Source organism: Lactuca serriola, chromosome 7, assembly GCF_051521515.1.
Source record: "Lactuca serriola cultivar US96UC23 chromosome 7, Lser_US96UC23_V15, whole genome shotgun sequence".
Classification (NCBI taxonomy): Eukaryota; Viridiplantae; Streptophyta; class Magnoliopsida; order Asterales; family Asteraceae; genus Lactuca; species Lactuca serriola.
This window is the reverse complement of record NC_136414.1, coordinates 96,131,379-96,203,467: the sequence shown is the minus strand read 5'-3', so window position 1 is coordinate 96,203,467 and position 72,089 is coordinate 96,131,379. Positions and strand designations below refer to the sequence as shown.

The 72,089-nt window shown below is 37.1% G+C and overlaps 1 protein-coding gene and 1 long non-coding RNA gene across 3 annotated transcripts; one reads left to right on the top strand and one right to left on the bottom strand.

Annotated features, from left to right (window-relative positions):
* Positions 1–20,803: 20,803 nt before the first annotated feature.
* LOC145064236 (uncharacterized) lies at positions 20,804–24,155 on the bottom strand. Its single transcript, XM_079011720.1, has 4 exons — positions 23,660–24,155; positions 23,114–23,183; positions 22,712–23,035; positions 20,804–20,828 (listed from the first exon to the last, which is right to left on the bottom strand). Exons 1-4 carry the CDS (start codon positions 24,153–24,155, stop codon positions 20,804–20,806), a joined length of 915 nt encoding a protein of 304 aa, XP_078867846.1.
* A 14,640-nt stretch (positions 24,156–38,795) lies between these two features.
* Positions 38,796–40,427, top strand: LOC145064970 (uncharacterized). Of its 2 annotated transcripts, none has more exons than XR_013688169.1 (2): positions 38,796–39,031; positions 39,988–40,427. It is a non-coding gene; the product is annotated as an uncharacterized LOC145064970 (long non-coding RNA). The 2 variants fall into 2 exon arrangements; XR_013688170.1 differs by having other exon boundaries at positions 39,960–40,427.
* The last annotated feature ends 31,662 nt before the right edge of the window (positions 40,428–72,089 follow it).

Here is a 72,089-nt window from a genome sequence, read left to right as displayed (position 1 = left end):
ACGGAAAATATTGGATTTTCTGGTGTTTACAAAATGATACAAAACTTTTCATACAAACATGCTTATGAAATCACCAACATTATATATGTTGACAATTTCAAAATAACTCGTATCTCAGGGACTCGTTAATCAGGTCGGTCATCAAGGAAATGTGGACTTTTTTTGTATTTTTGTTTTCATCATACATTTAACATTTGGGACGTAATTTGTGAACCAACACTTTGATGTAAACTATGATGGTTGTTATATTTCATTTATAATGATGATGTTGTCTTTGATTCATTTATATACACTGTGATGATATTACAAGATAAAGTCGCCCACCCCCACACGTTTCCGACATCTGGTTCCGGGGCGTGACAGAAGTCGAGAGTTGGGTTTGACATTAATCAACTTGTCTTTGTTGACTATTAAACCGTCTATGTTATCAAACCAAATACAATTAAATAGTACCACAGTCGAAGGCCAATTGCCATATTAGTCACTTTCTAAGATCTCTTGCAATGTGTTATAGAGTTTTGACTCTTGTTCGACATTATACATCTCCCTCATCACACATTCACTAAAGTTATTCATCGCACGACCCTCACCATACTATTTGGATTAATTCATTTTTTTCAGACAATACAACCACCATCCTAATTTATTTTTAAAAAAAATCTCACCCATCCCACCATTACCGGACTGGGGGGTGGTGGTGATGTTCTCCAAATTATGTTATCTTTGAAATATTTAAAATAAATTAGAAGATTTAGGATGCGTGAGATTTATTATTTGGGTTTTTTGAATTAAAATAATATAAAAAACAATTAAAAAAAATTAAAAACAATTAAAAAAATAGTAATCCATCAAAATAATAATTATTAATATATAAAAATATTATATATTAAAAATAATAATTATTAATAAATTATAATCTAATAAAAAAATTAAAAGAAATTAATAATCAAATAAAGTAATATTTTTTAACATATAAATATTATCTATTTAACATAATGATTTTTAATATATAATAATCCAATAAAAAGAAATAATTTATTAAAAAAGAAACTAATAAAAATAATTAAATATAAATAATAATCCAATTGATGCGACTTGGCTCTGAACCACCTTCGCTGCCAGGAGATGATTGATGGAATAGAACCTGAGAGGTCACAAAGAAAGAAGAAATGTCAGCCGTCTTCCGAGGGGAGGTCCCAGAAAGACGCTCCGATGGTCAAGTTAGTGGGAGGAGTATGGAAATAGGAGGGTTAATGATCGGGAGAGAATAGCTTACCTCCCAAGGAAGAGTGACCATCGTTTTATACTGAGGATCTTCCTCGATCCGTACAAGGGACAAGGACTGCGACCCCGACAGGATCCGTCGCCCTTATTGGAGGACCATGTTCCACCTTCGTGTCCGGTCCAACGATTGGTCCAGGTGATAATGCTCCGGCCATGCTCTTTGTCTCATGGAGCTGTTATCTTTGGATTGTAGCTGAGGACAACCCATGGCGAGGGCGGAATTCCCACGCGGTTGCCTCATGTGGGTCTCGGGCGGTTAGGGCGGCTGATTCGCTAGCCCATGCTTTGTTAGGAACTCCTCGCTAGGGGTTCTCCTGTATCTGGCCCGCTCTGAGGGGCGCGTCATCAAGTCCCCCAGTCTAGTAGTCATAGAGTATGATAGCTAGCTATGATGTTCAGGACTTCACTGCTCTCGTCGGGGGTTTTCTTGTCTCTGGACCACTCTGAGGGACGCGTCATCAAGTCCCCCTGTCCAGTAGTCATAGAGTATGCTATCTAGCTATGACACTCTGGACTTAACTGTTGGCATATGTGTCACGCTTTTACTTGGTCATCGTTTCATTTTCGGCTATGTGACGCTTCGACGTGTGTGTGACGGTTACGTCAGCCATGTCAGGGGGTTTTTCGTAAGTCCTGCATTTTCCTTTTAATGCTTGTAGGTGGTTTTTTTCAATTTCTATCTTCCTCCTTCATCTCTTTTCCCCTTCTTCTTCATATGTGTTTCCAACATGGCTTCCTCTCTGAGTTTGATCCCTAATTATGCTGAGTTCACCACATTGTGTTGTTTTATTGAGTATGTTTGCTTACTTCGAGATTTGCCATCTCGTTGTGGATTCACTAAGTATCCTCTATGTCATGTTTGTATATATGTGTTAGACATACTCATAACACAACATATTGAGGTTAATGCATTTTCTTTTATTTATGTAGTTCTAATACATGCTAATTTTGCACTACAATTCCCTATCGGACTACTCTGAGCGTCCACCTGTTGGTCCGGGTGATCAGTCCGGCCAAGGGATGTTTCATCGTCCTCCCTTCTGTATAGGGGCTTGTGGTTCTGTTCAAAAGTGGAACATTCTCAAGTTCCTTGGGTTCCACGTCCTTGGTATTTGTGACAACCAGAAATTTCTATTATGTACAACCATTCAATTCAATAGAAGTCAGAACAGTTCCTGCTAACTTTCAAGCTTTTTGGATTAAGTTTGAGGGTCTTAAGTTTAGTACTTCAGGAAATATCAGGAGAGAGGATGCCCTAAGGTTTATTGTGCAACAATATAATTCCAAAACTCCAAGAGTTTGGATTTTACGGCCTAAACAAGGGTGTTTACGGCCGTAAACCCTAGTGTGGGGGTATATATATGACACTTAGTCATTATTTGCCATTTTTCACAAAACCAAGATCCCAAGGCTCAAAACCCTCTCAACTATCATCCCGTCTTTCACCCGATCTCCCGAAAATGTAAGTGTTTCTCGAATTGATTTGTTGTTATAAGCATAATAACTAGAGTTTATACATCATTTCATCCATTCATTTTCGTGTTTTACTTAGATCTTCAAAACACCAAGAACACACACTAGTGTTCTTGGGCCTTTAGCACCTTTTCAAGCTTCTACATAGTAAGTACTTCTATCCTAGAGTATTATAGAGCTTGTTACACTTCTAAACATCAAGAAAACACCCAATAAACACCAATATCAAGGTGTTTACGGTCCAAGATGTTCTTGGACCGTAAACCCCAAAAAGTGGTGCCAAAGTGTGCCTATTCCCTCCTAATCCTTGGAAACTTGCTTAGATCCCTTCCTTGATGAGTTAAGGGCTTGAAACCATCAAACGACCTTCAACCATATGGTTTTACAATAGTAAACCCAAAGGAAAATCGTCTAAGGACCGTAAACTCCATTTAGGAGTGAAATGGTGCCCTAATCTCTTCCATAGACTTATACTTCAAGTGGAAATACTCCTAGGAACTTGTAGAGCTTCAAAACAACAAATGTTCAAGGAAGCATGAGATTGCCGCCGTAAACTCATGAGTTTACGACTGTAAACTCATTGAGTGATGGTCATATAACCATAAACTCCAATAAGGGGTTTTCCTTGAACCCTAAACTCAATAGCTATGTCCTACAACACTTAGATGCAATCCTTATGACTTAAACTTGTTAATTAGTTGTTTTAACATGTCCTAGGATGTCTTAAACTTGTTAATTAGTTGTTTTAAAACTAATTGGATACATATATGTGTTATTATATGTCAACTAGGATCTTTGGGTGTGTACAAGTCTTCACTTGACACCTAGCAATCCTATATCATTAGTTCATTCAAACCACTCACTACAGGTAAGTTCATACCCCTTAATTAACTTTTGAAATGTTTTTACATGCTTTATGGGGGGATACAAGTTGAACCATGTTAGTTATTAGATCAATCACATGTGATTAATAACCAACATACATATGAATTTTTCATGCTTTAAACTGTTTTACCAAACAAATGACTTTAAACTGTTATCAAACTATTTTACATGTCATACCCTTTATCAAATTCACTTTTATATACTAAACCTTTCTTTTACAGTTTTTAAACTTATATATTGTTAAAACCATGTCTACTACATATATAATTATATAAATAAGGTTTGAAGGACTTAGGACAGATAACCCACTTTACTTCTTGATGTGTATATTTAATGCACTAGTTTTTTATTTATAAGTCCTAATTTATCGCATCTAAACCACACCTTACAGGCAGTGAACCCGATCGAGTATAGTATAGCTTTGATAAACAAGGGTGTCGAACACAAGGGGAACGATAGTGAATTAATTTAAAATAATTGATTATAGGTTACAAAACATACAAAAGGAATAAATAAATGTTTAATTAAATTTCAAACGGATAACTAAATAGCAAATCTCGATAAACTGGCAGGAAGACAAATCTCTTTTGGTACTTTGGTTTAGATAGATTACACCTTAAAATCATAGAAAATTGTACACACAGGTTTATTTATTCATGTTCACCGATTTCTAAAATGATTAGGTTCATGTTCATTATTACTAATCCTTTAGCAAACAAGTCAATTCAAGCAGTGATCAATTGATTAAACTATCATGTTTCCTAGTGTTCAGTTCATATCAAGCAAGACTTGTAATAATAGTTAATTGAATTGGTTAATTCAATTAGCTCATATGTGGTTAGTCGTCACATATGCTCACACATTAATTTACTTATTTCCTAGTTAACCCTAGTTTCATGTTCACTATTCCTAGTCATATAATCTTGATGGTCATCAAAATCATAAGAGGCAAGCAATCAAGCAGACGTTCATACAACTCGATATACTTAATAATCAACAGAAAATAATTGTCACTAACACATGAGGATCTTTTAACAAACATAACAAGATAAGTTAAACACAAATAAAACAATACAATATAGCAATTAATCCACAAATCAAGGTTTTATCTAAACATAAACTCAAAGCAAATGGTTTTGATACCAAAATCAGAAAGTAAAAACATAGTAGTATCACAGTGGAATGCTAAACATGGTCACGATAACAAACCACATGATTACCGACATGAATCCACTCTCTAATATCTTAGATCTTTGCTCCATATCAGCTTAACGGCCCTTCGGCCGCCTTTTAGACCCTCAAAACGGCAGCTATGAAGTTTTCTTGTCGCACAAGTCGAAGTAGAATATCATAGATTATTAAAAATGGTGGAATGATATGGGGTATTTATAGTTGAATGGAGATGGAATTAATATGGAATATTAGACTTGGATTGGAATAAGGAAACTAATGTGGCTTAGGGATTAAGCAAATAAAAATAAGGTAAGTGGTGCTTGGGGAACAAGTAACTTGGAGGGAATTTCTGTCCAGCTTTTATGCTTCATCTTCAAGGCCGATTTTGGATAAGATAAGTTCCGAATTAGAAAAAAGTCCCTGTCACATAAGTCGTAGGAAATTTTGTCTAGTTTCCATAACATTTTGAATCTCGTCAATTGGACTTATGAGTCATCATATATACCCGAAACACTGAAGAGGGGTCAATCTGCCAGCAATATCCTTTTTGCATCTTTTCAGCTCCATTCTCTTTCTTTTGCATTCCATCTCCCATTTTAACTGTAATTAAATATTTCAAAGCATATTAAGTATATTTTAGTTCTAAATAATAATAATAAATGCTAAAATATTAAGATATGTTATACATAAATATATATAAAAATACACATATCACTTCCTGTCCTTGTTTGGTTGTGGTCTTAAAGTACCCGGTTGTTTGTCCGAGTGTCGTTGAATCCTTACTTATATATTATGTATATATGTATAGATATAAAGACTCTTATCTCAGTTCAGTACATTCAATCATTCAACAAGTTTACTAATAAACTATAATAGGTATAGTTTAGAGTTATACTACTTACTACTTCTAGTTCAATGAAGCATAAAGGAGTTAGGTCATTCATGAGTCATTACTTATTACTATGAGAACATATACAACTATACTATGATGAGAATATATACAACTATACTAGAAAGAGAACATATACAACGATACTATGAAGAGTAACAATACATTACATATACAAGTATACGATAACATAAATGTGATCCATTGTATCGGAGCATGCCTTCATTGTCATGGCCCGAGTTATAGCCAGAATCTCCTGGAGAGAGAGCGCGAGCTTGCGTATAGATCTATACTGGATTGACTATCCTACACCTTGCTGCTAGCTACAGCCAGACCTGCACGTCTGCGGGTGCCAAACGTCATACCTTTTTACGACTTATAATGTCATGTTTTCCGTCGATAGTATGGTACAATTAATCACATAATACCTTGATATAAATCTGGTTTAAGGTAGTTAGTACAGCTGTAGTTCCTATAATACAACACTACAGTACTACATTAATTTACCCTTTACATTTATTTAGTGATCATTTCACTTAAACATTAATGTACAAACTATATTTTGATAATGATAGTTACACTTGGGAAAATTACACACTTGTATGAGAAACAAACATACAAAACAGTCGTGCCTTGGTAGGAGGCTACTTTAGTAGAAAATATAGGATTTTCTAGGAGTTACAAACTTTTACAAACATTCGCATACTTTTACTACAAATGTTTACAAAATCATACTTCAAACACTGTTTCAAACATTTTGATACAAACATAGACACTAGCTGGTGAACTCTTTCAAAATAACTTGTATTCTCAGGTCATCAGTAGACAGGTACCGATGCCAGATTTTGAGAAGATGGAGTCCATACAAGACTCCTCTTATATTTTGATTCATATTTTGGTGTCTTATATACTACAGAACACACTTGTATTAAAATTATTTATTTAATGCAATGGATGATGTTGTTTACTTGTTTGCTATTATACTGTGTTGTGATACTGTACATGACGTCCTCCGCCCCAGAAAGTTTCCGCCGTTCTTGGTTTTGGGGTGTGACAGTATTTGCCTTCCTTCCGGTGTTTCCAAGGAGTACGACCCGTTGCGGTGCACCTCTATCACCTTGTATGGTCCTTCCTATGTCTGGCCCAGTTTCCCACGAGGTTGTGCGTGGCTGACCTCATTCTTTTGTAGGACATAATCCCCAACCCGGAAAGCCTTGTCTTTGACTCGATGGTTGTAGTATCTTTCTACTACTTTTTTGTAGGCGGCCTGACACATACTTGAGCATTCTCATCATTCTTCCATGAGGTTCAAAATTTCTCTTAGATTTTCATTGTTTTCTTTCTCCTTACAATACTTTTCATATTGACCTTATAACTATTTCTGTTGGCAGCATCGCCTCGGCCCCATAAGCCAGGCTGAACGGTTTCTCTTTTGTGCTAGTCCGTGGTGTGGTTCGATATTACCAAAGGACTTCTGGTAGTTCGTCTACCCAGTTGCCTTTTGCTTTGCCCAATCGCTTCTTAATCACTTGTACTAACCTCCTACTAGACACCTTTGTTTTTCCATTGGCTTAGGGATGCGCCACAAACGTGAACCTTTGCTCTATTCCACTTTCGATGCACCAATTCTTGAACGGGTTCTCAGCGAACTATAAACCGTTATCGCTGATCAAAACTTTGGGCGTCCCAAATCTCGTTATGATATTCTTCCACATGAACTTAATTATCTACTTTCCGGTGATACACGCTAACAGTTCGTATTATATCCATTTCGTGAAATAGTCAACTGCCACGACTAAGAACTTCACTTTCTCTGGTGCTTCCGGGAAAGGGCCGACGATATCGATCCCCCACTGATAAAAGGGCCACAGGCTGGCTATACTCGTTCATTTAGATGGGGGTACTCCTTAAGCTGGCGAGAAGGTCTGGCATTCCACGCACGCACGGTTAATTCAACGGCGTCTTGATGTATGTCTGGCCAGTAGAGCCCCATGCGTAGCACTTTGCCTGTGAGCGCCCGCGCTCCCTCATGGGCTCCAGCTGACCCCACTTGTGCTTCCTTTACGGCCTTCTTCCTTGACTCACCGTCTATGCATTTAATCCGTGGATCCGTATGGCCTTTCCTATACAGCGCTCCCCCCCAGTATTACATACTGGGGAGCTCGTATACTTGTTTTTCGTGCCTCTCTATGATTGTCGGGGAGTATGCCATGTTGCAGGTAATCCATGATAGGCGTCATCCAGTTGAGTCATGCTATAGACATGGAGTCGAATTGGCGCTCGTCGATGCTCCTCTCTTTTAATACTTCCACCAAAACTTCCTTAGAGAGGTGCCCGAAACATGTTGATGCTAGCATGCTAAGGGCATCTGCTCGCCTATTGCTTCCCCTCGAGATCTGCTTTAATGTGAAACTCTTTAGTGAGCTTGTGATTCGCTGTACCGCCTCAACATATCTTTCCATCCGTTTATCTTTTGCTTCAAATTCTCCCGTGACTTGGTTGGCTGCTAGACGTGAATCAGTTAGAGCTATAACCCTTTCCGCCCCCATTTTTCTGCCAATCTGAGACTAGCCAACAAGGCTTCATATTCGGCTTCATTGTTGGAGGTTTGGAAGTCGAACCGCAAGGCGTATGTAATTTCTTCACCTGTAGGGCTGGTTAGGATTAGCCCTGCACCCGAGCCTTCTTTGCTGGAGGCTCCATCCGTGTAGAGAGTCCACTGTTGGTCGGTTTTTTCCTCTGGACACCCTTGTCGGGCCGTGCCAATTATTTCTTGCTGGAATTCCCCTGGGATTTCAAGTTGGGAAATCCGTTAATGCTTGTCCCTTGATGCTTACCCTGGGATGATAGCTGATATCGTGCTCCCCCAGCTCTATGGCCCATTTTGCAAGTCGCCCAGATGTTTCTGGCATCATAAGCACTTGCTTGATCGGGCAGCTACTTAACACCTCTATCTGATGGGCATGGAAATATCGACGAAGCCTCAGTGCTGCGTAGATTAAGGCGAGCTCCATCTTTTCGATGATTTGATAGTTGATTTCGGGCCCCTATAGGGCTCGACTCAAAAAGTAGATCGGGAGCTGCCATCCTTGCCTCTCAAGTACTAGCACTGACGAAATGGCATCTTTTGATGCGGAAAGGTAGATCTGCAGCGTTTCCCCCGGTATCGGGCTGGCCAGGGTAGGGAGTGTGTAGCGCCTTTTTTATTTTGTGTAGTGCGGACTCGACTTCCGGTGTCCATTGGAAGTTATTCTTTTCTATGCACCCTTTGAGTGTATGGAACAGGGGCATGGCTTTTTGGGCTGACTTGGAGATGAATCGGTTGAGCACCGTTAGTTTTCCATTCAACCCTTGAGTATCTCTTAACGTGTTTGGCGAAGACTTCTCCTTGAGCTCGCTTATCTTGGTTGGGCTTGGTTGGACCCCCTCCTTTGTTACATAATACCCTAGGAATTGTCCTTCTTCTACCCCGAAGGTACACTTGGCGGGATTCAACTTCATCTTAGCTTTTTCCAGAGTTTGTAGTGTCTCCTCCACGTCGTGTAGTAGCCTCTGATTGTCTGGGCTTTTAATGACCATGTCGTCGACGTAGACTTCGATGTTCCTGCCAATTTGGTTGGCAAACAGGGAATCGACTAGTCGTTGGTAGGTTGCCCCGACATTCTTTAATCCAAACAGAATTTCTGTGTAGTAGAAGGCGTCGTGATCCGTGTAGAAGGCTGTTTTCTCTTCGTCATTTTTTCTCATCAGGATTTGATGGTACCCCTTGTATGCGTCTAGGAAGCATTTCCACTGGAAACCTTGCACGGACTCTACCTTCTGGTCTATCTCTGGTAATCGGTAGTAATCCTTGGGACATGTTTTGTTAAGATCTGAGTAATCAATACACATGCGCCAGCTACCGTCGTGTTTCTTCACCATCATCGGGTTGGCGATCCATGTGGGAAAAATCGCTTCCCTAAGGATTTCGGCTCTGGTCAATTCGGCCACTTTTGTATTGATAAGAATAATATTCTCTTAGATCGATAGATTCAAATAGATATCAATAAGATAATAACAATTAGTAGAAAACAACGAACACCACTATGAATCAAACGAATGTCGTATGATTAAAACAGCAACACCTCAGAAGAGCTCGATGAAGAACTTCTACTTTAGAGGCGTTCTAGGGTTACAGTACTTGTCAAAAGAAATATTCAAGAAGCTTAATTAATATAATGCATGCGTGCATTATATATACTAAACCCTAAAAACAGAACACGGCTGGACAGGCCCAAACCATGATTACAAATGGACCGAACTAACGAAGCCCAATGGCACAACCCATATACTCAACAATCTCCCCCTTTGCGCCAATTGAGGTGAGAGATAACTTCGGTTGAGTAACGGTGGTTTTCTTCACAGTCTTGAACAACTTGGGGATGATGGCAAGAAGAGTTTGACGAAATTTAATATACCACAGAAGCATATCTGAAAACATCTTCTTATCGGCTTCACTGTTTTGATCGCACCTGTGTATGATATCGAGAATATGCTCCAAGCAAGAAGTGGACAATAGATGTTTGTCAACAAGAGCGAACATGCATTTTTGACCTTCGCCCCTGATGAACATGACTGTATGAAACCGTGGGTCGATTTTACCCTTCATCATTAAATTGATGTCGCTTGCCTTCCCAATTGGCTTGACAGTGGCTTTCCTTCTCAAGGTAGAGGCAATTTCCTGATCCATTTTTGCGACTTCAAGAATATAGCACACCAACATTTGCTTAATGTGATCAATAATAGGCTCATACTCTTGTTGATTAGTCAACAAAATATTGTTCAGGAGAATCCAGTCATGAGGATTCAAATTTGGAAAATCAGCCAGGGAGATCATATGAACCGAACTGTCTGAGCCTCGGGTTACTTTGAACTTGATATTGATAAACTTCCCTGCTGAAGTGGGTTTCAACACCTTGACTGTTGTGATCTTCTGTTTACTCCAAGTCGGGTATTGAGGTTGAGAGAACGCAAGATAGTATTCAAGCAGGTCTCGATCAACCTTCGGGTCAGGAGAGGGAATGGCAATTGTTGACTCAAAACAATGAAAAATGAATGCCTTTCAGGTGATTGGCATATCAGATTGAGAATCCTTGGAATTCTCAAGATCGAATGAAAGGACCGGTTCAAGCCAATGTATGCTTGGAGTTTCAATTACCTCCTTCAGAAGCTTTTCCATAGTCCACAGTGGGAACATGGATTTTCTTTGTTCGAATACATCGTTCGCTTCTTTTTGTTTCCTCTCCCTATCACCTTCTTCCTTAGCTTTACAAACCCTTTGCTCAATCTCTCGATCATCAGGATTGACTTGGAGATTTATGGTTTTGGATGTTCTTTCTTCTGTATCATTCACATCATCAATTTCATCCTCATCATCATCACCAATTTTCTTCTTTTGTTTGTCCTTCATACTGCTCAAAGCTTCATTACCCTTCGTGTAACATACATGCTTTGAAATCGTGTTTTGTAATGAATAAAATTGTGAAATATTATGTGAAATTGAGTGTTGAGTTCTAACAGATAGTTTTTACTAGAAATGAAGTAAAACTATGTTTAGAATCACTCAGAAAATGTTGGAAGTCTTATGAGATTCCAATTAAAAGTCAAATAGTGAAATTTAGCGAAAATATAAAATTTGAAATAAGTAAAATTTTATTATTGAAAGTTGTAGATAATCTCTTCAGAAACATTTAGGCGAAAACCTCATCGAAATCCGAGTTATAACGAACAAGTTATGACCAATCGAAGATCTACGACAAAACCGACACGGCGCCGAATGACGTAAAAAGTGAGTTTTTGATAAACTACTTTTTAGCCTTAGTAATCTAAATGAATGTCGTAGTATTCGTTAAACCGAGAAGTTCGATAAAAAGAACGCCAAAATCTGACTTCGTATGGGGAAGTTATGATTTTTACAAGTTTCGGCTTAGCAATAGACAGCTAAAAACTTGTATTTTAGATCGAATGATTTTTAGCCGACACAACCTAAACGAGAATTGAAGATCTCGTCAATAGTAGTACAATGGTAAAAAGTCTGACGAAAACGGATGTCGGATGCAGAAGTTATGAATTTTTAACGTATTTACCTGTCCCGTTCTGTTAAAAATAATAATATAAAAATTAAATTCAAAATTAGCCGACAAAGTCTAAACGAAAGTTGTAGATCATAATTTTAGCTACGCGTGCATATAAAGAAAGTCAAAAACGGAGCCCGTATGCGAATGTTATGGATTTTAGAAGATCGGGGCTCAATTTCCGAGAAATTATGGATAAGACCCGGGGAATCTCGCATGAAGAGTAGCCACTCTACCCGGATCCGACTGAAGCCGCGGCCCAACCAGCTTCCGACGCGCCTCGCCCCGTGTCACCTTTCCGAGCCTCGCACCTTGCCGCCTCGCATGCGCGACATCTGGCCTCCTAACCGAGCTCCTGTTGCCGCGTGGCCTTCGCAGCTGCTGACTCCTCCAGCCTCGGGTCCGAACCTCACAAGTATATATAGGGGCTGCGAGACTTGCCGGGTAAGTTTGAATTTTTGGCACTTTTTCACCCTTTTTCAATATTTTTAGTATTTTGACTTCCCCCGAAGCCCCTGTCTTATTTTTAACACCCAAAACACGCCCCGAAGTGCCCGAAGACCCCGAAAAATTTATCTTTTCGGTTTTGAAGCCCTACCTTCGCAGAGCCTGGTTTTCAACATAGAAAGACATATTTAAAGCCGAAGCACTGTCCAAATTACTATTTTGACCCCCGGTTAATTCAAGGTGAGTTCAATATATAGGAACAATTGTATGTTATGTGCTATATGTGCTATGTGCTTTTCAGTGTTATTATTCCGAGTTATTTTCCCGTGTTATTTTATTCGCTATTTTTATAGCAAAAGTAATACATTTGACCATGTGATCAGTGAAAGGACTTAGATTCACATTGGTACTAGTACGTAGCCTCTGGTCATGTAGAGCATGTCTCCGTAAGAGAATGACTTCTATTCTATGGCATTGGCAAATGGTTAGACATGGCTATAAGCTTCAAATCTACCAAGATGTTAATCATAAATATTATGTCTTCTGTGCCATTTGGGCCGAAGCTTTATTAATGTATATCAAGTATGGAAATTGTTATGTATCATTGATTGTATACCTTTGAATCAAGTCATTGTTTGATATGGAAAGCTTAACACATGATTCACATATGCCTTTGTTGCTCCTTGATTCTCTTTGCTTCTGCCATATTGAAGTATATATATGACATAACATTATATTGTATCTATTATTGAACTCAATAAGCGTCACCGCTTACCCTATCAATGTTTAACAATTGCCGGTGATAAGTAACGAGCATAATCATATATTGTTGAAAGAATTAGAATAGTTTGTAATAATACTTTTGTACTTCAGTTTATGTTTGTATAAATTACAATATCCTAGGTAGTTATGTAATATATAACACTTTGTAATAGTCGGTTTGTATCCAGTAGTTTGTAACCTCTTTATCAATGTAAAATATTGCTTTTATGAATATGCAAGTAGCATGTTTTGGAGTAATAGTATTGTGAAGTATGAAAGTTTGGGTCTTTCAGAAATACGAAAGTTGGGGTCTTTCACTTCGGTTCAGCAGTGACTTTCGGTTGGGTGACGGGTTTGCTTTTAGGAGGTTGTTGTGATTGACCCTGGGTGACATTTTCTCCCCCTTGTTTCGGAGGTACAACGGGCTCCGGAACACCTTCAATCCTGCTAAGAATGTCTAGAGCATGTCTCAGTTTCTCAGCCAAGTGGCGTTGAGCCAAGATTGTAAGGATCGAGTCATGTGCTTCCAGAAGATGTAATAGAATAGAATGCACATCACCAACATAGCTTTTAACCATTGCTCGCTCTGACTTGATTTCTTCAATTTCCTTAGTTGCCATCTTGAGTTTCAAGTTCTGAGTTTAAAGATGAGCGGTACGATGATCCAGCTCATCCATTATCTTGTTTTCCACAGCAATTTCGGCTTCAAGTTGAGTGAGACGATAATCAACTGATGTGTGAAGCTCGGTGTTGGCAGTCTGGATTGCTTTGCGTGTTTCCTCAAAATGCTTCTTTTCCGCCTGAAGCGAGCGGGTAAGATTTTCAACAGAAGCATTCACTCTTTGGGCATTCTTCTGAGCTGCAGCCTGAAGAGAGTCAAGAAAATTTTGAGCATCAGAAACTAGTTTTTCGACGTTTGCGGTCGCTTGCTTGCAATCTTTAGTGGAGTCTTCCACTGTTGTAGAGGTTAAAATTGTAAAAATCGAATTGTGTGTTTGTTTGGTTTCGCATTTTTAGTTATTTTACTATGTCAGTTTTATGTGAAGCGTATTGTTTAGACTTAGTATATTTTTTGTACACTCAGGTTCCCTATAAATAGGGACTGAGGATAGAAGTAGAGGATAACATTTGAAACGCAAATATCCTTTCTGCTTATTCCTGTAATCAGTCTTTATTAAGATCTGATTAATATTTACTCTTCATGCTCTTACTTTTCAATCACTCAAATCATAATTGCTTTCATAATCTCGATAACAATTCTCTTCAATTGGTATCAGAGCGGGTGTTCTTGATTTCATCAAGAATTGATCCTTGATGGCGATTTTGATTTGGTGATTCTTCATGTTCTTATTGATCTTCGTGTTTTAGAGAGTTTTTGGATTCTAGAAAGCGAGTTCATCTTTGATTCTATTCATAATTCGATTTTCTTCACTAGAATTCAAGTGATTTTTTCTTTCTCTCTCTAGAAAACCCATTCAAAATCACTTTCTCTCTCTAGAAATCTTCAAGTTTTTGTGATCATGGTGGATTTGCCATATGATTCTTGGATTGTGATAGTTAAAGATGTGAAATACAAAGTCAATGAAGATCAATTTTATGGGTTGTTGTTAAGCAAATTGATTTCATGGGGTAATTTTGTTTCTTATAGAGGTTTGAAGGATGATCATGGAAGCTTGGTATTTCAACCACTTTGTAAGATTGCATGGTTGAATAAAATTGCCTTGTCCATATTAGTTCGTAGTAGAAATCAAAAGGAAGGAGAAGAAAGAGATTTGTTCAATAAGAAATATGTTTCTCTTATTGAAGACCCAAATGATCTTCGTGCTCTTAAATTTCTTGAAGTTCTTGATAATGGAGTTAAATGTGATGTTCTTGATGTTCAAGAAAAAGGACTTCAAGTTGATTCTCAATATGAAAAAGTTTTTTGCTCAATTGGAGTTCAAACTGATGATATTTTGTGTTCTTGTGATTCGTTTGAAGGAATGATTCCTTATCGGAAGCCGGTGATCCAAGAAAATCACAAGTATCAAACTCCAAAAGATTTGATTCAAACTCAAAATGTTCATGTTGTTGAAAGTGGGTTTGTTCATGAAGTCAAGTCTTCAAGATGCAAAAAGATGAGAAAGAAAAAGAAGAAGAAGATGAATCGGAAGAATAAGCAGGTTTACTCACAAAAATCGTCATATGTTGTGAAGCCAAAATCCGTGAAGCAAATTTGGGTTCCAAAGCAACAATCTCCAAAGGTTGCATTGAATTTGAAGTCAAAACCCAAAAGTGTTGGTGGTTCTTTTGAAGATGTTCTTGGATCGACGAAGAACACGAAGAACGAGTTGTACATCTCGCATGGTGAGTGGTACAATGTTCAATTTGGAGATTTTCTCATTCCGACAAAAGAACCAAGATCTTCCAAATTTGATTCGTTCGTTGAAAACGGAACTTGATTCGTCAAAAAGGTAACTCAAATTCTCAAATGGATTCCAAAACGTCCATGATTTCGATTCGTGCTTTACGTTTTTCATTTTTGATCGATTTGCCTCATTGGATCTAATCTGTTTCAAACTCATTGTTGATCCAATATTTTTTTTAAGATCAAATGCAATCAAAATTAAAAACCAAATTTCGATATATTACCTTTCATATTCATATTTCGTTTGTTCAAGCCCAAACAATCTTCTGTTCATTGATTCATAACAAAAGCCCACTTCTCAATCTGATATCTAAAAACAATAAGTCCAAATGTTATTAAATTCGATTTAAATGATTGAAGCCAATTGATTCATATCTTCTAGTTGACGTATGTCACTGTTCGTCACCTGACTTGTACACCAGCTTTATCTGGTTGTACCATTGGATTTGTTCTTCATCTTTTCTTCATTTAAGCGTCAGTTTGTAATTGAATTCTTTTCGTTTTAGTTCTATCGATTTCTTTGAATCGCTAACATCTAATAGTCGAGCTCAACTTGTGAATCAATTCTATGTGTTATGTTTGATCACAAAATTGATTATGATCAAGTTAATATGAAGAAATCGGAAATTGATACTTTGATTTTGATGAAATTGTTGATCAAGAACAACTGAATGTGTGAAGAACTGTTGAAGGAACACATTTTGATCTAAAATTGGACCTTAGAATCATCGATTTCGTGTTTTTCGTTCGTTGACTCTAAAAAGTCAAATTGTGAAAAAGATGCGATTTAAGAGGTGAATCGATGAATTAGAGGCCGAAATGTGTTAATACAGGTTGTATTTGGGATGTGGATGTCGAAATCAAGTTCAATTTTGAGGTTAATTTCGAATTTGGATGAGTTGTCTTCGTGATGAATGAACACTGTGAATGGGTCATGTTCGCATCTTGAACGAGACTTGGAAATTAAACTTTTTGTGGTAAATGAAAAGCAACGTTAATGCAAGAGTTGATCGATGCAAAGTAAAAGGCTTGAAGGCGAACTCTGAATCGATGGTTTGGAAAGTCGATGATTGCAAGCGAGAATCGAGTTCGCATACCTGACTTAGAAAAGAAAGCTTGATTATTGGGGTCGATCTTGACTGAAAAGCGAAAGGTCGACGGATAACAACTTCGATTTTGTGATTTTGGGTTTACTGGCAGTCGATATTGCGAAGAATGATTTGGGAATCGAGTTGCTGTAATGAAAAAAAATTAGTTCGCATATTGATCTTGTTTGGGTTCGCATCTGCCATGTTTGTTCAATTTGCATTTGTGTGAACCAAACCGGATTCGCATTTGGTGAATCAATTTAAAGATCAAGAGTGTGTTTCGCATGGTTGAAGAATTGGACAATAGTGTTATTTAGTTTGCATTTGAGTGTGTCAAACATGAGTTCGCATTTGAGTCTCAATCAATTTCGCATATTTGGTTACTTGGGATAAAGATGCGAAGTTTTCTTAAACATGGTTTGCATTCATGTTTCACGTGCGAAGTAAGGAACCTGCGAAGTTTTCACTGCATATGGTGATTTGGGGAAGAACACAAAGAATTTCAGTTTGCACCCCTGATTTTTTCACGAAATGACAAAAGTAGCCCAACTTCGCATGTTTGAAGAACATGCAGAAATTTTCAAAACGAGTACCTGCAGTTTCGCATTTTTGACAGTTTATACCCAACTTCGCAAATGGGCAATAAAAACTGAGAAATTGCAGAATTTTCAGTTCTGGTCCTTGCAGTTTGTGTGAATTTACGCTTTATGCCCGGTTTCGCAAATGGGCTAGAGTTTCGCATATTTGACTGTTTTTGGCGCAACGGGTCCCTGCATGTTTCAGAAAGTGACAATATCTACCCGGTTTTTCAAAAATCTTGCAACATTCACCCAAAACGTCAAAAATTTTCATAAATTGGAAATTTTTGTGGCTTTTTCGTGATTGTTTTTCCGTGCAAGATTTTTGGTGATTCATTTTTGGTACACATCAAGGGGGAGTATTGTATTGTCTATTCCTCGGGCGCTTCTCATCCTTAGTGGGTTTTATAATCATTTTTTGATTATAAAAAGGGGGAGAATGATGGGTATTCGAAGCTTCTCGGGTTTGTCGAATATTCATTTGCGGATTTGAAGACCGGTGTTACTTCGAGGGGGAGTTTGGTCTTGATCGCGCTAGCTCGTTGGAGATTAAAGTCGGACATCCAATCCTAACTTTGAGGGGGTGAATGTTAGGGTGCAAAGTCATGCTTGGATGTAGTGTTTAAGCTTTCCTCTTTGTATGTGTAAATGGGTTGAGTCTTTCCTATAAATAGAAAGTGAGTGACTCCCATTATGTAAGAAAGAGAAGAGTCCATTTTGGAGTGTTAGACTAGATAGAGAAATTGTATACAAACCCATTTGTATAATCTTTCTAGATCTACTAAGAGCTTACAAAGATTTATTTACTCCATGTGTTCTTGAATTTGTATGATGAATCACTAGATCTTTCCTAATTCCGCACATGCCATCATAATCAACACCACTACGATTGGTATCATAATCATAATCACTAGATTAATTTTCAACTACAATAGAAGCTTTCTGACATGTGGAAGTGGAAGCATCGATAGCTTTGACAACATTAGTAATGGAAGTGTCATGCTCTTTGACAAAGGTTGCCAATAGAGCCTTGATAGCTGCTTCAGAGTATGCATTACTAGAAGTAGAAGAGGAGGAAAGCAATTGATCAAGCTTGTCATTTAGATCCTTTAAATGCCTCTTCGTGACAGGATCGTCATCATCATCATCGCTCTGTACTCGATATGGACTAAAATAAGTAGAATCAAATTCCATTCTTCTCCTCCAAAAACAGTGTCAGACCCGTGTGAGGGAGGTAGGGATAAAGGTTTGGACGTAATTGGGGGTTCAGATTCAGTAGTAGGTGCCCCCGTATCAGCTACGTTGACATGAACATGAGGTTCGTTTGGAGTAGTAGTAGTTGTGCTAACTCCGATGAATAAAGGGATTGGAATCGGAATTGAGGTTGTAGTGGAAGATGAGATGGGAGGAGGGAAGGGAGCAATGGTAATAGGAACCGATTGTGTAGGAGAAGTAGGAGGTGATTTTCGGTTACCTTCATGAGTTGGTGAGGGTGGAGGCGAATTACCTCGAGACGAACTTTCGTGTTGAGAAACGTCATCTTCACTGGACTCTGGTTCAGGCGGTGGGTCAGATGGAACGTAGTCAGAGTCACTTGAAGAAGGAGAAGGAGCCTTCATCTTGTGTGCATTCTTCTTGGTCCTTTGTGTCTTTGAAGCAGTAGGGGCTGCTTGTTTAGACTTTCGCTTCTTGGGAGTAGAAACTTTTGAGGATTGACCTTCCTTATCGTTTTTTCTTTCAGGCTTCTTCCCTCTTTTAGCTGGTTTATCTGTTGCATCTAGGGAGTTTTGCATTTCGGGAGTAAGCTGCATTGGCCCTGAAGGATGTAGCTTATTGTACGTAGTTATCAGTTTGCTTTCACCGGAAACACACCTGTACATGGATTCCGCAATCGAACCAATAAAGAGAAACTTCGATGGGTTGGAGACAAGTATCCTCGTCGTGTGGAAAGTAGCAATAGACGACATCAGTGAGTCTGTCATTGTTGGAACGTGAAACTTCTCCATTGCCCATTGAGTAACAAGAGTCCAAAACCTAGCGCAAGAGATTTCAAAGTAGCGTGAAGTAGAACTAATACATTGAACCAGTTGATACCATAAGATAGATCCAAAGTACATGTTGATCCTATGGTACATACCGTAGAGAAGGGTTATGAACGCCTTGCTCTCACCATCAGAACTTGCAACCCTCTCCGATAAACCATTAGAGAGGAGGGTAAATACACCATTCCACTGAGGAGGAAGACATGATTTCTTGAACTTTGTGAATGTGGTGAGAATCTCAATGTACCCCATATCATAGAACATTGTGAAGAGTTGAGCGTTGGTAATGGAATCAGGGTTGATCATGGAGTCGTCGGTAGCAAGCCTTAGCTAACAAACAAAACCTAGCTTTTGAAATCGACGTCTTTTGATTGGCGATCTCTAAGAAAATGCGCTCCTTGGCTTTATCGTAGACAGCGATTGAGTATACCTGAGAGAGTCGCGACATTGGAACATACTCCACCTGGGTTAGGGCTACGAAAAGTGGTGAATATTTGAGGCATTCAACCACTTGCAGAATGTAGGGATTATACTGGAAAAGTGTGAGATCAATGATGAGGTTTTGATTCGGTTTAATGGTGAGAAGAGAGGACTGGGCAGTTTTTTCATAAACAGATGAAGATTCAACCATTGTTGCAGGTGTGAAGAGGAAGATGAACAGTAGAAAATCGCCGGTGTGTTTTTGAGAGAGTTGTCAATTGATAAAGTAGTCCAAGGGGTGTGAGAAAACCTTATATACCATCTCTAGGAGAGAGAAAGAATCCACGTTAATGATTCGACGATCTTCTAAATCGGCGCCTGAAAAAGCACGATTTGACAGCTGTGTTTTCCTAGGAAGACGCCATCAGGCGTGATGTTAGGAACCATTTCAAATTCACACGCCCGTTGCAAATCTTATCCACTAACCCGGTTTGAAGTCTTATTTTGTTACCGTTGTTTCAACTTCAAAAACTTTTCAAATTCCTTTTCAAATTGTGACAAACCCTTTCGCTTCATATAAGGCTAGCTATGTTCGCTCCTTTAACATAGTATACCACCATAGCATTTACAACCGAAGCATCAAATATGAAAAATTGCCATTAGTATCACGAACAAGAATTGGGAAAATCATAATGATCTTCGTGCAAGTGTGTGCCAATAGAAAAGGAATAAAGCAAAGTATTTGTGGGATTTAAGTGATGTCTATTTAGACACGAAACTATGGATCCCGGGCACGAATCGCTTCCTTCAAAGTCAAGAGAGACTTAAAAGTGTCTGTGTGGTTTCCCGTTGAAATACGATCAAATGTTTATTAAGAAACATTGAAAGGCATCTTTTCAAATTTAAGTTATAAAGGGTGGCTTAGCTTCAACCGAACTTCAGTACTTGACATAAGACCGAAAGTGGAATGAAGTACTTGTTAGACGAGTGTAGCCTATTAAAAAAGTAGGTTAGATAATATATTCAGTGACTTGGTGATATTTGTAGAAATCTCAAATACAAAAATAAATTGGATCTTATGGGAAGAAATGCCTTGGTGTTAGACAATTTCATAAAGATCACACAAAAATTAAAAAGATATTTCTTGGTACCTTCCACTAAAGTGGTTTCGTTAATACATGGATGAAAACTAGAACATTTGATTGTTCATCGTCATTTGTTATTGGTGTTGGATTTTGGGTTTCACTTAGCACGTGGTGAAACGAAGCTAATATCATTAACACAAATGTTATGTAACCATAAACCTCAGTGGTAAATTCTGAGAGTCTCAAGGGTTACGATGATGAACGAAATGAGATGGAGAAGAGTGATAAGGAGGTTAAAGAGCCGAAAGTACATCTGCTATATACAAAGGACCGAGCAGAAAACTCTTAACACAATGTGAGATGGAAGATTTGATTTGTGTATATCAAATCAGTAAGGCTGCACTTGAAGTCTTTGAGGGTTTGGTCTACATATAACAGCATGCTTCTAGGGACACTTAGCTAGTACAAAGATAAAGAAATGCATACATGTCCCAGCTTTATCATTTGAATGATCGATTATACCTTTCAGTGATATTTTTGGAATTTTTGATTTTAATATAAAGCAACAAAAAAAAATATTTTTAGATTTTATGAATATTCCGAAAAGAAAAAAAAAACTGAAAGGAAAATATTTTTGAGTTTTATGAATTTTCTGAAAAAGAATTAAAAACAGAAAAGAAAATATTTTTGAGTTTTATGAATTTTCTAAAAAAGAATTAAAAACAGAAAAGAAAATATTTTTGAGTTTTATGAAAAGAAATGAATTAAGGAAAGATATACATAGTGTACAAAGTATACAACCGAAACCTCACCTAAAAGTAGCAAAGCGAAATAGACTGAGCGTTCGGTTCATTTCGGTTCCTGAAAAACCAGGAGCTGAAATGGACCGATCGTTTGCTCTATTTCGCGTTCGGTTCATTTCGGTTCCCGAAAAATCTGGAACCGAAATAGACTGAGCATTCTCTCTATTTCGCTTGTTCAATTTTACTGAGGCGAGAGTAGTTTCGGTACTTATTCAGCTTCCATCATTCCTAAGCCTTGGAGAATTTTATTAAAACTTACTTCAGGTAGGGCTTTCATGAAGATGTCAGCTAGTTGATCAGCAGATCTAAGAAAATGGATTCCCACATTACCATCTTCAACGTGATCTTTGATGAAATGGTATCTCAATGCTATATGTTTCGTTTTGGAGTGTTGCACTGGATTGTGACATATTCGAATATCGCTTTCTGGGTCACAGTAAAGTGGAATCTTCTTCATGTTTAGGCCATAGTCTCTAAGTTGGCTTTGTATCCAAATGACCTGTGAAGTACAAGATGTTGCAGCAATATATTCAGCTTCGGCTGTAGAGAGTGAAACGCATGTTTGTTTCTTGGACTGCCAGCTGACGAGTTTACCATCTAGGAATTGACATCCGCCTGTAGTGCTCTTTTGGTCCAAACCACATCCTCCAAGATCAACATCAGAGAATGCTTGAATGAAACATCTTGATTTAGCAGGATACCATAGACCGAGAGATGAGGTTCGCTTCAAATATATGAAGATGTTCTTAATAGCCACCGTATGAGGTTCACGTGGATTAGCTTGGAACCTGGCACAATAACAAACAGAAAACATAATATCTGGTCTACTAGCTATTAGATACATTAAAGACCCTATCATTTGACGATAGAGGGTCATATCTACAGCCAGTTTCTCAAAAGATGGTGTTAACTTCGTTCCAAATGCCATAGGAACTTTTACTTTGGAATCTCCCATGATGCCAAACTTAGCCAGTAGGGACTTTGTGTAAGCCTCCTGATTGATAAATATGCCTTCAGTTCCCTGTCTAATGTTTAAGCCAAGGAAAAAGTTAATTAGACCCATTGAGCTCATCTCTAACTTAGTCTCCATCAACTTCCTGAATTCAGTTGTGAGGCTAGGATTCGTGGAACCGAAGATGATATCATCGACGTAAATTTGGACGATCATTAAGTGGTCACCCTCATTCTTGCAAAAGAAGGTTGGGTCAACCGAACCATGTTTAAACTTGGACATTTTTAGAAATCGAGTAAGGGTTTCATACCAGGATCTAGAAGCTTGCTTTAAACCATAGGTGGCTTTATCCAGAATATAACAATGATCAAGGTACCTTTCGTTCACGAAACCTGGTGGTTTCTCAACGCATACAGTCTCCTCTAGTTCTCCATTCAAGAATGAACATTTAACGTCCATCTGAAAGACTTCAAAATTCTTGTGAGCAGTGTATGCCAGAAAGATCCGAACTGATTCTAGCCTTGCTACAGGAGCGAAGGTTTCTTCGTAATCTATACCTTCTTTCTGACAATATCCCTTGACTACCAGCCTTGCCTTGTTGTGAATTACATTCCTCTCTTTATCCATCTTGTTCCTGAATACCCATTTTAATCCAACCACAGAAGCATCCTTTGGTGTGGGAATCAGTCTCCAGACTCGATTTCGCTCAAACTCGTGGAATTCGTCTTGCATTGCCTGTACCCAATCGAAGTGATCGAGTGCAATATTAACCGTTTTTGGCTCTATTTTCGAGACAAACAATTAAGCATGCAAAATTCTACTTGAGAGAACATAGCAGTTTGCTTTGCTTTTATTTGAGACTGAGTAAGAACTCCTTCAGATGTTTCACCGAATACTTGAGTTTTTGGATGATCTTTTGTCCATTTTGTGAGAGGAGGGTAGTTTGGATAATAGATAGGATCCAATTCGGCATTTATTTCTTCTTCAAATTCTGATTGAGAATCTTCGTCATTTGTAATGTTTTTCTCCCCTTCGAATGATGAAACAAGCTCAACTTCTGGTTCAGAATTCTCCCCCTCGATTGGACTTTCATGGGTCATTGTTGGAGATGGGTTCTCCCCCTCGAATGGTAATTCGGGTCGTCTTGGTATAGATGAACTCTCCCCCTGGAATGTAGAATATATATGAGAAGGATCACTCAAGCTTTGGGGTTCGCCTTGAACTTGAGTTTCGCTTGAGCTTTGAGGTTCGCTTTGACCTGGCTGTTCGATTGGACCTTGATGTTTGCTTTCCAATTCTTTTGCTATTTCATCGATAATTTTCTTCAAGTTGTCGATCTTGTTGTCAGGTACTTTTGCCTCAGAATGAATTTCTCTCTCTGGTTCATCAAAGAGAAACATGTATTCTTCAAATAGGTTGGAAATTGGAACCGAGACTTGACCAGATTTTGGAAAGATTTCCTCCATTGGTACTTTGCTGGATTGCAGTTTCTTCACATAATTATCATCAAAAGTGACATAGTAGGTTTCTTCAAGTTTCTTTGAACGTTTATTCAGAACCCTATATGCCTTTGAAGTTAGTGAGTAACTAAGAAAAATCCCTTCATCTGCCTTTACAACGAACTTGTTTCGGTTTTCTTTGGAGTATGGAGTGATGGAAAATCTCTTCTTGAGGAAGGTTCGGTTCTGGGTATAGCACGCAGCAGCAATTGCATCAGCCTTGAAGTATAAAAGTAGATAAGTGAAAGTGAGCATGGGTCAGGCCGCTTCACACAACGAACGGTTTCGCCTTTCAACTATGCCATTTTGTTGTGAGACACTCCCTTTTCAGCAAGAAATTCTTCAAACTCTTGGTTTTTGAATTCCAGCCCATTGTCACTTCGGACATTTCTAACCACCTTTTGCAATTGAAGTTCCACTTGCTTTATAAATGCTTTGAGCTTTGGAGTTGCCTTTGATTTCTGTTTAAGAAAGAAAACCCAGGTGAAAGGGTTTAGGTCATTTTTTGTCGCTTAACTTTTGGTTTTGTGCTCATTTGGTCACTTAACTCTTTTTAAGTTTTAAAAGGTCATCAAACTTTTGGCTTTGTGCTCATTTAGTCACTTAACTTTTGGTTTGATCACATTTAGTCACCAAACTTTTAAAATTGTGCTCATTTAGTCACTAAACTTTTAATTTTTTTTAAAAATTTCAGTGACTAAATGAGCATAGTTTTAAAAGTTAGGTGACTAAATGAGCACAAATCTAAAAGTTAAGTGACTAAATGTGACCAAACCAAAAGTTAAGTGATTAAATGAGCACAAAGTCAAAAGTTTGATGACCTATTAAAACTTAAAAATAGTTAAGTGACCAAATGAGCAGAAAACCAAAAGTTAAGTAACCAAAAATGACCTAAACCCCAGGTGAAATGTGAAAAGTCATCAACAATAACTAAAATGTACTTACTACCACCGATGCTTTCTATGGCCGAAGGACCACATAGATCGATGTGAAGCAACTCAAGAGATTCAATGATATTTTTGTTGAAAATTGTGGGATGAATCTTTCAGCTTTGCTTTCCCATCTCGCATGTTGCGCATAAGTGTTCCTAATCAAAATTAAAGAAGTGGAAGTCCTCGTACATGATCACCGATAACCACCTTATTTATATCCTTAAAGTTGAGATGTGAGAGCCTTCGGTTCCATAGCCAACTTTCGTCAGAGTGTGCTTTCGTTAATAAGCACACAACTGGCTTTCCTCGAATTGGGTTAAGATTTAGAGGATACATTTCTCCTTTTCGCTTGGATTTTAATAGGACAGCCTTCATTTTCTTTTTCAACAATCTCAGAACCTTCATCATCGAACGAAACCTTCAAGCCAGTTCCCACAACCATTTGAGAGAAACTGATGAGATTGTGTTGCAGTCCCTTTACATATGTTACCTTACGGATCGAGAATTCTCCGTATGTGATCATTCCGTAGCCTTTGATTGTGCCATATTTATTATACCCGTATTTGACACATCCACCGTCCTTAAGATCCCGAAACTCCCTTAGCTCTTCCCTTTTTCCTGTCATGTGACATAAGCAGCCACTATCAATGTACCATTCGTCTTCGAACTACTCGTCACTTATAACCTGCAAAAATTAAGCAGATTTAGGAACCCAAAGTTGCTTGGGTCCACGTGAGCCTTTTACAGAATAGGGAAAAGCAATAGAAAGATCAACCATATAAGTTCTTTTTATTAGTGTGGTTTTGTCTTTCCTTTTGATGGTAAAGACATTGAGTTTGTTTATATCAGATTGAGTATTTTTGTTTTGATTCTTATCAGACTTGTTTTCGTGATTCTTAGGGTTAGCTGACGTCTTCTTTGTTTGCATTTTGTCTTTAGAGACGAGCTTCCCTTTTTCCTTTCTATCCTTGACATCCTTGTTAGCATTTTTCTTTGGTCGAGAATGAGGAGGATAGGATTTAGGACCGAAACATGTCTTTCGGTTCTTATCAAGATTACTCTTGGGACCGAAACTAGTATTTCGGTTCTTGTCGCTGCAAGAATTGGGACCGAAACTAGGATTTCACTTCGCTTGACTACAGGATTAGCAGAGAGTGCATGGATCAAAATTATCCTTTAATCCACCTTTCGCCTTGAGATTTGACGCCTTTTCTATGCGAACATAATTTGAGTTTCGGGAGTTCCAAAACTGCTTTCTTTCATTGAGATACTTTTGATATCTTTTGTTTCGCTGGCGTTTTTGTTCAGCAAGCTGCTTTTGAGACTCGTGTATGTTTGCTCTTGGCTTTGGTCTCTCAGCATGAGTTTCTCTCTTCAATGAAGAGGTTTCGCTTGCAGCTGTCATTGGTTCGCTTGGGATTTCTTTGGTACCACTTGTGCTTGGTACATCAAAGCTTGTAGGTTTGTTGAGTGGTTCTGCCACGTATCTGCCTTTAACCCTCCATGAGGTTCTCTAAGATAAACTGACAGTCTCATATGCATTGTCGATTGGAGCAGACCAAAAATAATTATCACAACCACCTGCGTTATCTTCGGTTACTATGGCTGTCAATTCGGCAGTGTGTTTCTGAGTAACTCCTGACGTGGTGTATACCTGATTTGGCACAGTTTGAATCTTTTGATAAACCACTGCTTTCGGTTTTAGAACTTTGGATTTATCTTGCGACACTCGAGCGAACTCAACCTAATTCTCAGATATAAGACCTTTGGTAGGTTCGGTTTCGCTCTTGACAAATTCTCAACAGTCAACCACATACTCTACATAAATTTCACTCATATCACTGTCCTCATCAAATTCATATGTGTTTTCAACATTTATTTTGTTTTCTGAACTTAACTTGGCATGCAATGAGTCAAATTTTTGTATGGTTTTAGTCTTGATTTTCAATTTATCATTCTCGTCCAAAAGATTTTTAAGCATGTCCTTATGGTCTTTGGACTTGATAAAGGACTCGATTTTGTCCAGACCAACCCTGTAGGCATCAGAGATGTTATCAGAAGAAACAATTGATTCACAGTTATAACCATCAATATCAACTTCATCCTCCTTTTTAACTCCAGGAAGGGCAAAATCATTTTGTGAATCTTTTTGCCGATTTCACAGTCTAAATGCAACTGAGTAATATTAGTATATAAATGTCTAGCAATTAAGCAAAAAATGTTTCTTTGTTTTATAAGTTTCAAGTTATCACGTTGCAAATAAATAACTTCATCTCTCGTCCTAACTAACTCTAACTCTGTCTTCTCTATCCATATCCTTCGCTCCTCATTCTTGGATGTCACCCTACTAATTTGATCGGTTAGGTTAGCATTTGTGAGGCGTGTTTGCATTAGACTACCACTTAAACTAGAAAATTTGAATTTCAAATCGTTTAATTCCTTTTCATAGTTTGTTACAGGTATTTTAAGTGATTTGAGAATGGATTGTACCTTCTTGATCAACCGATCGCAGTCGTTGATCCTCTCGCTCACAGGTTTAGCAGCAAAACACTTATCTTCCTTCAGATTCGCCTCCTCATACTCGCCTTCGGTTGTGTAGCCCCTCATTTGTGACACTCCAGCTGTCACCATCAAGCATCTCCCAACAGACTCAGTACTCTTTTCTTTCGCCACAAATGCCTTGCCATGTGTGGGTTTACGTACTTCTTCATCTTTAGAGTATGTAGACCAGACCTCTACGCCACCGAACTCATCATCCACAACGTTCTCCTGCACACTCAAAGCATTCATTGAACTTTTAGAGGCTTTCTTCTTTATCTCTTCTAGCTTGCGCATATAGTATGCTTCATCATCTTCACCCTCCTTCTTCTCTGATAGCTTTCTTAACATACAATCTTTGGCAAAGTCGTTTTTGCCATGGCAGAAGTTGCAATCGTATCCGGAGTCTCCTACAAGTTTGCTCTCCTTCTTCTCTTCTTCTTTCTGAGGAGTATTTTTGATCTCCTCTTTCTCCTTTTCTGAGTTATAGCTTCCCTGCCAGTTTTGTTTCTTGGAGATAGGAAACTTTTTGCGAGCAAACCGCTTCGGGTTAGAAACCATCATTGCATACTCTTCGCTTGTCATATCACATTCTGACATCTCTGACTCTTCTTCATCCTCTGCCACATTCTTCGCCTTAGAGAGAAGGGCCAAGGATCCCATACCAGACACCACTTTCTTTTCCTTAGTCACAACACTTTCATGAGACTTGAGAATACCTACCATCTTCGCTAGTGAATAGGTTTTAAATTGCTCGTGAGCCTTCACCATTGATACCACAGCCATTTATTCGGGTCTTAAACCATTCATAAATGTGACCTTTTGCTTGATCACTTCTCTTCCAATATCGTGTTTGATCATCCTACTCAAAAGATGGTTGAAACGATCGAATGCCTGAATAAGTTTTTCATCCGGCTTTTGTTGGAAAGCACCGAACTCAGAGAGCAATAGAGTTTGGATAGAATGCTCTAGGTCTTAATCAGCGGAATACAGCTCTTTAAGTCTATCCCATATCTCTTTATTCATGGGGCATGGGCTTACCAAATGAAAAGTATCATACTGTAAAACAAATCGAATCATTCTCATGGCTTTAACATTACACAGCAACTTATCTTTTTCATCTTGAGGAATCTTCTCCACATCAGTTAAGAGTTTGTTGTACTCCTTTTAAGTCTTAACAGTTGTAATTATACCAGAATGAACATGGGGACCCAAGGTTATCGCTTCCCAAAAAAGATAACCATTGTCTTCGGAACCGACGACGTAGTCCTCAAAGTGATGCGTCCAAACTTCATAATCTTTAGTGATAGAATCGGGATTCTAGTTGTAGATCCAATGCTATTGGAGATATTGATCGAATAGGTTTATGAATCTTCGTGAGACATGAGGACCTTTTTCAGATATCTGCTTAGCATCATACTTGTAAAGATTGAATAGGGTAATATCAAGATCTATGAACAACGTCAATGAAGGAATAACGGCTTAACAGATCCAATAAAAGCGGAAACCTTAAGAAAATTCTTCAAACAGAAGAGACACGTATGATTTACACAGCCTCCTGCTCTGATACCAATTTATAGGAATAATTTTCTCTTAGATCGATAGAATCAAACAGATATCAATAAGATAATAACAAGTAATAGAAAACAATAACACCACCATGAATCAAACGGATGTCGAATGATTAAAACAACAACACCTCAGAAGAGCTCGATGAATGTCACAACTAGAAATTTTTGTGCCTTGTAACTACAACACTTAAGTCAAATTATGAATCAAAGACATAAGAGCATGTATGATGCATACTCTATGACAACAAAATTTCAATCAAACACCCCATGCAAGCATTTCAAGTAGTCAATTTGGAAACCCTAGAAGTTCTTGTTTAAGTCCATTTTGGACTAGGACTTCCTTATTGGGCCCAATGGACCAATAAGCTTCCAATTTGACCATCTTGGGCTTAGAAGTCTTAAATGGGCTCTAATTGGACCCACTTCCATTTATTTCAATATTTTGGGCCATATTAGGCCTAGAATGAAATAAATTAATTATATGAACCATTTTGGGCCATAATTAACCTAATTTAGCCCTAATAGGTCATAAGACTCACATTTATGATTATTTGGACCAAACATCACTTAACATAACCATGAAAAAGGCTTAAGCATACAAGGCCCAAATTCTTTTCTCTTCCTCTCTAATTCTCAGCCCAAGCCCAAAAGGAGAAGAAGAAGTTGACTTTTGCATGACACCTCATCTTTGCATGGAAGATATCTAGGTTATTACACTTCAAACATCCATGCCATCTCATGTTTTCATGCAACTCACTTCAAAAATCACACTTCTCTCCTCTCTCTCTTGCTCTCGGCCGATTCCAAGCACACACACACACATTTCTCTCACAAATCTCTCAAGGAAACTCCCTCCACTCTTCATCAAGTTCTCGAAATTTAGAAGGTTTTTAAAGAAGATATTTCCACAAATTCTTCATCTAAGGTAAGATCATGCTTGGATCTATGATCTAGGTTCTTTGTTTTATCAAAAATTTCTTTCTAATCCATGCAAAATCATGATCACTCTCTTAAAAACCCTCTAATTTCAAAATCATCAAAGGAAGGCTTGTTAGGGCCGAAAACAACATCAAACTCTTTCCAATCTTCTTCAAAACCGAAACTACAACTCAAAGTGAGCTTCATACCCCCTTTCTTTCGGTTTTTATGAGTTTTTATGGGGGAGAATACAAGCAAATGTGTAGATCTATGAGTAATTGTATGTTTTGTGTGATTTTATGCTTGTATGTATGATTTTATGTGTTTTTTGATGATTATGTTAGCCAAAAAGTACCTAAAAACCGAGACCTATAACATGAGGAATGAAATAAACATAACTTACACCATTTTACACTAATCAAGTCAAGAAAAATAGTTCATTTGGTTAGGATGAACATAATTGGACATAAAACCCATTTTTGGGCTTAAATTGTCAAAAATACAAAACTAAGGGCCGAAAACGACAAATGATAATTTCTGAAGGTTGAAAAGGGTCCAAACAGTTTCTAATATAATTTTTCTGAATATCAACATTTTTGAGGGGCTTAAAATGTAAATTTTGAACATAATGGGCTAAAATGGGCTTTTCTGCCCAATAAGCCCCAATTTGCAAGATTTTTGAAATTGAGGGGCTGGAAATGCAACTTTCTGTAAAACAGGGGATTACAAGTGTATTAAAACCAATTCAAAGGTCAAAAATGTTTTTCAAATTAAAAAGGGATCAAAAAATGCAAAAATTTTCCATTTTGGGCCAAAACTGTAAAGGTTGCGAAAATCGGGGTTCCAACCGAGAAAACTCCATTTTTGAAGGACTTAAGCTGTTTATCAAGTCAATTTGGGCTGAAAATGTCTTTTCAATAAGTTTTGATACTAAAGTGTCAAAAAAATGGTTTAAGGACAAAAATGGAAATTCTTTTATATAAAGGACTAAAAGTGTAAATTTTATCCAAGAAGGGTCGTGAAAAGGTAAACTCTTACTTTTAAACAAATAAATCCCTTAAGATAAAATACGAGAACCACAACTACCGGCAAAACGTAATAACAAATACACTTTCAACACCAATATCGTTACCAAACGAATTGATTCGGTCTCGAATCAATAACAAATCAAAAATCAATAAACAATAGTACTTCAATAAACAAAAGAAATCTACGAGGAGTCAATATTCAATCTTTGGGCTTGAAAGTTTCAAATCGTGCTTGTTGGGCCTTGCTAGCCCAATAACATGATCTTTAGGCCCGAAGGGAACGCGCTTACATGTTATTGGGCCTTCTATGACCTAATTCCATGTAAAAGGACTTTCAATAGCTCTATTGTGTTGTTGGGCCCCAAGGGTCCATTGGTACTGCTAATGAAGTCGAGAAGTCAAATGCGAGTCGGGCCAAGCGCCTTTCGCATTCCCGATAGCCTTGAACAACTTATGGAAATAAAGGGGGCTTCATACCCTCCTTTCTCCTCGGTTGTGGGGCTATGAGAAGTCAGGGTGGTTGGATTAAGTGAGTAGTACGGACGACGCCTAAGGGATCGTTTGTAATTACTAGTTATAAACTAGTCATTTTCATTAATGCGTGATTATAACAACTCACAACCCATAATTAATCCAATGTCACCTGGGTAATCAAAAACAATCGTCGTTTCGGTATAATAATAAATAAGAGACGTAATTTTATGTATTGGGAAAACATCGGGTTTTCCCGGGAAGTTCAACACTTTTACCTATGTGACGTATACAAAGTTTAACAATTATACATGTTTACAAAAATCGACAAGCATACTTACGGATCTTCACACTTTTTCTTATATACCATACTCTTTTCAGAAAATATCGGATTTTCTGGGTTTTCAAACTTCACAAAAATCATTTTTTCCACAACATTACTTATGAACTCACCAACATTTCATATGTTGACGTTTTTCCAAAATACTTGTATTCTCAGGTAACAGGTAAACCGAAGAATATGTATCTAGTGATGTCATGTTGTTCGCTTAAATTAGTATCGAACGGTTTATGTTATGGAAATGTAATGTTTAAAACAATGTACTGAATGTAAACAATATCACTTGTAATATTTCAATGCATGGTGATGAATGATGTTATGATTCATGTATAATCATTGTGATGGTATTCAGTTAAGTCACAATAGCCCTCGGACGTTTCCGCCGTCTGGTTCGGGGGTGTGACAATGAAGAACTTCTACTTTAGAGGTGTGCTAGGGTTACAATACTTGTCAAAAGAAATATTCAAGAAGCGTAATTAATATAACGCATGCATGCATTATGAATACTAAACCCTAAAAACAGAACACGACTGGACAAGCCCAAACCTTGATTACAAATGGACCGAACTAACGAAGCCCAATGGCGTAACCCATATACTCAACATGTATTGATTTCCTTGTTTCGGTATCCTCCTTGGACTCACTTCTTCTGCTTTATTTCCTTAGCTCCTAGTTTCATCATTAGTTTGTGTTCGATGATTCCTCGATCGACCCCCACCATGTTTGTGGGCATCCAAGAGAACACATGTTTATACTTCTACAACAGCTGAACCAACGCTTGCCTCGTTTTTGCAGGGAGAGTCGTTCCCACGTTCACTCGCTAGTTTGGGTATTCATTGTTAATTACCTCTCCCCCCATTTGACGGGTCTGGCCTCAGTCTCTTGGCTTCAGCTGAGATGTCTCTTGGTTGCATGATCTCGTAGCATTTGAGCTCCCTTGGGGGAGTGGCTAGGATTGTCCCCGGTCCCTGGTTTGTGCTGAATTTCACTATCCCATGGATTGTTGATGAGATTGCTCCGGACTTTAGTAGGGCCGTTCGTCCCAATATGACATTGTGTTTTGACGGATGTCGTATGACCACAAAATGCACCAAGGCAACCCGTTGCTTGGTTTTGTCTTGGTTGGTTAATGTATACGCTAAGTGAATCATACCTAAGGGCCACAAGCTGAGTCCTGTGAATCCTATGAGTTGGCCTGCGGTTGGCCGCAGGCCTTCCTTCCACATGTTCGGTAGCAGCCGAAAACAATGCTCATAGATGATGTCTGCAGAACTTCCCGTATCGACGTATACTCGATGAATGATGACATCTCAAATGGATCCTTGGATGACGAGGGTTTTTTCCCCGCTCCATGTCACGCCTGTGTTTCTGGGCTTGTCATTAATGTTGATATAATAGTCTAGGTTAACCTTAGTAACTCGTTTTGAAATAATAAAAGTATATTATTTGAGTGTTATGTGTTTTTTGCTTAATTGTGTGTTTTAATTTAATTAAGAATAAAAATAAGCGTCAAAATGAAATGTTAGATAAAGCCGATATCTATGGATAATGTTGTAGTAGTTGAAACGAGGTTTCCGAATATATAAAGAATGCCGAAATCCGAGTTATAACGAAGACGTTATGACCTGTCGAAGTTTCGCGACAAAATTGAATGACGTAAAAAGTGAATTTACGTTAGAGCGATATTTATCCCCAGTGATCTAAACAAATGTTGTAGAGTTCGTTAAACCGAGAGCGTGCATAAAAAGAATGCCCAAATCTGACTTCGTATGAGGAAGTTATGATTTTTCTAAGTTTCAGCTTAGCAGTATGTAGCCCGAAACTCGAATTCGAGATCGAATGATTGTTGGTCGAAACAATCTAAACGAGAATCAAAGATCTCGTTGATAGTAGTGCAATGGTGAAAAGACAGACGAAAACGGACGTCAGATGAAGAAGTTATAAATTTATAACGGAGTTTTCCTGGCCCGGCCTACTAAAAATAAATAATAAAAATAAAGTCAAAATTAGCCGACGAAGTCTAAACGAAAGTTGTAGAGCGTAGTCTTACCTACGCGTGGATATAAAAAACGTCGAAAACGGAGTTTGTATGAAGAAGATATGAATTTTTGAAGTTTTTAAATAATTAATATTTATTATTTAATCTTTAATTCGGATGGATATCCGAAGGAGTCACCGATCTGATCCAAACTACGACCAGCGTACACCGAAGCGTGACCCGCCTCGCACTCGAGTGCTCCGATGACACATGCAATGACGATTTTCGAAGCGTACGCCCCGCGTACTGAGCATTACGCCAAACGTAATGCTAGGCTTCAGCCTCTATAAAAGGGCATGCGAGGGCAGCCGATCCTTTTGCTCAATTTCTCTTCTCTCTCTCTCTCCCAAATTTCCTCGTTTTGCGTACAACTTATATCCCGAAGCCCCGGTGTCATTCTCGAGCCCCAAAGCAAGTCCCGAAGCCCCGAAGATCCTGAGAAGTGAGATTCCCGAGACGAAGCTCTGCCCGCGAGAAGCCTGGTTTTTGTGAAGATCTTCTAGATCCACCGAAGAATACTACTTCTACAAGTCGTAGTGCTATCCGATCATCTTCTGATCAAGTGAGCGTGTAGTTACCTTCTTCTAACGCATAATTATGAAGTAATTTATACAAAATACGTGTTATGTGTATATTTTGTTGTTATATGTATGAATATATATATATTCACTTTCTTCTATCTCATAGATATGATTTATTCTCTATGAAATACGTGTTATGTGTATGTGTCTCGTCTGTTGTTTGGAATATGTATTGAATGAGAATGCTATACAGATTTTAAACTATGTATAAAAATATATATTTTATCTACTAATATGTTGGGTAGAACATGGGTAGATAGTTGATGTGTGATAAACAGATGAGAGGCCTCGATGTTGTTGTTGTTGATCTAGTTATTCAACGGAGTATGGATAACAGCCGCAGACTCTTTCTAGACAGTCCTGTGGAACGCTAGCATGCTCATAACCTGTAGGTGTTTGTGAACGATGTGTTCACCGGTGTACTCTATCCCCCTCATGGTTTCTTTTAGGACATCTACTATTGAGGAAACCTCTTTGCAGTAATGTCCGTCCCGATGAAAATCCTAGATTATGTCCCTGGTAATAGATGTTGTTTTAGGAACGTAAAGTGAGGATAACGGGAATGGGTAATCGGGTTATTGTTGGTTGGTGAAATTAAATATAATTATTTATTGTGGGTTGAAAACCCTATATGCTCACCAGGCTCCCAACCCTGACTCACTCAGTTTATTTGTATCATAGGTAGTGACGCGAGGGCATAAGATGGATGAATCATCAAGTTATTTTGTTTATTAGACCAGTTGTTATATGTAACTGTTGTATGGTCTATCTTTTGTTGTTTATGCTTTTGTGTCTGTATCGGAACATGACATCCCGAGTTTTGATTATATAATGAAAATACATTTCTTTATGAAATGCTTTGGTAAATATTATTTTTATCATATTTTGTTTTTGGGAACAAATTCCGCAACTCTTTTAAATCAAAAGGATTTACTCTGAAATTATTTTAAAATCATAAATGAAACCGGTCTTTTCTGGCCGTGATTTTGGGGATGTCACACTCCAGCCGGCTGGGCTTGGGTCGGTTATGGAGAACGTCAATCCCTGCATTGCTTTTGTGATGCTTCGTGCATCCGTTGTGTGTTCTGCTCTCCCCCTTTTGTGGTGGATCGTAAGGATTTCCAACCCATGATCTGCCCTTCCAGTGGCATCTTTAGGGTTTTCTGCATCAAATTTGGCTCGTAGGCTCTTGACAATTTTTATCACGTTTCCCTTTAGTTTCTTTTCCTCAATTTCCCTTTTTAGAAATGAACAGTTGATTGTGTCATGTGTCCTGCTCTTCTGATATTTACAATACCGCGTCTTGGTGCCTTTTGCCGCCGGTTTCTCATCGACCGTGTAGACTTCTGCTCGTCTTCCCCGCCTTTCATCTTTAATGAAAGGTCTGAAACGCCCCTGCGACCGTCTATCTCGCCCCATGAACCTGCCTCCCCCCCCCCCCCCCGAGGATCATGATGGGGAGTAGGGTGGTGGCTTCGTTTTCCATCGGAGGATGTCATGTCGTTGAGATATGCCTGCTTTGACGCCTCGCCTTTTGCTTGACGTAGGAATCATTCCACTCGCTCCTTTAGTTCCGCCCTTGTTTGGGGTTGCTTGCCCATGAGTTTCTGGGACGACCCTAGTAACAATACCCAGGTGAATGCTCCCGCGATCAACCCCTCATTGTGCCCTGGGACGTCTAGCGTTGCTTTGGTGAACCTGGCGAAATAGTCCTTGACTGTCTCCCCCTCTTTGTGTTTGCACCCAATGATCGAGTGGCAATCACCCTTATACTTCCGGAGTTGCATGATGTTAGTTAGAAAAAGGTACTTTAGCTGGCTAAAGTTCCTGATGCTGCCTCGGCGCAGTGTTTTAAGCCATGTCCCTGCATTTCCGTCTAAGGTAGTGGGGAAGTATGTGCACTAGAACTGTTTGTCTAGCTTGAGGGACGTCATCGTCCATTCGTATATATCGATGTGGCTATCTGGGTCGATAGTGCCATCGTATGTTTTAAGGTGGGGTAGTTTGGCGATGTTATGGATTTCGTATTCCAGGAGTTCTTTGACGAACAACGATGTGGCACTTCGTGATAAGCAATCTTGGTTTGGGGTCCGCTGAGTGAAGTGACACCCTGGCTGTTGCATTGCCAAAAAGGGTTGTACCAACATGTTGTTATAGGTTGTGAGGTCTGGCGTTACTGAGCCGTAAAAGTTTGACGGCTGAAATGGAGTAAGGAAAGTGTGGGACATGGGTATTTGCATTTAGGTCATGGGTATTTGCTGTTGGTCCATGGGTATTTGCTTTTGGCCCATGGATATTTGCTGTTGGGCCATGGGTATTTGCTGGTAAAGCATGAGTGGTGATGTTGACGTAGTGCTCGCCATCAATGATGGGTGGTTCTGCGGTTGTGGTATAACGCTTGGGCCGATTATAGTGATGTTCGTATGTAAGATGTTCACGAAAGGCGTTATGGGTGGTGTTTGTGGGTTGCTAGAACCGATGATGTTAGGGAAGAATGGCGTCAAAGGGGGTACAATGTATTGGTTAGGCACACTACTATTTGAGAATGGTGGGGTGTTGCGTGGGTCAGGCTGGATGGCGATGTTTGACTCTGGGTTAAAACCGTTTACATGATTGTTACAACAGAGGGTAGCGGGTCATCTAGTGACGACGCCGTCATGGGATACGATGGTGGACCACCGGATGATGGTGTTGCCTCAAGAGGTGGTGGCAGGCCACCAGATGATGGTTATGGTTCAAGAGACAGTGGTAGGCCACCGAATGATGGCGCTGCTTCGAGAGATGGGGCGGGCCGCTGGAGGATGGGGCTGCTTCAAGAGATGGTGGCGGGCCGCCGGAGGATGGCGCTGCTGGAGTGTTGGTTGGTTCCAACAACGCCATCGGGTGTATCGGGCTATGTGGTGGTTCCGATGGCTCACCCGTCGTCTTCTTCGTCATGCATGGTTAGGTTGAAGGAGAAAAAGAAAAGAGGTTTGCGTATCTGTTGTCACATAAACGGATGACGCCAAATGATGCGACCTAGCTCTGAACCACCTTCGCTGCCGGGAGATGATCGATGGAATAGAACCTGAGAGGTCACAAAGAAAGAAGAAACGTCAGCCACCTTCCATGGGGAGGTCTCGGAAAGACGCTCTGACAGTCAAGTTAGTGGGAGGAATATGGAAGTAGGAGGGTGAATGATTGGGATATAATAGCTTACCTCTCAAGGCAGAGTGACTGGCCTTTTATACTGAGGATCTTCTTCAATCCGTACGAGGGACAAAGACTGCAGATTCGTCGTCCTTATTAGAGGACCATGTTCCATGTTCGTGTCCGGTCCAACGATTGGTCGCACTGGCCATGCTCTTTGTCGCCTAGAGCCGTTATCTTTGGACTGTAGCTGAGGACAACTCCTGGCGAGGGCGGACTTCCCACACGGTCGCCTCTTGTGGGTCTTGGGCAGTTAGGGTGGCCGAGTCGCTAGCCTAGGCTTCGTTAGGAACTCCTCGTTGGGGTTCTCCTGTCTCTGGCCCGCTCTGAGGGGCACGTCATCACTAATAAAGTAATAAATTAATATATAATTATTATATATAAAAAATAATATTTATTAATATATGATAATACAATAAAAAATTAATCAAATAAAAAAATTATAAAAGAATTAATTAGAAAAATTAATGTATAATAATTGAATAAAATAAAAAAGAAAAGAGATAGAAAGGAACCTTTGCTCTCCCCAGTCATTTCGGGCTAAGAAGATGTCAAAATGTCTTTATCTCTATAAGAACGGCGTGTTCCGAGGTGTGAAGTGGGAGAGAGGGGATGTCATAATTGGGGTTTTGAATAAGACGACCTTTTGATTTTATTTTGCATTTTTTTTAATATTGAAAAGGTATGAAGAACAGGAGATGTGAAGTTTTTTTTATCATTCTGGCGTAGAGCTATTTTTCCACAGGACCTCCCCTACAGTATCATCACCGCAATAGAGTTTAACCACCAACTTCATCATTGTAGTTTGTTACAGATATAGACCATTTTTTTACACTGCAAAACATTTTTTTTTACTAAAAAAACATACAAATTTGATAAATGCAAGAACTATTTTTGCAATTTTGTCTTTATTTTACTTCAATTTCTTTAATTTTGAAAGTCCAACAACACAGTGTTAGAGTCTTAGAGGGTGTTTGATTTAGCTTTTGTGGAGCAAAAATTTTTTTTGTAAAATAACTTTTTATAAAAGTTGTTTTTTAAAATGTGTTTGGGTTAGATTTTGAAGGGAAAAAATCAAAAGTTAAAGTGTTTTGTTTAATTTTTACATACAAAATGACTAAAAATGACATGTTTACATATTTATTGGGTTTAATACTTTTGGAAAATTCATAATAATTTCGTGACTTTTCAAAAATACCAAATTTCCTCTGTAAAAAGTCATTTTCAAACACCTTTTTACTTTTTCTTAAAGAAAAAAGTCAAAACTTTTAGAAAGTTAAACCAAACACATGTATACCCACAAGCTATCATCCATCTAACAATCGAAATCGCAGTCCAATTCTTTGCTAGGTTTTGTCTGAACTCCGAAGGGGTTTCCAATCAGGAACTGATCACTACTGTTGCGCATGGAGAAACAAGGACGTGGTCGTCCGGCGGCTCCTGCGGGGTCTGGTTCAGGCTCATCCTCCCGCTCTCGCTCTCGCTTTCCACCACCTCAATCTAAGAGGGCTTCTCCACCTCCAAGGTTACGATGCTAATTTAATTTGCGTATTTTACTTATTTTGATATTTCTATCTGTAAAACGCCCCCTTTCATGAACATGAGATACATTTTAGCTTCTTCTGCACGTTTTGGGAATAAGTTACTGACTAGACTGGCCCTTAAACACCCATTTTAAATATATTTTTCTAGGTGTATAATATTGTACAAACTTCATATCTAATTTTTATCTGCTAAATCCTAGTTTTGAGTGAAGCTTTTAGAAGCTGTGTGCATCTATTTTGAATCCTAGTTTTGACTGAAGTTTTATGGATCATCTTTTTTTTTTTTTTGTCTATTTTCAAGTTGACGTAGGTGCATATTTATTAAAAACTTAAGCACTTTTTTGGGCTTGAACAGGTTACTCTATTTTGGCTTAGCTTAAAATGTTGAGAATGGAAGATTGTGTAGCTTGATTTCTGGATTAAGACACAAAAAGGGCATATGCCTATAACATCCCCTGAAGCTTTACTGCATCAAACCATTAAATCTTTTTAAAGGTTCAACAGTTTTAAACTCATTATTTTACTTTCCCCTGTTTTATACCTTTTTGTTCCTTAAAATTTGGTTCACCTCAACATTATCGAATGGGTATGGGTTTGGTTGAATTGCATAATGACTTTAGTCTAGAACTAACCTGAACCTGTGTATAGACTCCCTCTCTCTAATAGCCACCATTTTGCTTGTTACACACATTAAAAGGCCACTAAATGATACACAAAAATGATCAACACAAATCTCTTTCTGCTATTTGTCTTGTATTTATTAAAAAGGGTACACCTTTAACTAGATTTCTAACTATGCTGAGTTTGATGAAGACAATAGTCACCTATGATATGAATACAACTTAATTTACTTCTTCCAATAGTCATACCGACAATGTATAGGGGTGTAAAGTATAAATTTTGCAACAGTTTTGTAACCCGTGAGGCTATGATGCAGTACCTGGAGGATGAACGCATTCTGCGTGAGGAGGCCATCCAGACTGTATATGACCGTCTGGATTCTTTGGAGATAGAAATGACGACCCTTGAGGCCTGGATTACCAAACTTGAGCTCAGGGATCAGGTAGCAAACCAGAGGCCTTAGCAGATGTTGCAGAACAGAGGGCTAATGCACTCCAGGCTGTACTAATCTCTCTTTTTGGTTAGTGGTAGACTCACTCGGGCGGGTTGTGCCCTGGGGCTTGGGTTAGGGGTATAAGGAAAAGTCGTTATAAGCAAGAGTATAGAATCCTTGCTATCTTTTTCGGCATAATATTTTGGATAACATTGTATAGATCTTTTCCATCCTAACCCTACTAGACTTTTGGGATTAGCTTTTGACTGATGTAACCGTTTCAAAGATATGTATATAAGAAGCATATGTTTATTATCACAAAATCATGTTATTTTGAATATTGTTCATTTGAATATTCAATCATTTGCAAACTGGGGAATCCTTAGGAATTTCAGAAACATTTCAACTTAAAATGGTCACATACATTTGCATAGTTTTGACTAACATGATTGTACAAACTTATTTGCTCTATATACCCTAGTATAATATGACGAAATCATGCCTCCAGGAAGAGGTATTCGAGGTTGACGGACACCAGTGTTGTCAATAGCGTTTAGCGAGGCGATGCGATGGTATGTCACGACAACAGCGATCGCTATAGCGATTAGTGAGGCGATGCGATGGTATGTCACTATGTGATCTGTAGTGACAAAATAGCGACGTAGCGATGTTTTTTTTTCCCGAATTGCAAAGTTGATAGTTGAAACATGTTTTTAGCGATCGGAATAGGTCCAATGTGTGATTTGGTTCGCCAATTTGGCGTTTGGGATTGCCAATTTGGAGAATAATCGCCGACTTGGAGATTGGCGGGAAAACCAACTCTACTGACTGATAACCAGCGACGCTCACATCCGACTCTATGATTTCTTATCTGATACTTCAAATAATGCTTCCAATAGAGTCGATTGATTATATATTTCATTCTTATATTCCTATTCTACAATTCTCTGTTTGTACTATAAAGAAGAACTGAATAAGGAAGATGATTATATATTTCATTCTTATATTCCTATTCTACAATTCTCTGTTTGTACTATAAAGAAGAACTGAATAAGGAAGAAAACTACAGTGAGTTTTCTGATTGTTCATGCTCATTGTTTCCAAAATCTTATGCTTTTGATTCTGTTATTTTGTTTCTATATTGAATTTTGGTGAATTCTTATGTTTGACTTCGTGCTTATAAGCTCATTGACACTTTAACTTGCGAATCCTATTTTAGAGTGTCAAAATAACACTTTTGTTTTGTCATATTCGTGTTTTAGAACTTATTTCAACTAATAATATTGGTGTTTAGCTTATTTATTAGCTAAAACATTTAAATAGTTGTACGTAAAACTAGTTTTAGTTTTCTAAAAGTCAATCGCCAAAAATGAAACAGCCGTCGTTATTTCATCACTATCGCTACGCAGCATATAGGTAGGTTGTCGTTATTACCCCGCTATCGCTATCGATAACACTGACGGACACCGAGGCCAACCCCTACACCAAGACCAGCGTCAACACCAACACCAGAACTAATACCCGAACACCATAACTAATGCCCGTATTGGACTCGGCAACAATCAAACTAATGATTGCACAATGAGTCGCGCATGCACTAGCAAACTATGAAAACATTAGAAACGATGGGTCCGGGCAAGGTGACGGGGGACGTGGAGGTGGAAGTAGCTCTCACGGTGACCGCAAAGGAAATTCAAGAACCTACACATTAAAGGAATTTATGAACTGTTAACTGATGCCTTTCTATGGTAACAAATGGTACTACATTTGACATGGTGGATAGAAAAGATGGAATCTGTGTTCCATCTCAACTTTTGTGTTGATGATTGCATGATTAAATTTGCCACATGCACGTTTATGGATGCCGCACTCACTAGTGGAACGACTACACCAAAACTATGAGCATCGACGCAGCCTACACCATCTCTTCAGATTATCTTAGGGATGTCAACGGGATCAAATGGGGGCGGAAATTGTTGTCCCCACCCCCGCCCCCGATCCCTCATTTTATAGGCTTAAAATTTACTTTTTTGCTAAAAAAAACTGTTATGTTTTAGGCTAAAATACTATTTTTTTCATAAAAACTAGTTTTTAGCAATAAAAAATTACAAATCCAATATTACAAAACGATAACTCCAACAAACTTACAAATATAAAATTCGACACATCCAACATTACAAAAAAAGTACAACATGTCCAAAAATATATGATCAATTCAATGCATCATCAATATTCATCAATTGTATTGTCTTGAAGTCTTCATTGTTTGACATTTGAATATCCTCCCTAAATAAATAATAGTACTAATAGTAATAATAAACTAAATTGTCATATCAGTTTAGTCAATAAAAATTGTAAAGGGATAAAATGTTTTATTACCTCAATTCCCTCCTCGTCTTCATCATAATGTAAATCATCATCATCAATAATACAACCTAAACAAAGAAAAACAATAAGAGTAAATTACACCATTCGTCTCTTGTGCAGGTGCCAAAAGACACGTTTAGTTTCTATTTTCAAAAGTTAACTCGGACCATCCCTCATTTGGTTCAACATTGCACACTTCATCCCTAAAATATGATTTTGTTGCGAACTTAGTTCGTTTCAAAACTAAAATGACCATAATACCCTTATGTTTTTATATTTCAATTAATTTGATGTTATTATTATTATTATTATCATTTAAAAAAAATAGAACCCGCTCCTTCATTTTCCCTACTTTAATTATGTTAGTGAATGAGAAAAACACAAACACACACTTAGTGAGAGGGAAAGGGAAACCCAACTCGTCGGCCAATCACCGACCGGTCTCCACCCTTGTGAGGACAAAGATCTGTATGTGCGGACAAGGTTTGAAAACTAAAACCTTTACTTAACTTAAGATGAATGTCCGCATGCTAAAATTAGTAGTCCAGTCAAGTCTGGTAAACAAGTCAAGACTTGAAGAAGATATTCAATAAAATATTTAATAAAGTAAAATGGAGTAAGAAGAAAGTGAAGAGAATTTAAGAACAATAAGAATGTTTTAGAGAGAAAGTGACTTGACTTGCAAGATGCTTTCTATTGAAGTGAAAGAGAATGTATCATTAAGGTTACAATGCATGAAAAGATCATATCCTTAAATAGCAAAGGAGAGATAATAAGACAAAGTACATGACAACGTTGACAAACAAAGGTTGCAAGTCAAAAAGGCTTGACACACCTGATTTTCTTCGATCTTGTCCTATCATCTTTCCAATCAAACACATACAAAAAGATAAGAAACATTAAATGCTATTAAAGACTCTGACATGGCATGGAATACTATGTGTGTCTTCGATAGGCCTTCACTTCGGTATTACATAATCTCGCATTTCATCTCTTCTTTGGAATGCAGATGACTTCAGTTCAGGCTTGGCTTCGGATTGTTAGAGATTCAATTTAATGTATAAACAATCTCTGTAACACCTGTTCCATGTAGTTATTTGATTTAGTTAATTTCAGGGTTTTGGTGCATGACTCGGCGAGTTGGGAGCAACTCGTCGAGTAGGGGCATTTAATCATGGACGCAGATTGGGACCAACTCGGCGAGTCGGAAGGCCCGACCTGCAGATTGTGGCCTCCCTTAGTACCTTATCTCCCTACAGAAAGTAGTTTGCGGCCGTGAACACCCTTGAGTGAGAGTAAGAGCATTTGTGAGTGATTTTGGTGGGTTGTGATGGATTTTTAGAGCTTGAAGAAGAAGGAGCAAGGAAAGAAGTAGTAGATCCGACATCTACACTGTATTGGCCACCATCTTGAGGTATAAAGTCGTGACCTTGAGCTTTAGTTACTTAGATCCCTCTTCTTGGAAGTAAATGGCCATTTTTGGTGCAAAATGGAGTCATACTCGAATCTAGACTTATCATAAGGATATGGTTCTAGATCTGGACCTCTTTAGGTCCCCAATGGCATAAAGTTGCCTCCTTTAAGTAGTTCAATCCCTTTCCATGCATTAAAACCTCGTATGAAGACTAGTTTTGGTGTTATGGCCATGTGAGGCCTTGCATGCACGTGAAGTTTTCAACTTTACGTGACATCTTCACCAGGGAAGGCTAGATTTGAAGTTTGGGACACTGGATCCCATTGGAGAAGGCCAAAAACGAGAAGGACTAAGGGAACTCGCCGAGTCCTTTAATCGAATCGACGAGTCGACCAAAGAGTTTACGACCAAAGAGTTTGCGGCCAGGGGTTTGCGGTTGAGGGTTTGAAACTGTGAACATTAAGGAACTCGACGAGACACTCAAGTGACTCGACGACTTCATGAATTAAGCAAGGAACTCGTCGAGTAACTGGTTATACTCGACGAGTCGAGGTCAACATGGACTGTTGACCTTGATTGTGAACTTTGACCTTGACCTTGATTTTGACCAGGGTTGATCTGAGAGTATTTATGGGATGGTGTTAAGTTAATCACTTGATGATTATAGGCAGTTGAGAAGGAGTAGCGTGTGGGATATATTTGGCTTCAGCCTACTAGTTCAACCTTTTAGAGGTGAGTCTCCTCACCATACCAATGGGTCTAAGGCACCAAGGTTGGCCTATTTTATGATGTGTAGTATCTTAGATGAGATTTCATTGTGTGACGTGTTAGTTGGGATGAGATAGGAGGTATGCGATTGATATATGTGGTATGTTGTACGGAAGACCATGGGAGAGCCCAGGACACTTGGATGTAAGACCATGTGGAGAGCCCATGGCTTTCCTATCAAAGACCATATGAGAGCCCATGAAACTTAGGTGTAAGACCATGTGGAGAGCCCATGGCATGATGGTTTAAGACCATGGGGACGAGCCCACGACATCCTTATCGGTTGTATGCATTGCTTATATGATATGTATAGTTGTTATAGCTAGTATGATGTGATGTATATGGTTTGTGTGTGGTATGCTTTGGGGAACTCACTAAGCATTAGTTTAGAGTTTGTGGATTTGTTTCAGGTACTTCAGAGCCCAAGGCCAATGGCAAAGCTTGATGGCGCGGCATGCACTCTCTCGTACTTTTGTAGGACATTCTGATGTTTGGAATAAAAGTTGTATTTGAATTATGTTTCAAAAACAATTATAACTGGATTTCTTGATATTGGAAATGTATTTAATCATTCAAAAAAATGAAAATTTTCTTTGTAAAAATTGGGTCATTACAAGTTGGTATCAAAGCCTTGGTTTGAGGGATTCGGGCACACTCTCGGGTGTGTCAGGACTCAAACTAAGGAAATGATAAAAAAATTGTTTTCAAAATAAAAGTTAAAAACTTTTAAGAAATGGAAAAGATGAGAGTGCAACGCACATGATCATCCGAGCCAAGTAAGTAGTTCCCCAATATGTTAGCCATGTTATACTGATATTTGAGCTATGTTAATCGTATGGAACTTGCTATGTGTATGCTTTTAAAATTATACACGGTTAGGAGCTTATAGCCTTAGAATGATTGATTTGGTCTTATTTCATGTTCCTTGTTTGGTTGTGGTCCTAGGGTAGAATCTATTATTCGAAAGTCTATTTGATCCTTTTCTGTGTATAATGTGCATGCATAAAGACAACCTATCATGATTGGTCTGCTCGATATGGGTAGAGAAAATCTTAGGACAACCTGGGATTTGGGTTATGTGGTGGCTTGTGGTATATGATTTATTTTGGGACGAATTGGAGTTGTCAGGTAGAGCTTTGGGGAAAGGTACAGTTAGGTGTGGAAGGTAGTATTGGGCCCGTACTACTGAAAGCATAGGACTTGTACCCGAACTAGTGCTAGATGTGACAACTTTAAGGAGGACCGATGTAGGAAGATCCCCTATATAGATGTCCTAACTATTATGGTTTATGACATTCCAATTCAGCATGGTGATGACACGATTTGGGACAGGGGGATCTGGATCAGGATTAGGATCGGGTAGCGGTGCAGAGTCCATTGATGAGAGGTTGCACGGGATCATTGCAGCCGAGGTTACAAAGGGTATCCTTGACGCTACCCCAGTGATCCTTGGGACTGTCAAGGAAGGTGTTATGGGGATCATGGAGGAGAGGCTCATGTCATTCAGAACTAAGATTGTTGCAGGCTAGATCGGAGCCCGAACTCCCTCGTTCTGGGAGTTCAAGGCGTGCAGAGCACCGGAGTTCCTTGGGGTCAGGGACCCCATCGTTAGCCAACGCTGGGTGGCAGATATTGAGAACGCGCAGCGCATGAGTTCTTGCCCGGATGCGACCAAGGTGGGTTTTGCCTCGTGTATTTTGAGAGACAGAGCCCGAGACTGGTAGGGAGAGGTGGCCATCTAGGTGGGAGCGACTGGTGTGGCTGAAATGACGTGGGCCGAGTTTGTTCGGGATTCTATGAGAAGTTTGCACCACATATTAAGGTGCAACGGCTTGTGAGGGAGTTTCACGACCTACAGCAGAATACCGAGACTGTAGCGAAGATCATCGCCAAGTTTCGGGAACGAGCCTTGTTGGTTCCGCAGTATGCTACCGATGAGGATATGCGGAGGACGAGATATCATTCCATGTTGATGGATGATATCTGGGAGTTTGTGAGCTTTACAGGTTGCAAAACCCTAAATGAGATGGTGGAGAAGGCCTGTGAGCGGGAAATGGAGTTGGACTTCCGCACCAAACGGAAGCCTGAGCAGGCACAGGCGGGGGTAGGTCAGGCTAAAAAGCCTAAGACCTCAGACACTTCCAGCAATGGCCAGCAGGGCCGTGGCCGGTGTGCCAAGTGCGGTAAACCGCACAGTGAGGCTTGTCGAGCGGCAGACTCGGGATGTTATGTTTGTGGCCAATCGGGCCATGTGATCAAAATTAAAACTAAAATTCATAAAACCAACTCCAAACAAGTTCTCAAAACCGAAAGTAAATGAAAACTCAACGACATGTCTAAAGTGGTATCATCAGTAAAGTAATATTAAATGTAGCTACCTAAAAGCCCTCATCCTTTCCAAGGCATTATATCATGTTACCTGTACCAATGTAAGGCAGGATCAACAAGCAAAGAAACAAGTGTCAACATACGCTAAGTGATTCAATCATAAGTACATTGTTATGGAACGCAAATATCCCAAATAGGTCAAACGAAACATCATATAAACATGCATTCAAATACTCACATAGCATGACATCAAATACTTCATATAAACAACACAATAATGCTCAAATAATATTATTCTTATCTAGAGCTTTTACATGTAGTTACGCTTCACTATTCATTTTTGTAACTAGCTATTACTTCATTCATCACTATAATTGTCACACCCTCGAACCAGACGGCGGAAACGTCGGAGGGGTCGCGTGACTTAATTGAATATCATCACATTGAATATACATGAATCATAACATAAACGTCACCATGCATCAATATATTACAACTGGAATTGTTCACATCAAGTACATTTTTTTAACATTACACATTCATAACATAAATTGTTTGAGTGCTTTTAACAACATAACATCTTAACATTACTTCATATTGCCCTTCCGCCTACCTGTTACTTGAAAATACAAGTGATTTTGGAAAAACGTCAACATATGAAATGTTGGTGAGTTCATAAGCAATGTTGTGATAAAATGATTTTTGTATAGTTTGTAAAACCCAGAAAATTCGATATTTTTTGAAAAGACTTTTGTTTATCAAAGTGTGAAGATCCATAAGTTGATGCATGAATGATTTCAAAAACATGTATATATGAAGGGTATTTTGTATTATAGTTATAAAAATTTCGAGCGAGTAGTATTGAATTCCCCGGAAAACCCGATGTTTTCCGATGCTGACAGGTATCCGTGATTACTGATTTTTGTATTGTCATATCGAATGAATATTGATTACTCCACATTGTATATCGTCCTAATTTCGTCTACTTTGATTTCTCATAAGCCTTAGCGAACGAAGAGAAGAGGAGCACTATGTCCTACTACTATCGTAAGTACCTTAGTTACATGTTCATCACAAAAACACATAAAAATACACATACATGCATAAAATCACACATAGCATACACATACACATAGATCTACACATTTTCTTGTATTTTCCCCCATAAAACACATGAAAACCGAAAAGAGAGGGGTATGAAGCTCACCTTAAGTTGTGGTTTCGGTTTTGAAGAGAGGAATGAAGAAAATTTCGATCCTAGTAAGCTTTCTTGGAGGATCTCGAATTTAGAGGCTTCTTAGATGCAAGACCACAAAGTTGAATAGATTTAGAAGAGATTTTTGATGAAATGAAGTAGCTAGATTATGGATCCAAGCAATATCTTACATTAGATGATGTATTTGTGTAAAAATATTCTTGAAAGCTTCCTTAATCTCGAAAATTTGATGAATGAGTGTAAGTGTTCTTGAGAGGATATGGAGAGAGTGGAGATGAATATTGTGAGTGTGTGTGTGTCTTGTTTCGGCCGAGAGAAAAAAAGAGAGGAAGAGAAAAGGTGATGGGATAGTGGCATGGAAATATGAGACCTTTGCATGGAGATCCAATATGTAAAAATGAGGTGGCATAGGAAAAGTCAACCCTTCCTTTCTTTTGTGGTTTGGGCCGAGAATGGAGAGGGGAAAGGAGAAAAAATTGGGCCTTGCATGCTTAAGCCCATATTTTAGTTAATTTAGATGATGCTTGGCCCAAATAAATCAAAGTATAATTCTTATGACTCATTAGGGCTAATCTTATTTGGTTGTGACCCAATAAGACCCATTAAAGTTAACCTAGTTTATTTTGGGCTCATAAGGCCCAAAAATATTAAGTTTCATGTATATGGGTCCAATTAGGGCCCATTTGAGAGTTCTAGGTTCAATATAGTTAAATTGGAAGCTCATTGGTCCATTAGGTCCAATAAGGAAATCCTAGTCCAAAATGGACTTAAACCGGCATTTCAAAGGTTTCCAATTCTTTGTTGACTATTTGTAGTGCTTGAATGAAGTATTTGATGAAGTTTTGTTGTTATTGAATACGCATCATACATGCTTTCATATTGTTGATTCATAATTGATATAAGTGTTGTAATTACAAGGCATCAAAATTCCTAGTTGTGACATCATCCCCCCGTTAGAGGGAATTTCGTCCTGAAATTCTTTTGAAAGCTAGATTTGAGAATGCGAGAATAGATGAGGGTACTTCTAGTTCATTTGATCTTCGTGTTCTCATGTGAATTCTTGTCCGCGTCTCGCGCTCCATCGAACCTTCACAATCGGAATGCGGCTCTGCTTAGTACGCTTCACCTCTTTGTCCATGACTTCAACTGGTTCCTCGATGAACAGAAGATTCTCGTTGATTTCGATTTCCTCTAATGGAATGACGAGAGTCTCGTCGGATAAGCACTTCTTCAAGTTGGAAACGTGGAACACAGGGTGTACACTGCTGAGCTCAGCGGGTAGTCTATAAGCCACTAGACCGACTCGGGCAAGAATCTCGAAGGGTCCAATGTATCGAGGGTTCAGTTTTCCCCGCTTCCCAAAACGTATCACTCCTTTCCAAGGAGAGACTTTTAGTAGCACCCTATCTCCGACTTGAAACTCCAAGGGATTTCGTCGTTTATCGGTGTAGCTCTTTTGTCTGTCTCGTGATGATTGCAATCGGGCCCTGATCTGAATTATCTTCTCGGTCACTTCGCGTATAATTTCTAGTCCCGTTAAGGAATTGTTTGGTGTTTTTCCTCTTGCTATCTAGGTGTCTCCTACCTCCTCCCTGCACAGCGGTGACCTACATTTATGCCCGTATAATGCTTCGAAAGGAGCAACTTTGATACTTGAGTGATAACTGTTGTTGTATGAGAACTCGATCAAAGGAAAGTGGGTATCCCACGATTTTCCAAAGTCTATTACTCACGCGCGAAGCATATCTTCTAGCGTTTGGATGGTTCGCTCACTTTGGCCATCTGTTTGTGGGTTGTAGGCAGTGCTCATGTCAAGTTTGATGGGTTTTGGTCATAAGACATCCTATGTGCTCATACAAACCCTAAAGCTTGGATCTAGGTTTCTCTATTGTACATACTTTGAATCCAAGACTTTGAACCCTAATTCTAGCATATGGAAATCAAAATTCACATGTAATTAGGTTTAAGAACATACCTTGATTGTTATATAGCAATAACAATCCAATTCCTCCTTGAATTGACCTTGGAAAGCTGAGAGTCACAAGTGTCACTCCTCTAATGGCTTACAAACACCATAAGCAAGTGGATAAGGAATAAAGAGAGAGGAGGGAGGTTAGAATTCGTCCTTAGGACCTCTTGGGAAGGGTTGGACGAATTACTAAGCCCTAGGGGGTTTATATAGGTGTAAAGATTAGGGTTTTAGTCCTTATCCTTATCTAGTTGCTTGCCCACCAAGAAACCATAAGATAAGTCTTAGAAACCCTTATCCTAGTCAAATTCTAAGGCATTATCACCTCAAATTCGTTCACCATATATATAAGATAATCCTTACCTTATTTTGTAACTATCACATAATTACAATTCAGCCCCTCTAGTTTAATTAATTACACTTGATCACAAAATTAATTCTTAATTAATTATTGACCAATATTAATTAAACAAATATGATTTCTCCTTTAATATATTATTCTTATAACATATTAATAAATCATAATAACCTCTCTCTTTATTTATTTCTCCAATCAAGTTGCTTTGGTGAAGGCAACCCAAAAGGACCATGCACCATCGGGTCAAGTACATACCAAAATAGTTATGGACTTAGACACTAATCCAACAGTCTCCCACTTGGATAAGTCTAACAACTATTCTGCGTATGACTTCGGATCCCGATCTGCAATCGTAGCTTTCCAAAGCCGCTGTCAACTCTGATCATATCAAATACGCGTGTCCTTAGATAAGGGATCATATATTCCTCCATTCTAGATATCATATGAGATATGATTTCAAATCATTCTCTTTGTATTATATCTCGATTCCCGATTTATGACGACTGACTAATTGAACAAATCAAATTAGCCCTAGCCCGGCCGAGCATTTATGTTTGTCATCACTAAATCATCGAGGGGCCCAAAGATATCGCTTTTATCCTTCTTTGAATAAAAGGAACGGATAAACTTTGATACAATGCTCGCTTGCACTTACTAACCAAATCACACACAACAATATGTTTTATAACACCAAGTTACTAGTGCGTTTACATATTATCAATGTGCAACCGATTCGCAAGATACAACTCACACATCTCGGTTTCAAGAATATAAGATGTTATCGTCTCGCCAATCACTCGTGATACAATCCATGGAGTGATCCAAGTGAGCGTGGGTCTAATCCAATGCTCAAATCACATTCATAAGCACTCATGAACGTTGCAGCAAACATTTGCTTATGTCTAATACTCTCTTAGACAATCCACACACCAATTCACGATAGTCTTTATTCATATCTACTTCCAACATATGAACGACTGTGGCCCATTTGAATAATTCAATTATTCTTAATAAACTCAATTATTCTGGAAGTCAAAACATGCAAATGTGAAACACAAGAATAATACTAATCCCATATGGCCTCAACCCTTTGAGCATAAATAAAACACCTTTTATTTATCACCATATTGATTACTCATTATTTGTAGTTTCGGGTAATCAACTTCTTACTTGAATTATAACACTTGTCCCATGCTCCTAGCACGCACACAATGTTTACCTATGGTTCTTACTTTGTGAAATAGATCACATTGAACACATTTCCAATCATTCTCATTTCACAACTCCAAATTCTTTTCATAAGTGAAAGAATATCAAATTCTTGCTACTTATAGAATATGCTAGATTCTAACATTTTATGTAATGATCTCTTTTGTAATGTCACTGCACCAAAGTCACAAAGACTATTGCCAATGATATTACAAAGTCTTTTATCGGAGATTGTTACAAGACAATTCCATAGATGTGATGTCTCTCACTCAAAGTACTTTCTTTGAACATCCTTTCGCATAGAAGTTTCTAATCTAGTCATAGATTTCTCAATATTCAATTCCCAATATGGACACACTTCCATATGTTCCATATGACAACTCATTCTTAATAGAATCTTATCTATTCGTAATGATGTCAATATGGTCCATCCAATATGGAAACATTTCCATATTTTCCAATACTATACTTCCAACTACTCACAAGCGACCAATCCTCGTCGAACTTGGATTGTCCTTTGATAGTTGTTTAATTATTTTAGTCTAAACCGATTCTAGTCCTTTTTCCCTCTAAATGTGCTCGACATTTGGAAAATTTTAGAATGGTCAACCATTAAAGCATTTGCAATCGATCCTATACCCGAAGCGTATGGGACACGACGCATAATGTTTTATTTGCTATGTTCTCAAAATTCGAATTGTGAAGAGGGATGCCGTAATCATAATCGAAATTTTAAGAACACACTTTGTACCTTTGACTAAATTTTATTAACATTTCTCAACCTAAACCTTTAGATTTGAAATGAAGCATAATATTCTCTCCCTTAATTATAGCAAAACAACTTTTCAACTATTGCGACTTTGCAAAGTATGACTCATGTTTTCTATAATTAATATTGCTAACCTTGCAATACTTTCCTTAATAATCATACAATCATAACTTTTATGCTCCCACTATCTTGATGATTATTATAAAACATAACACTTATGCTCCCACTAGCTTCGACATGTATTCATAAACATCTTAACTTTCAGAAAAACAATGCTTATTGAATTTCTTAAGTTCATGTTTCTAATACTTAGTGTTTTGATAATCTTTTATCAAGGTTTCTTGAACTTATACACATTTGCCTTCGATAGTTCATATGTGTGTCTAAACAATTAAGACTAATTGCCAAACCTCACAATTCAAATTATGGAAAGGGATGTCGTAACCATAATTGAATTCGAGAATGCAATTTTACAATCACTATCTTCTTAAAATCTGTCTTAGTGAAAGCATTTCCTCACAATCATTTTCATGAAGGAGGAAATCTTATGACACTTAGATTTAAACAGTGTATTTGTTCCTATCCATGTGAATTTGTCAAAACCAAAGTTTACGACAAATTCAAACTCTTATGGATCGAACTTTCTTGATCTCGATTTCTTGCCTTTATGGTAGCATAGCTGCCCATCATGTCTTCCAAGTAGTTAAGCAGCTCACCCTTTCCTATCAATGTACCATTCATTGATTAAGGTGCTTTGCCTTTTATGCGTTCAAAATGAGAACTCATAGAACTCACATGCATAATTAACTCGATTGGATTGGCATAGAATCAAAATAATGTCAACACGATAGGTTGTAAACCTCAACTCGTGTGCTAGTGATGATCGATAAGGTTTATTTGATTTGTTCTTGAAACCTTTCAAGACTATTAAGACTCCCACTGACTCCTTGACATATACGATTCTCTTGTCAAAACATTTCTTGACAAATATTCAAGAGTTAGTGTAGCTTTCATCAAAACTCTTCATAAATTGGTCCTAGTTGGTCTTTGTCTTATCCAAGACATCACAACTTTCCACATTTGATGAATGTTTCAAACCTTCTTAATACTTTTCACTCAATGTCACATTCTTAACTTTAAGACTTGTTATTGGGACGAAGTATGATTGACTTCTTGATTTAACCATTTCTTCCATTCTTGATTCCTCTTCTTAGACATACAATTGTACTAAGACTCACTTAGAGGGTCAATTGAGATATGGTTCTTAATCATTAAGACCTATCATAAAGCATAAAAGGTACTCTCCCTTCATCTTAGAATGGAGTAACTTTTATCTTTCTGCCTACTTGATTCTTCTTATTCGTTCTGCTATTGATTTAAACCCTTTAATCAATTCAGAATTACACCTAATCATGTAAGTATAATCATATTTACTGAACCTTTAGTAAATCATGACGAATATCATTTTTACTCTTATGGTAGACTTGATCAACACGCAACATTGTGTGCTCGATCTCTTAGTCCTTCACTTGACACCTTGTCAACGAATTAGTCTAATTACCATATATGAAATTTCTCATTCATCGTGCAACCAAGTTGCGTGATTCCAAATTTCTGTCCATTTGAAACTTGGGCGATAAGAAACTCTCCCTATTTGGTAAATTCTCGACTTTTCCATAAACACCATAAATAAGAATCATATCCACTTGTTGTTGAAATATGCAAACACCAATTTTCATAACGATTTCATTGCAAGTAAATAAACAAATAAATAAGTCAAACAAAAATTTATTTTATAAAAGAAGCGGAAAACATTTGTCCTTACAATGCAAAATCCATTGAAAACTATGTATTTCAAAAGAAAAATTTCTAACAACTTTATCATAACTATCTAAGATCAAAATCTAATCTTCAAGTCCATGCGATCAAGATCCATTCCTTGTGATTAGATTCATCTTGCTCTTTCACCAAGCTTCCTTTCTTTTCACCGATCCTGTAAAACATTCAAATGCAATCTTATTACATTATGTATTAAGAATTAATGAATAGGAACTTAATGGAGTTAGATGGTGGATTTTACCTGAAGCGCAGCCATACTCTTTGACTCTCCCATCTTCTGGACTCTTCAGGCTCTTTGGGCAGACTTGTATCCAACGCCCTTTCTTTTGGCAGCAAACGCAGGTCGGTTCTCATAGAACGTCCTCAGAAGCATGGTCGGTTGACTTTCCCAACGAATACGCTCCATTGCTTCGCCAAATCATTTCTGATTCAGCAGCAATGAGCATGTAAGTTAGGTCAATGAGGTTGTCGTCATGATCCATCATATAATACTTTCTTTTGAACTCATTATATGATTCTGGAAGTGACTGCAAAACCCAATTCACAGCCAACTTGTTCGGGAATGACACACCCAACATTATCAACCTATCAATGTGTGATTTCATTCCTAGAACGTGGGCACACACGGGTTTACCATCTTCATGTTTCATTTCCAATAGGGCTTTAGTGATATTGAACCTTTCAATTCTTCGATCTTGTGGGCTGGGGAGAACAATAGGAGGAGGAGAAGGAAGTGAAGCATGATCTCTTGTTCCTTGATCGAATCCTGGAATATCATCTTCATGTGGAATGCTTGTTCCACGGGATTTGAGAAGACCATAGTTGTCAAACTTTGACATCTACAAAACGGGAAAAAACGAATTCAAGTTAGTTGATTGATTGAGTCCTTAGTAAATCACCCAAATGAGATACTAAGGCTAGGACCCAACACAATATTCTACAACTCGGGAGAGGGATGCCGTAACCCTAATTGCAGAATATTTGAAGGTAAGTGAATGACGATTCACTAATTTCCACCACGAAAAACGAAAAAGAAATTTAAGTTTTAAATCTATGAAAACTCCTAGATCCTTTGAGATTCATTGAACTTTCAATGGCATGTTTAAATCTCGATATGCCCCTCTTGTTTGTGACTGGGATGCCGAGGATCACAAAGCGGGTGTGAATAACCATGCAAACTTACATGGTGCACTCACATGTTACAGTCACCTATTCGATGTGCCGGTAAACCACACACGCTCCACCGAACTATGACAAACATTGAGTCACCCTTTGCTACCTTTGCTTAGACCCATTTAGTGTGCCGGTTAACCACACACGCTCCACTAACGTCTTCGCAAGGGCACAAAGTGTAATTTCATGGAATTGCATCAATTCACTTTTGCCTAAGTAACTAAGATTGGGAATTTTGAAAACATTTAGTTACTTTTATATTTCATTATACTTATAATGGAAGGTTTTTGTCCTATCCTACCCGTTCGGCTAACGACCCTCCACTAGTCAAGAGTGCGGTGGGTAAGAGTGGATACCCATTCAATCGCCATTTTATAGGCAATTTCCTTAAACACCCCTTATAGACCAGCTTCGAGAATGAGGCCTACTAACGGTAAGACTGACTTTTACTCATACATATATAATGTTAGACTTTTAATGTTATATATAGTATAGGGTGTATTTTATAACTTTTAAAATACTATGTGGTTAACTTTAACAATTACACTTTTAATTCTATTAAATGGTTAACCTAAACTTTTATGGATTTATTAAATCTCTTTTAATTATACACCTTAATTAATTAATAAAACCATAAGGGTGTATTTGAATTTTTTTCAAAACTAGGGTTTTAGAATTTAACATTCCTAATTAACTTTTAATTAACTTTTAAATTCCAAAACTTGAGGGCAGGTTTTGAAAACCTTTTCAAAACATTAGGGTTTTAACTATTTAAATTTCAAAACAACAAAACTTTTGGGTTCAAATTTAAACTATAAAACCTAAAGGGAAAATTTGAAACTATTTCACAAGATAATTCAAATCTAAATTACAAATAATCAAAATTTATCTAATAAAACAAGTGATTATCTAAATTTTAACAATTATCTTCTATTTAGGTAAGGATAATCACATAATAATGAAAAAATTCGGATTTTATCACAAAAACATGTTTATGGTAATTATCCAAAGGCAAAACAGGAATAAAATCGCGAATCTGAGCTGTCAGACCCTTTGACTCGTCGAGTCTGGACCTGGACTCGTCGAGTACAGCTGACTCGGCGAGTCAAACATTCAGAAACTCAAAAAATCGATTTTCAGTGCTTATTTCGATCAAATATGCATCAATACAATAGAAACCAATCAAGGCTCTGATACCACTGATGGGTTTTGGTCATAAGACATTCTATGTGCTCATACAAACCCTAAAGCTTGGATCTAGGTTTCTCTATTGTACATACTTTGAATCCAAGACTTTGAACCCTAATTCTAGCATATGGAAATCAAAATTCACATGTAATTAGGTTTAAGAGCATACCTTGATTGTTATATAGCAATAAGAATCAATTCCTCCTTGAATTGACCTTGGAAAGCTGAGAGTCACAAGTGTCACTCCTCTAATGGCTTACAAACACCATAAGCAAGTGGAGAAGGAATAAAGAGAGAGGAGGGAGGTTAGAATTCGTCCTTAGGACCTCTTGGGAAGGGTTGGACGAATTCCTAACCCTAGGGGGTTTATATAGGTGTAAAGATTAGGGTTTTAGTCCTTATCCTTATCTAGTTGCTTGCCCACCAAGAAACCATAAGATAAGTCTTAGAAACCCTTATCCTAGTCAAATTCTAAGGCATTATCACCTCAAATTCGTTCACCATATATATAAGATAATCCTTACCTTATTTTGTAACTATCACATAATTACAATTCAGCCCCTCTAGTTTAATTAATTACACTTGATCACAAAATTAATTCTTAATTAATTATTGACCAATATTAATTAAACAAATATGATTTCTCCTTTAATATATTATTCTTATAACATATTAATAAATCATAATAACCTCTCTCTTTATTTATTTCTCCAATCAAGTTGCTTTGGTGAAGGCAACCCAAAAGGACCATGCACCATCAGGTCAAGTACATACCAAAATAGTTATAGACTTAGACACTAATCCAACAAAGTTGTGTTCCCATAGCTTTCTGAAGCGATTGCCAAAAGCGGGATGTAAAACTACTATCTCTATCTGAGATGATAGATACAGGTACTCCGTGGAGTCTCACGATTTCCTTGATATAGATTCTCGTCAGGCGCTCCATCTTGTATGATTCTTTTATTGGTAGGAAATGGGCGGATTTCGTTAGTCTATCAACTATTACCCAAATCATGTCCAAACCATCCGTCGACTTGGGTAGTTTGGTCACAAAATCCATGGTAATCCTTTCCCATTTCCACTCTGGAATTACTGGTTGTTGTAGTAATCCGGAGGGCTTCTGATGTTCCACCTTTACTTTAGCGCAAGTAAGGCATTTGCTAATGTAAGTGACAATCTCTGCCTTCATATTAGGCCACCAATAATGTTGCTTAATATCCAAGTACATTTTGTCTGAACCTGGATGGATGGAGTATTGCGTCTTGTGGGCTTCGTTCATGACTACCTCTCTGAATCCCCCAAGTTTAGGGACCCATATGCGGTTCATGAAGTAACATGTTCCATCTTCCTTCATCGCAAAGTTCTTCTCCATTCCACGCATCACTTCAGTTGTTTTATTTTCCGCCTCCATGGCCTCTGACTGGGCTGTTCTGATTTGCGAGGTTAGTTAGGATTGGATGGTTCTCGAGAGAGTTTTCGCATGACGATTTGAGTATTCTTTTCGACTCAAGGCATCAGCTACCACGTTAGCCTTACCTGGGTGGTACTTGATTTCGCACTCGTAGTCGTTTAGCAGTTCGACCCATCTTCGTTGCCTCATGTTTAGCTCTTTTTGGTTCAAGATGTGTTGGAGAATCTTGTGGTCGGTGAAGATGGTGCACTTAGTACCGTTAAGGTAGTGCCTCCAAATCTTCAGGGCGAAGACCACTGCTCCCAGCTCCAGATCGTGGGTCGTGTAATTCACTTCGTGCGTCTTTAGTTGCCGGGACGTGTAAGATATCACCTTTCCATGTTGCATGAGTACACAGCCTAAACCCTGATTTGATGCATCGCAGTAGACTATAAAGTCTTCCGTTTCTTTGGGTAGCGATAGCATTGGCGCACTGTAGAGTGCTTGCTTCAGAGATCGAAATGCGGCTTCCTGCTTGTCCGTCCATACGAAGGGTACGCCCTTTTGTGTAAGCATGGTAAGCGGTTTGGCCGTCTTAGAGAAGTTCTGGATGAATCTCCTGTAATAGCCAACGAGACCCAGAAATTGGCGAATTTTTGTAGGTGTCGTTGGAATTGCCCATCCTTCGATGGCTTGGATTTTAAAAGGATCCACATGAATTCCTTCCTGACTAACAACATGTCCCAAAAAGTTCACACTTCGGAGCCAAAATTCGCACTTGGAGAGTTTTGCATATTTCGGTTCACAGGGTTTCCAGGATTTGTCGAAGATGTTGGTCGTGTTCTTCTTCGCTTCGAGAATAGACGAGGATGTCGTCGATGAAAACATTGACGAATTTATCAAGGAATGGTCGGCAGATTCGATTCATTAAGTCCATGAATGCGGCATGAGCATTCGTTAGACCGAAGGGCATTACAACAAATTCGTAATGTCCATAACGAGTTCGGAAGGCGGTTTTCGGAATATCCTCCTCCTGGACCTTGAGTTGGTGGTATCCAGATCGCAGATCTATCTTTGAGAAGTGACTAGCTCCTTGGAGCTGGTCAAATAGATCGCCGATTCGTGGAAGTGGATATCGGTTTTTGACAATGAGCTTGTTAAGTTCTCTGTAGTCGATACACATCCTGAAGGTACCATCTTTCTTCTTGACAAAGAGAACCGGAGCTCCCCAAGGTGAGAAACTGGGTCGGATGAATCCTTTATCCAAAAGCTCGCTGAGTTGACTGGACAACTCTTGCATCTCCGCAGGAGCCAATCTGTAGGGTGATTTGGCGATGGGGGTAGCTCCTGGTACAAGGTCAATTCGAAACTCGACTTGTCTTTCTGGGGGTATCCCCGGAAGATCATCATGGAAGACATTTGGGAACTCACAAGCTACTAGAATGTCTTGAATGTTGACCTCTTTCTTGGATTTGTCTACTATGTGAGCCAGGAACGTCAAGTCCTTCTTTCGTAGGTACTTTTGCGCTTTAATGCACAAGATAAGACGAAGGTTCGTGCTAGGTTTGTCCCCGTAAATAACTAGGGTTTCGTGATTTGGGAGATGAAGGCGAACGACCTTCTCATGACACATAATTTTAGCATTGTGGGGGCTTAAACAATCCATGCCGATAATCACATCAAAACTCCTAATGGAAACAGGCATTAAGTTTATTTGAAAGGCGAGATGATTTAAGGCTAGGGTACATCCGATATAGATCTCCCAAGTGATTCTGTCTTCCCATTAGTCATTTCCACTGTGAAGGTTTCATTAAGCTTCTGGGGTTGTTGATTTAACAAGTGTTTGAATTTATTGCTCACAAAACATCGTTCTGCTCTGGTATCAAATAGGATGCATGCATAAGTGTGGTTTAGGAGAAACATACCGGTAACAACAGTGGGATCCTGGACAGCTTCTCCCTGACCCATAGATAGCATCCTTCCTGATCCTCCGTTTCCGGGGTTGCTGGTGTTGGGGCAGATTCGACGGATATGTCCAGTCCTTCAACATCCGTAGCAAGTGGGGCTTGATCCTGTGTTATTGTCGCTGTTGTTGGTGTTGTTGTTGTTGTTGCGGTTGTTGTTGTTGTTGTTGTTGTTTCCTTGTGGTTGATTTTGAGGAGGACAGGTCCTGCAATACCTTGCCGTGTGACCCTTCCAATTGCAACTGGTGCATCTGATCGGCGGTGCTCTGAGCTAGGTCGCTAGTGTTCCGCAATCGTCTCACCATGAGCGGAAGAGAACGATCGGCCGGTCCTCCTTCCCTTAGGTCATAGAACTCGCGTGACATGCCGAATGGGGGTCACTGTCCCTGCTGTCTGCTCCACCTCGAAAGGTCGATACCCCAGGGGGGTGTAGGACCAGTGGGGCCTACCCGATAAGCGGGCACCCTAACAGGATAAGGGGGGTTTATGACTTCGGACTCTACGTTCGAATCACCATCTTTTTCTTCGATGGGTTCCTCCTCGAGACCTCCTTCGGCTTCCTCTTCTTCCTGGTCCACCACTGGCTCGGCAGGTCTGCCTTTGGCTTCCGCCTCAGGTTCCCCTTCGGATTCCTCCTCGGGGTCTTCCTCGGGTTCCTCTTCAGACTCCTCCTTGGGGTCCTCTTCAGGTTTCTCCTCGGATTCTTTCAACCATCCGTTATTCCCCTGATTAGGGAAATAAGGATCTCCGGGGTGGTGGAAACCAGTCATGCTGTCTGCGAGGGTGTATAAACATGCTAGTATTATTCGTAAGATTTTTTAATTATTGTATAGATTGAGTTGTTGTTCTCTTTTTGGTGATAAAGGGGGTATGTTTTTAGGTTTTCCTACCATTGCGATTTCCTTGGGACATGTGATAGTTATACCTCGGAGGAAATGTAGTTGATCAGGCTACATCCTCTCTTTGATACAACTATGAACAGTCCCGGCTTACCCGAGATGCTAGCATTATCTTGTTTGGTTTGGTATTATGTTCTGTTTCCTAATTCACACAAGCAAAGAGGTTTTATCGTTGTGTTTTTTTTGTTTAGAGTTGTGTTAGTCCCTCTTTGGTTTATAGTTGCATATCAATGTGTGGTTAGATATGCTAGTTCACTATAAATAGAGCTTTGATACCAACCTGTCACACCCCGAACCAGACGACGGAAACGTCCGAGGGCTCGCGTGACTTTAATTGAATATCATCACAATGAATATACATGAATCACAACATAAACGTCACCATGCATCAATATATTACAACTGAAATTGTTCACATCAAGTACATTGTCTTAACATTACACATTCATAACATAAATTGTTTGAGTGCTTTTAACAACATAACATCTTAACATTACTTCATATTACCCTTCCGCTTACCTGTTACCTGAGAATACAAGTGATTTTGGAAAAACGTCAACATATGAAATGTTGATGAGTTCATAAGCAATGTTGTGATAAAATGATTTTTGTATAGTTTGTAAAACCCAGAAAATCCGATATTTTCTGAAAAGACTTTTGTTTATCAAAGTGTGAAGATCCATAAGTTGATGCATGAATGATTTCAAAAACATGTATATATGAAGGGTATTTTGTATTATAGTTATAAAAATTTCGAGCGAGTAGTATTGAATTCCCCGGAAAACCCGATGTTTTCCGATGCTGACAGGTATCTGTGATTACTGATTCTTGTATTGTCATATCGAATGAATATTGATTACTCCACATTGTATATCGTCCTAATTTCGTCTACTTTGATTTCTCATAAGCCTTAGCGAACAAAGAGAAGAGGAGCATTATGTCCTACTACTATCGTAAGTACCTTAGGCTGTCGGGAATGCGAAAGACACGATGGTCCACTCGCATTTGATTACTTTGACCTTACTAGCCTTACTAATGGGCCACTAGGTCCCAATAGCACATAAAAGCTATTGAAAGTCCTTTTACACGAAATTGGGTCATAGGAGGCCCAATAACACATAAGCGTTATCCCTTTGGGCCGAAAGATCATTTTGATGGACTTGCAAGATCCATCAAGCATGATTTGAAACTTTCAAGCCCAAAGTTTTTATGTTTACTCATCGTAGTTATCGCGTATCTATTGAAGTGTTTGATTTAACAGTTGTTGTTTTTGTATTGATTCGAGACCGAATCAATTCGTTTATAACGATATTTGGAGTTGAACGTGTATTCGTTTTCCATTTTGTCGGTGGTCGTGGATTTTGTATTTTTGACTTAATGAATTAATTTGTTTAGAAGTAGAAGTTTGACCTTTTGACTACCTTTCTTTTATAAAATAACAATTTTAGTCCTTTATATAAAAGAATTTCATTTTTAGTCCTTAAAACATTTTCTTGACACTCTTGCATCATAAATTCGTTGAAAAGACAACTTTAACCCAAACTTTATTTTATTAACAAATTCAGCCCTTCCAGAATGGTATTTCTCGGTTAAAATCCCATTTTTCGCAACATTTACAATTTTGGCCCAAAATCCAAAAACTTTACATTTTTGGTCCTTTTTGATAGTGAAAAGCATTTTTGACCCTTGAAATAGTTTTATTACGCTATTTATCCCCTTTTTTGAAGAAAGTTTCGTTTCAACCCCTTAAATTGTCATTTTTCGCAATTTTAGGCTTATTGGGCTAAAAAGCCCAAAATTAGCCCATTAAGCTAAAAATTTACATTTCAAGTCCTTTGAAAATTTTATTATTCAGAAAAACCATTATGGAAACTTTTTTGACTCTTTTGGGCCCTTAAGAAACCGTGACTTGACCATTTTTAACCCTAGTTTTGTATATTTGACATTTTAAGCCCAAAAATGGGTTTTTATGTGGAAATATGTTTATCATAATCTTATCAGTTATTATCCTTGACTTGTTTAGTGTAAAAATAACTTAGATTATGTTTTTTTCCTTTCTCATATCATAGATCTCGAGTATCACCCTTTTTTAGTTACATGTTCATCACAAAAACACATAAAAATACACATACATGCATAAAATCACACATAACATACACATACACATAGATCTACACATTTTCTTGTATTCTCCCCTATAAAACACATGAAAACCGAAAAGGGAGGGGTATGAAGCTCACCTTAAGTTGTGGTTTCGGTTTTGAAGAGAGGAATGAAGAAAATTCGATCCTAGTAAGCTTTCTTGGAGGATCTCGAATTTAGAGGCTTCTTAGATGCAAGACCACAAGGTTGAATAGATTTAGAAGAGATTTTTGATGAAATGAAGTAGCTAGATTATGGATCCAAGCAATATCTTACCTTAGATGATGTATTTGTGTAAAAATCTTCTTGAAAGCTTCCTTAATCTCGAAAACTTGATGAATGGGTGTAAGTGTTCTTGAGAGGATTTGGAGAGAGTGGAGATGAATATTGTGAGTGTGTGTGTTTCTTGTTTCGGACGAGAGCAAAAGAGAGAGGAAGAGAAAAGGTGATGGGATAGTGGCATGGAAATATGAGACCTTTGCATGGAGATCCAATATGTAAAAATGAGGTGGCATAGGAAAAGTCAACCCTTCCTTTCTTTTGTGGTTTGGGCCGAGAATGGAGAGGGGAAAGGAGCAAAAATTGGGCCTTGCATGCTTAAGCCCATATTTTAGTTAATTTAGATGATGCTTGGCCCAAATAAATCAAAGTATAATTCTTATGACTCATTAGGGCTAATCTTATTTGGTTGTGACCCAATAAGACCCATTAAAGTTAACCTAGTTTATTTTGGGCTCATAAGGCCCAAAAATATTAAGTTTCATGTATATGGGTCCAATTAGGGCCCATTTGAGAGTTCTAGGTTCAAGATAGTTAAATTGGAAGCTCATTGGTCCATTAGGTCCAATAAGGAAATCTTAGTCCAAAATGGACTTAAACCGGCATCTCAAAGGTTTCCAATTCTTTGTTGACTATTTGTAGTGCTTCAATGAAGTATTTGATGAAGTTTTGTTGTTATTGAATAAGCATCATACATGCTTTCATATTGTGGATTCATAATTGATATAAGTGTTGTAATTACAAGGCATCAAAATTCCTAGTTGTGACAATAATATTATATGATAATATTAATCTTCACTTTCATATTTAATACTTACTCTCCTATAAACACCTTGGAATTACCATTATGATACTTCCTATTTCTGTGTCTATATATTCATCAGTAACCCCCACGTTAAGTATCTTATTAACTACTAACATGACCATCACAATAGAATGCACTAAGTGAGGCGTGACTCTTACCCATAACATTGCCCCGATTCGTTGTGTTTGCTACTCTGATGTTTGCATATACTAGTACACGAGTTGTCGTTAAGGATCAGTACAAGTGGCGCTAATTCTAGGGTGTTACACCTCCCGTATCCCATGTGATGTTTGCGCTAGCTCCACTGCATGAACAACATCACTCCAGTCCACCCACCGAAAGGACCATGTCGCCAGTGGTTTTATTGAAAAACCACTCGACATCAATTTTGGCTTAAGCTCTTATCCTATAGGTATATTCCAACCTATTAAGTCACCTCACAATTAGGATAAGGTACACCCCTATGTCTAGGATGCTACCCTTAACCTTATTAAATGTATTCCCCTTGTTATTAATATATTATTAATTTGTAACTCAAGGAGTTACATTTTAAACCTCACTAAGTAATCATGCTCATTACAATGATAATTAAAGTATTATTACTTCCCAAGTTACTTCTTATGTAAACACACAAACTAGTAAATACAAGTTAAAGCGTTTTACATCAACATACAAATCCATGTACATATCAAGAAAATCATAATTATGGCTTATCACATCTCTAACATGCTTTGTCCTAATCATCAACATACACGATGTGTCTGATACATCGGGGATTTTATATTTTGCAGGATCAGGTTGTAGCAGTCGTTGTATCGGAAGAAAAGATAGGTGCACAAGGAAGAATTAGATAATAGGTTGCTATTATGTAATTCCTAATTGTTCATGTAACATAAAGATTTTTATTGTAACCCTGTGAGTTTTTCTGGGAAGTAAAGTTCTAAAATGCATATAATTCTGCATTCTAGATTAAAACTATGATGTTTCCCTTAGATATTATGTATAGAAAATCTGGATCTTTACAACATAGATTTCATAATTCCTCATTTAAAAAATTAGCCGGAAGAAGTATGACTGTTGAGTTAATTGGAAGAAGAAACGAGGAAAAAAAGTAGCAATAACGAAGGCCTATGGAATAATAAAAAAGATGACGCTTAACCTAAAATCAAATTAGGAAAAAAGGAGAGGGCCTGTGATTGTGATTTCGCACATGAATATGGTCTATAGAGAGATTACTTATAGAAGAAAATACAAAATCATACATATGTTAATATTGCTTTTTCAGAATGAGATCAATCCCTCCCTTACATTTCTCTACTTGCAATTCTAACCAAAAAAGAAAGACTCCATGAAATCAGGCTGCTTTTGAATATTGCAGGTTTTTGACCAATCGAGATCAACCCTCATGATGATGATGATGGCGGCAGATTTTGACGATGGGTGCTTTATCTCCTCCTTTAGATTTTGATTGTAGGTGATGATTTTGATGGATCTGTGATGACGTGAGAATGATGAAGGTTGAATGGTTATTATTTACTAGGTGTGAAACACGTATATTACACGAGTTTATTAAAAGAAAGTTTTGGTAACCATAAAGACCATGTTCATAAAAAAAAAGTAACGACTGAGTTTGTGACCTTTTGGTAAACCTTATAGATTATTTATGTAATTGGGTCCTAATTAATCTATACTAATATAATTAATTAATATGAATTCACAAATGGAACATACTATCTACATTAATATATATATATATATATATATATATATATATATATATACATTAATTAATATATTAATAGAAAGAGGAATTCAAAAATAGAAAGTTATTATGTATATTAATTAATATATTTATAAAATTAATTAATATGAGGTGACATTTAATATGTGAGATTTGAATAAAAAAGAAAAAAACTATAAAAATGAAAAGTGGATATTAAATAATTCAAAAAAATCTAAACAATGACAAGTGTCAAAATGAAGAAGAAGATGACATGTGGCAAAAAGTTCTTTATTTATTAGGGAAGATGGTGGCGATTAGAAAGATGATATAATCGTGGTCCTTTTATTCACTGATGGCTATGAAAACTAATTATAAAAATTATGGTCAATTTCCATAATTAATAATTAGGACATTAAATCATGAATATGTTAAATTACCTATATACCCTTTATTTATGTTTTTGAAATGATTGGATGATATTTAGTTACACATTGATAAAATAAGTGTTTATATATATATATATATATATATATATATATATATATATATATATATATATATATATATATAGGGAAGAGTTATATGGAAAATGAATGATTAGGGCAACACATATTTGAACCAATGAAAACATGACAACACATCACTTCCACAATAACTTCCACAATACATTACTTGTGAAGAAAGAAATGGACACGTGTCATTTGATTATTGGTTCCGGTAGATGTTGCCCTAGTTATTTGTTTTCCATAGAACTCATTCATATATATATATTATATATATAAATATATATATATATATATATATATATAGAGAGAGAGAGAGAGAGAGAGAATTAGCATCATGTAGACAAATTTTGATAGTTACATTCAAAAATCATGTGGCTAAAATAAATCCATTAATTTTATTTTTTTTTATTATATTCAACAATTGCATTTTTTGTAATTATTTCAAAATTTTTGGAAGTTTCAAAAGAAAGGGCAAAATTTAGGGTCTACTCACGCTCCTCTCACTCTCAACAGCACCTACTCTTGAACTTCTCCCCCATTCATTGGGTAAAACCTTTTTTTCACATATTTTATTTTTTAGCAATAAACTTTTTTGGATTTTTTTTTGAAAAAATCAAAGTTCTTAAAAATTAATTCTCTACAAAATGAGCACAATCAAGAAAATTTGAAAAAAAAATATATTATTAATTTTTATAAAAAAACACAGAAAAAATTCTCCAAAAATTATAAAAGTTGAAGAATATTTCAACTCACTATACTAGTGACTTTGTAAAAAGTGTTTTTTAAAAACTAGAAAGGATTCCCCAACGTTGCTGGGGTCGGAAAGTATTGCTTTGTAAAGTAAAGTAGCATGTTGAATTGAATTGAGATAATCTAGTAAAGGAAGATAAACAATGTCATCTAATTACATAAGTAAAGAAATCTAAATAATTATTTCTTACAATAAATGAGGAAAACAAAGAAATGGTGTGACAAATTGAACTTTATTGCCATGTATAACAGCGACCGGAAAACCAATCCGGAAAATATAGACCGTTGCTTTTTGTCCGTTGATGTGAGGGTAATTTGGTCTTTTCAAGTAGTAGGGACTGAATTTGTGACCACAGGTAAACCATATGAACCATTTATGTAATTTTGACAACGCTGGTGGTGGTGGTGATGGCAGATGATGGGTGGCTTTATGGTATTGGGTGAGTATTTTCTAATAAATAAAGCATTAATTTAAAACGAAATGGAGAAATATAAATTAATAAAAAAAATTGGACTAGGAGTAAAAGTGTAATTTCGGTATCCATCGTTGTCCTCAATGTGTTAAATCTGGTAAACCACATGGACCAAAAAATACAAAAAGGAAGCAACTTTAAAATGACCCAAATATAGTTGAGGGACCATTTCTCCCAAAAAAACACCATGTTATAAAAGGCAAGGTTTATGAAAAATTCAAACCAAAGTGAAAGAGTTGTTTGTGAACAAAAGCATAAAGGTGAAAGGTCAATGTTGTAAGTAGAAATACGAATAATATGTAATAAAAGACGAGGGTTATGAAAAATTCAAACCAAAGTTAAAGGGTTGTTTGTGAACAAAAACATAAAGGTGAATGGTCAATGTTGTAAGTAGTGGAGGACCAAAAGAGACCCAAAATTTGTCACTTTACTGTTAAATTTTTTTACAATCTTAATATATATATATATATATATATATATATATATATATATATATATAAAATAAGTTTTTGAGGTGTTTATATTTTAATTATAAAATCTATTTTTGTTATAAAATATAACATAATTTGTTTTTTCCAAATTCAAAAATGCAAATGATAGAGTTATTGTAATGTTAATTTAGTAAGTTTGTAAAAGAAAATTTTAAAAAAAATACTATTATTAAGGATACGAACGTTTTGTTTAAACGATTCTTACTTTTTTTATAAAAAATAAGTCATAAAAGTTTTCGTTCTTCAAATGTTTTTTTTAAATTATATATATATATATATATATATATATATATATATATATATATATATATCATATGTTATGGACTTTTTTAAAATAAATTTTATGAATTGCAGTTGTTTAACTACCAAACTTTATTTTAAAAGATTAGTTTTATTTTAATAAAAAATATTGAATATAATATGATCCAAAATGAGATGATTCGAAATATTTATAAGTAAAAAAAATATTATTCAATATGTTTATTATCCTGAATTTGTATGATCTAAAAATATTTTGATTCAAATATTTTATGATCCTTAATTATTAAATCTTTATAATTCAAAATTAAATGATTAAAAAAACATAATAATCCAATTGTTGTATTGAACAAAAACTTTATTTATTTCAATATATTATGAGTCAAAATCATATGATTCTAAAATGATATGATCCAAATTATTATGATTCAAAATGATATAATCTAAATTTTTATGATCCAAATTAATATGATTTAAAATTTTATGATCCAAAAATATACATTGCATAATATTATTACGATTAGAAACTTTTTATAATGGTTAAATGTCATATATTCGAACTGATATTTAATTCAAAAAATAAAAAGATGAAAAAAAATAAAAACATAAAATAGAAAGAAATAAAAACACAAGAAACTTCAAAGGAGTCCTAAAAATATTACAAAAAAAAAAAAACGAAAAAAATGATTAAACGGAAAAGAAAAAAAAAATTAAAAAGTGAGTATATTATTACCTAACTTTTTATATTTAAACAAAACGAAAAAGAAAAGAAAAACACATTTAAATTACTTTCCATACACGTTCGTCGCATATGATCATTTCCTCGATTTCGTATTACGTTCCATCGATGTGTGTTGCGTGCAAACGCGTCACAACAAAGTAAATGCGTTTGATGTTTGTGTCCATGACAAAATGAATGGTAAATAATTGTCATCGTGGTTTCTAACGGATCCGGACCCAAAAGGCAAAAATGTAAAATTCCCCATTTTCTTTACTTTCATTTCCTTCTAACTAATTTGAGAACATAATTTTTCTATATTTTGCTTATTTTCCTTCTAAACACAATTATTTAAAAAAATATATCTTCGCTTTTCTTCCATCTTTTAGACCAAATTGCAAAAATGGTTCTTATGATTGTTAAAATTATGTGTTTTTGGTTCAAAAATGTTTTGTGGTACAAAAGTGGTCCAAAGTTGGATAGGTTGTGCTTTTTTGGTTAAAAAATATTAACTTTAACAATTTGGCTGTTAATTTTTTTTAAATGACAATTATACTCTTAAGGAACATTTCTGCTATGGGTGGAAAATCAGGTCATCGTGTCGTGTTTTTATCTGACACGACACGATAATGTTTTATGTAAAACGAACACGACACGACACGACACGATGTCTTGTTTTTTTTAACTAACATGAAAGTGAAACAATTAAAAACGACAAACATGAAATGATACGACAAAGACAACATAATATAACAATTAGTTTATTTAATTAATATTTAATCATATATAACACGAAAAATAAACACTAAATCAGTGTTGTAAACTAGTCGAGTGGATCGATTACTCGGCCGGGTACTCTGTTTTCGGCCCCTTTCTGAGGTGAGTTATAGAATCCGACTACTCTCTGATCGGCTCCTTGCTGAAGCGAGCAGTGTTGTAAAACTCGGTCAACTCGGTAATTAATATGTATAATATACTTAATGCTTTATTATTTAACACACACATGTGATTATTACTACATATACATCTTGAATTTTCAATAATTATTCACGAGTTGAGACCATTGTGTGCTTTTTAGATTTTCTGTATTCAAATGTATCTAATTTTGTTACATATTTCAATCAACTTATAGCTTTAACTTATGATTTTAAAATATATAAATTTCCTAAAAATATTTCTATATGAATTACCGAATCTGAGTACTCCCCAAGTCTCCCGAGTACTTGCAACTCGGTAGTCGGCCGAACAGGTACCAGAAGCGATTTCTACAACCATGTGCTAATTCATGTCAATTTCGTGTCGAATTTTAAACACGAACACGACACAACATGACATCATGTTTTTTACACTTGACATGAACACGAAATGAACATAAATTCAAATTTCAGTTTCGTCCTAATTTTGTTTCATGTCGTGTATTTTTTTTCCGTATCGTGTTATCAATTGTCACCCTCAATTTTTGCATCTATTGTTTTTAATTTTATTCAATTATTATAAATTAATTCTTTTTCTAATTTCATTTTGTTGGATTATTTTTTTTGTTTATCCTTATATATTAATAAATCATAATTTTAATATATAATATTTATATATTAATAATTATTACTTTATTGGATTATTAATTATTTAGTTAATTACTTTTTAATTTCTTTTTTATCGATTATTTCTTTTTTATTGGATTATTATATATTAATAAATATTATTTTAAATGTATAATATTTATATATTAAGATGTTAATTTATTGATCGTTAATCTTTTTTAATGTTTTTTTATTAGATTAATTCTTTTTATTGGATTATAATTTAATAATAATACTTTTTTATTTATTTTATTGGATTTCTATCATTTTAATTGATTTTCTTTTCTTTTAACTATTTTTTTATTACTTTGAATAAAAAAACCAATATATATATATATATATATATATATATATATATATATATATATATCCCACCCTCCCTATATCTCCTAATTTATTTTAAATATTTAGAAAATAACATATTTTGAACAACACCGCCACCATCACTTAGTATGACAGTGGTGGGATGAGTGAGATTTTTTTTAAATAACTTAGGATGGTGGTGGTGTTGTCTAAAAAAAGAATTGAAAAATAAAAGTAAAAAAATAACTAAAAAAAATTAATAATTTAAATAAAACAACCCATTTTCGTCATCTGTATCTTCTTCATTTTCCTCCCCAGATCCCTTATTCCCGTCATCATATATTTGGTCATACGTATTTTTAGTTGATGCTAGGCATAGTCGTTCTGAACGAGTTATAGTATAGAGTGACTCAAACCGTTCTTCAACTTGGGCTTAACAGGTTGAAGTTGAGAATTAGGCTTGGCATCAATCAACTTGTTTTTGTTGACTATTAAGTTGTCTTTATTATCAAACTAGATACAATTAAACAATACAACAATCGAATGCTCATTGCCATAATACTCAAAATCTATAAGATCTCTTGCAATTTGTTATAGTACTCTGAATCGTGTTCGACATTATACATCTCCCTCATCATACATACTCTAAAGTTATTCGTCACACGACCCTCACCATATTATTTATATTAATTCATTTTTTTCATACAAACCACCACAATCCTAATTTATCTTAAAAACATCTCACACATCCTACCACTACCTGGTCGGGTGATGGTGGTGAAGTTGTACAAAATATATTATCTTATAAATATTTAAAATAAATTAGAAGATATAGGGCATGTGAGATTTGTTTTTTGGTTTTTTAGTTTAAAATAATATAGAAAACATATAAAAGAAATTAAAAACAATTAAAAAAATAGTAATCCAATAAAAGAGTATTTACTAATATATAAATATTATATATTAAAAATAATTATTATTAATAAATTATAATCTAATAAAAAAGAAATTAACATAATTATTAATCAAATACAGTAATATTTTTCAATATATAAATATTATATATTTAACATAATGATTTTTAATATATAATAAGCCAATAAAGA

Bases quoted from the DNA above. Each gene is read 5' to 3' on its own strand.
- LOC145064236 (XM_079011720.1), bottom strand. From the start codon at position 24,155: ATGCTCACTTTCACTTATCTACTTTTATACTTCAAGGCTGATGCAATT. The intron at 23,184-23,659 runs GTCAAAGCGAAC...TCTCGAAAATAG, and splicing joins AGGTCCAATCGAACAGCCAG to AGCCAAAAACGGTTAATATT. The intron at 20,829-22,711 runs GTATGAAACCCT...TAATGATATTAG, and splicing joins AAGCAAGCTTCTAGATCCTG to CTTCGTTTCACCACGTGCTA.